Genomic DNA, 72,089 nt, shown 5'->3' with positions numbered 1-72,089 from the left:
TCCATTAGTTATCCATTAGTTATCCACATAGTTATCCATTAGTTATCCATTAGTTATCCACATAGTTATGCACATAGTTATCCACATAGTTATCATAGTTATCCATTAGTTATCCATTAGTTATCCACATAGTTATCCCATAGTTATTAGTTATCCATTAGTTATCCATTAGTTATCCACATAGTTATCCACATAGTTATCCACTTAGTTATCCATTAGTTATCCACATAGTTATCCACATAGTTATCCACAGTTATCCACTTAGTTATCCCATTAGTTATCCATTAGTTATCCATTAGTTATCCACATAGTTATCCACATAGTTATCCATTAGTTATCCATAGTTATCCATAGTTATCCATTAGTTATCCACATAGTTATCCACATAGTTATCCATTAGTTATCCATTAGTTATCCATTAGTTATCCATTAGTTATCCACATAGTTATCCATTAGTTATCCATTAGTTATCCATTAGTTATCCACATAGTTATCCATTAGTTATCCACATAGTTATCCATTAGTTATCCACATAGTTATCCATTAGTTATCCATTAGTTATCCATTAGTTATCCATTAGTTATCCACATAGTTATCCATTAGTTATCCACATAGTTATCCATTAGTTATCCACATAGTTATCCATTAGTTATCCATTAGTTATCCACATAGTTATCCATTAGTTATCCATTAGTTATCCACATAGTTATCCATTAGTTATCCATTAGTTATCCATTAGTTATCCATTAGTTATCCACATAGTTATCCATTAGTTATCCATTAGTTATCCATTAGTTATCCATTAGTTATCCACATAGTTATCCATTAGTTATCCATTAGTTATCCATTAGTTATCCATTAGTTATCCATTAGTTATCCATTAGTTATCCACATAGTTATCCATTAGTTATCCATTAGTTATCCATTAGTTATCCACATAGTTATCCACATAGTTATCCATTAGTTATCCAATAGTTATCCACATAGTTATCCACATAGTTATCCACATAGTTATCCACATAGTTATCCACATAGTTATCCACATAGTTATCCACATAGTTATCCATTAGTTATCCACATAGTTATCCACATAGTTATCCATTAGTTATCCATTAGTTATCCACATAGTTATCCACATAGTTATCCATTAGTTATTAGTTATCCACATAGTTATCCACATAGTTATCCATCCATTAGTTATCCACATAGTTATCCATTAGTTATCCATTAGTTATCCATTAGTTATCCACATAGTTATCCATTAGTTATCCATTAGTTATCCATTAGTTATCCATTAGTTATCCACATAGTTATCCACATAGTTATCCATTAGTTATCCATTAGTTATCCACATAGTTATCCACATAGTTATCCATTAGTTATCCATTAGTTATCCACATAGTTATCCACATAGTTATCCATTAGTTATCCATTAGTTATCCACATAGTTATCCATTAGTTATCCATTAGTTATCCATTAGTTATCCACATAGTTATCCATTAGTTATCCATTAGTTATCCATTAGTTATCCATTAGTTATCCATTAGTTATCCACTTAGTTATCCATTAGTTATCCATTAGTTATCCACATAGTTATCCACATAGTTATTAGTTATCCATTAGTTATCCATTAGTTATCCACATAGTTATCCACATAGTTATCCATTAGTTATCCACATAGTTATCCATTAGTTATCCATTAGTTATCCACATAGTTATCCACATAGTTATCCACATAGTTATCCATTAGTTATCCATTAGTTATCACATAGTTATCCACATAGTTATCCACTTAGTTATCCATTAGTTATCCACATAGTTATCCACATAGTTATCCACATAGTTATCCATTAGTTATCCACTTAGTTATCCACTTAGTTATCCATTAGTTATCCACGTAGTTATCCACATAGTTATCCATTAGTTATCCATAGTTATCCACATAGTTATCCACTTAGTTATCCACATAGTTATCCATTAGTTATCCATTAGTTATCCACATAGTTATCCACATAGTTATCCATTAGTTATCCATTAGTTATCCATTAGTTATCCATTAGTTATCCATTAGTTATCCACATTAGTTATCCATTAGTTATCCATTAGTTATCCACATAGTTATCCATTAGTTATCCACATAGTTATCCATTAGTTATCCACTTAGTTATCCATTAGTTATCCATTAGTTATCCATTAGTTATCCACATAGTTATCCATTAGTTATCCACATAGTTATCCACATAGTTATCCATTAGTTATTAGTTATCCATCCATTAGTTATTAGTTATCCATTAGTTATCCATTAGTTACATTAGTTATCCACATAGTTATCCATTAGTTATCCATCCATTAGTTATTAGTTATCCATTAGTTATCCATTAGTTATCCATTAGTTATCCACATAGTTATCCATTAGTTATCCATTAGTTATCCATTAGTTATCCATTAGTTATCCATTAGTTATCCATTAGTTATCCACATAGTTATCCATTAGTTATCCATTAGTTATCCATTAGTTATCCACATAGTTATCCACATAGTTATCCATTAGTTATCCATTAGTTATCCACATAGTTATCCACATAGTTATCCACATAGTTATCCACATAGTTATCCACATAGTTATCCACATAGTTATCCACATAGTTATCCACATAGTTATCCATTAGTTATCCACATAGTTATCCACATAGTTATCCATTAGTTATCCATTAGTTATCCACATAGTTATCCACATAGTTATCCATTAGTTATCCATTAGTTATCCACATAGTTATCCATTAGTTATCCATTAGTTATCCATTAGTTATCCACATAGTTATCCATTAGTTATCCATTAGTTATCCATTAGTTATCCATTAGTTATCCACATAGTTATCCATTAGTTATCCATTAGTTATCCATTAGTTATCCACATAGTTATCCACATAGTTATCCATTAGTTATCCATTAGTTATCCACATAGTTATCCACATAGTTATCCATTAGTTATCCATTAGTTATCCACATAGTTATCCCATTAGTTATCCATTAGTTATCCACATAGTTATCCATTAGTTATCCATTAGTTATCCATTAGTTATCCATTAGTTATCCACATAGTTATCCATTAGTTATCCATTAGTTATCCACTTAGTTATCCATTAGTTATCCATTAGTTATCCACATAGTTATCCACATAGTTATCCACATAGTTATCCATTAGTTATCCATTAGTTATCCACATAGTTATCCACATAGTTATCCACATAGTTATCCACATAGTTATCCATTAGTTATCCATTAGTTATCCACATAGTTATCCACATAGTTATCCACATAGTTATCCATTAGTTATCCATTAGTTATCCACATAGTTATCCACTTAGTTATCCATTAGTTATCCACATAGTTATCCACATAGTTATCCACATAGTTATCCATTAGTTATCCACTTAGTTATCCACTTAGTTATCATTAGTTATCCATTAGTTATCCGTAGTTATTAGTTATCCATTAGTTATTAGTTATCCACATAGTTATCCACTTAGTTATCCACATAGTTATCCATTAGTTATCCATTAGTTATCCACATAGTTATCCACATAGTTATCCATTAGTTATCCATTAGTTATCCACATAGTTATCCACATAGTTATCCACTTAGTTATCCACTTAGTTATCCATTAGTTATCCACGTAGTTATCCACATAGTTATCCATTAGTTATCCACATAGTTATCCACATAGTTATCCACTTAGTTATCCACATAGTTATCCACTTAGTTATCCACTTAGTTATCCACATAGTTATCCACATAGTTATCCACTTAGTTAACCATTAGTTATCCACTTAGTTATCCACTTAGTTATCCACGTAGTTATCCACATAGTTATCCACTTAGTTATCCACTTAGTTATCCATTTAGTTATCTACGTAGTTATCCATTAGTTATCCACTTAGTTATCCACTTAGTTATCCACGTAGTTATCCATTAGTTATCCACTTAGTTATCCACTTAGTTATCCACATAGTTATCCACTTAGTTATCCACTTAGGGATCCATTTAGTTATCCACTTAGTTATCCATTAGTTATCCACTTAGTTATCCACTTAGTTATCCACATAGTTATCCATTAGTTATCCACTTAGTTATCCACATAGTTATCCACATAGTTATCCACTTAGTTATCCACATAGTTATCCATTAGTTATCCACTTAGTTATCCACTTAGTTATCCACTTAGTTATCCATTAGTTATCTACTTAGTTATCCACTTAGTTATCCACTTAGGGATCCACTTAGTTATCCATTAGTTATCCACTTAGTTATCCACATAGTTATCCACATAGTTATCCACTTAGTTATCCACATAGTTATCCATTAGTTATCCACTTAGTTATCCACTTAGTTATCCACATAGTTATCCACTTAGTTATCCACTTAGTTATCCACTTAGGGATCCATTTAGTTATCCATTAGTTATCCACTTAGTTATCCACTTAGTTATCCACATAGTTATCCATTAGTTATCCACTTAGTTATCCATTAGTTATCCACTTAGTTATCCACATAGTTATCCATTAGTTATCCACATATTTATCCACATAGTTATCCATTAGTTATCCATTTAGTTATCCATTAGTTATCAATTAGTTATCCACTTAGGGATCCACTTAGGGATCCACTTAGTTATCCATTAGTTATCCACTTAGTTATCCATTAGTTATCCACATAGTTATCCACTTAGGGATCCACTTAGTTATCCACGTAGTTATCCACTTAGTTATCCATTAGTTATCCACATAGTTATCCACATAGTTATCCACATAGTTATCCATTAGTTATCCACGTAGTTATCCACATAGTTATCCATTAGTTATCCACATAGTTATCCACATAGTTATCCACTTAGGGATCCACTTAGTTATCCACATAGTTATCCACTTAGTTATCCATTAGTTATCCACTTAGTTATCAATTAGTTATCCACTTAGTTATCCACATAGTTATCCACATAGTTATCCACTTAGGGATCCACTTAGTTATCCACTTAGTTATCCATTAGTTATCCACTTAGTTATCCACTTAGTTATCCACTTAGTTATCCACATAGTTATCCATTAGTTATCCATTAGTTATCCACTTAGTTATCAATTAGTTATCCACTTAGTTATCCACATAGTTATCCACATAGTTATCCACTTAGGGATCCACTTAGTTATCCACATAGTTATCCACTTAGTTATCCATTAGTTATCCACTTAGTTATCAATTAGTTATCCATTAGTTATCCACTTAGTTATCCACTTAGTTATCCATTAGTTATCCACTTAGTTATCCATTAGTTATCCACTTAGTTATCAATTAGTTATCCACTTAGTTATCCACATAGTTATCCACATAGTTATCCACTTAGGGATCCACTTAGGGATCCACTTAGGTATCCACTTAGTTATCCACTTAGTTATCCATTCGTTATCCATTAGTTATCCACTTAGTTATCCACTTAGTTATCCATTAGTTATCCATTAGTTATCCACATAGTTATCCACTTAGTTAACCATTTAGTTATTTATAAAATGTCTGCCCTGCTAGAGCTGTCCCGGTCAACGGTAAGTGCTGTTATTGTGAAGTGGACACGTTTATGAGCAACAACGGCTTAGCCTCAAAGTGGTAAGCCACACAAGCTCACAGAATGGGAGCGCCAAGTGCTGAAGCGCGTAGTCTGTCCTCGGTTGCAACACTCACTACCCAGTTCCAAACTGCCTCTGGAAGCAACGTCAGCACAATATGCCGAACAGCCACACACAATGGCCATTGCCGAGCCATGGCCGAGCAGGCACACCCAAGCCTAAGATCACCATACGCAATGCCAAGCGTTAGCTGGAATGGTGTAAAGCTCGCCACCATTGGTCTCTGGAGCATTGGAAATACGTTCTCCGGAGTGATGAATCACACTTCACCATCTGGCAGGCTGACGGACTAATCTGGGTTTGGCGGATGCCAGGAGAACAATACCTGCCCCAATGCATAGTGCCAACTGTAAAGTTTGGTGGAGGAGGAGTAATGGGCTGGGGCTGTTTTTCATGGTTCGGGCCCCTTAGTTCCAGTGAAGGGAAATCTTAATGCTACATCATACAATGATACTTTGTGGCAACAGTTGTGTGGAATGCCCTTTCCTGTGTCAGCATGACAATGCCCCCGTGCACAAAGCAAGGCCCGTATAGAAATGGTTTGTCGAGATCGGTGTGGAAGAACTACACTGAGCCCTGGCCTCAACCCCATCGAACACCTTTGGGATGAATTGGAACACCGACTGTGAGCCAGACCTAATCGCCCAACATCAGTGCCCGACCTCACTAATGCTCTTGTGGCTGAATGGAAGCAAGTCCCCGCAGCAATGTTCCAGCATCTAGTGGAATGCCTTCCCAGAAGAGTGGAGGCTGTTATAGCAGCAAAGGGGGGACCAACTCCATAATAATGCCCATGACTTTGGAATGAGATGTTCGACGAGCAGATGTCCACATACTTTTGATCATGTAGTGTACTTTTGTTTTTGGTAAATGTACTTGATACGATTGCGATGTGTCTCACCTAGATATCTTAAGATGACCGCAATAATTGTAAGTTGTTCTGAATATGAGCGTCTGCTAATTGACTTCTAACTGGGGCAGCAGGGTAGCCTAGTGGTTAGAGAGTTGGACTAGGAACCGGAAGGTTGCAAGTTCAAACCCCCGAGCTGACAAGATACAAATCTGTCTTTCTGCCCCTGAACAGGCAGTTTAACCCACTGTTCCTAGGCCGTCATTGAAAATAAGAATTTGTTCTTAACTGACTTGCCTGGTTTAATAAAGATAAAATAAATAAATTGTACATGTAAAAGGTTGTTGCTTAATATTTGGACTTTGACGCCCCCTGCTGGAGAAGTTATTGTACAACTGTTAAACCCGGAGGAAAGAAAGGTGCAGTCAGTGTCCAAAGAATAGATACGTTTGTCTAAACAGTATTTTCTGTCTACCAGGAGACGACCTGATGCGCTGTGTGGACCTTTACAACCAGTCACAGTCTAAATGGTTTGAGGAGATGGTGACCACAAGCCTGGTAAGACTCTTCTTTGTATTTCCTCCTTATCACTGATGGTGATGTATGTAGCGTATTGCTTTGGTAGCCTGGGTGCTGGTCTGTTTCTACTTCAGCCTTCTTCAGGAACAGTGAGGTTGGCTTATCGGTGAGTCTGGCAAACCACAGAAAGGATTCATCTGAATCACGTAATCCAAAAACCCATGTTCCCTTCAATCTTTTCTGTCCTTCAGGAGCTGGAGAGGCTGGAGGTAGAGAGGGTGGAGATGATACGACAGCATCTGTGTCAGTACACCACCTTACGGCATGAGACTGACATGTTTAACCAGAGTGTAAGTCAAGCACCACCTTGTATTACCAGTAGAGAGCAGTCAATGCCTTGTTTTTCTGTGTATTTTTCAGAGCTGCACACACACACACACACACACAGACACACGCGCACGCACACACACGCGCACGCACACACACACACACACACACACACACACACACACACACACACACACACACACACACACACACACACACACAGGGTATTGACTGTTTATCCACGTGTCCTTGCAGACGATGGAGCCAGTGGATCAGCTGCTACAGAGTGTGGACCCAGCTAGAGACAGAGAGCTCTGGGTCCAGGAGCAGAAGACAGGAGACATCAGGCCTGTGGACATTGAGATATAACACACCTCGTTCCCAGGGGTCACACACATGTGGATCCACAAGCCTGGATCTTTACGGGGTCTTCAATGTCAACTTTGAGATATTATAGACATCCTGAGAAATCTGGATGACTCGCTCCACAGACAAAAGTCTGCTCTTTAGAGAGCGAGCACCACCACCAGACAGTGTTCATTATGACCTAGAGGATTCTATATGGTACACAGACAGTGTTCATTATGACCTAGAGGATTCTATATGGTAGACAGACAGTGTTCATTATGACCTAGAGGATTCTATATGGTAGACAGACAAGTGTTCATTATGACCTAGAGGATCCTATATGGCAGATAGACAGTGTTCATTATGACCTAGAGGATTCTATATAGTAGACAGACAGTGTTCATTGTGACCTAGAGGATTCTATATGGTAGACAGACAGTGTTCATTGTGACCTAGAGGATTCTATATAGTAGACAGACAGTGTTTATTATGACCTAGAGGATTCTATATGGCAGACAGACAGTGTTCATTATGACCTAGAGGATTCTATATGGTAGACAGACAGTGTTCATTATGACCTAGAGGATTCTATATGGTAGACAGACAGTGTTCGTTATGACCTAGAGGATTCTATATGGTAGACAGACAGTGTTCATTATGACCTAGAGGATTCTATATGGTAGACAGACAGTGTTCATTATGACCTAGAGGATTCTATATGGTAGACAGACAGTGTTCATTATGACCTAGAGGATTATATATGGTAGACAGACAGTGTTCATTATGACCTAGAGGATTCTATATGGTAGACAGACAGTGTTCATTATGACCTAGAGGATTCTATATGGTAGACAGACAGTGTTCATTATGACCTAGAGGATTCTATATGGTAGACAGACAGTGTTCATTATGACCTAGATTATTCTATATGGTAGACAGACATTGTTCATTATGACCTAGAGGATTATATATGGTAGACAGACAGTGTTCATTATGACCTAGAGGATTCTATATGGTAGACAGACAGTGTTCATTATGACCTAGAGGATTCTATATGGTAGACAGACGGTGTTCATTATGACCTAGAGGATCCTATATGGCAGATAGACAGTGTTCATTATGACCTAGAGGATTCTATATGGTAGACAGACAGTGTTCATTATGACCTAGAGGATTCTATATGGTAGACAGACAGTGTTCATTATGACCTAGAGGATTCTATATGGCAGACAGACAGTGTTCATTATGACCTAGAGGATCCTATATGGCAGATAGACAGTGTTCATTATGACCTAGAGGATTCTATATGGTAGACAGACAGTGTTCATTATGACCTAAAGGATTCTATATGGTAGACAGACAGTGTTCATTATGACCTAGAGGATTCTATATGGTAGACAGACAGTGTTCATTATGACCTAGAGGATTCTATATGGTAGACAGACAGTGTTCATTATGACCTAGAGGATTCTATATGGTAGACAGACAGTGTTCATTATGACCTAGAGGATCCTATATGGCAGATAGACAGTGTTCATTATGACCTAGAGGATTCTATATGGTAGACAGACAGTGTTCATTATGACCTAGAGGATTCTATATGGTAGACAGACAGTGTTCATTATGACCTAGAGGATTCTATATGGCAGACAGACAGTGTTCATTATGACCTAGAGGATTCTATATGGTAGACAGACAGTGTTCATTATGACCTAGATGATTCTATATGGTAGACAGACAGTGTTCATTATGACCTAGAGGATTATATATGGTAGACAGACAGTGTTCATTATGACCTAGAGGATTCTATATGGTAGACAGACAGTGTTCATTATGACCTAGAGGATTCTATATGGTAGACAGACAGTGTTCATTATGACCTAGAGGATTCTATATGGTAGACAGACAGTGTTCATTATGACCTAGAGGATTCTATATGGCAGACAGACAGTGTTCATTATGACCTAGAGGATTCTATATGGTAGACAGACAGTGTTCATTATGACCTAGAGGATCCTATATGGCAGATAGACAGTGTTCATTATGACCTAGAGGATTCTATATGGTAGACATACAGTGTTCATTATGACATAGAGGATTCTATATGGTACACAGACAGTGTTCATTATGACCTAGAGGATTCTATATGGCAGACAGACAGTGTTCATTATGACCTAGAGGATTCTATATGGTAGACAGACAGTGTTCATTGTGACCTAGAGGATTCTATATAGTAGACAGACAGTGTTTATTATGACCTAGAGGATTCTATATGGTAGACAGACAGTGTTCATTATGACCTAGATTATTCTATATGGTAGACAGACATTGTTCATTATGACCTAGAGGATTCTATATGGTAGACAGACAGTGTTCATTATGATCTAGAGGATTCTATATGGTAGACAGACAGTGTTCATTGTGACCTAGAGGATTCTATATGGTAGACAGACAGTGTTCATTATGACCTAGAGGATTCTATATGGTAGACAGACAGTGTTCATTATGACCTAGAGGATTCTATATGGTAGACAGACATTGTTCATTATGACCTAGAGGATTCTATATGGTAGACAGACAGTGTTCATTATGACCTGGAGGATTCTATATGGTAGACAGACAGTGTTCATTATGACCTAGAGGATTCTATATGGTAGACAGACAGTGTTCATTATGACCTAGAGGATTCTATATGGTAGACAGACAGTGTTCATTATGACCTAGAGGATTCTATATGGTAGACAGACAGTGTTCATTATGACCTAGAGGATTCTATATGGTAGACAGACAGTGTTCATTATGACCTAGTGTTCATTATGACCTAGAGGATTCTATATGGTAGACAGACAGTGTTCATTATGACCTAGAGTATTCTATATGGATGAGGGAGTGTGATGATATGTATGCTGACCGGCTTGCATGTCTTTTATATATTGATTCATCATTAACTGTTCTATATGCTAAGTGTTAATGGAATGTCTAATTCAACCGTTCTTAAGTACACTGCCTTTTCTGTTCCCAAAACTAGAATATATTATGAACAGAGTGGACAAAGTTTTGTAGACTTTAATCTTTTCAAAAGTTTGAAAAAAAATTGCGCTGTTTAGGAGGAGTGCAAAGGCGAATTGAGTTATTGCACAAGCGCACTTCACAGAGTAGGCGTTCCGTAACGGATATATGCAGATATATTCTAGAATGTGCTAATAGGATATTGCTAGGGCGTGCATGGCTCTGCTCACCTCCTTCCTTGTTCTTCCCATTGTGACTAATTTGTTCCCATTGGAAACGACAAGCTGTGGTCTATCTTGGTTTAGTCATGAAAATCTTTGTTAGAATTGTCTGTATAAACACACTCAGTAAATTGTTGACCAACTGAAATACTAACACAGAGGTGAATTAGGAAATTTAACAGCTACTGCTGCTGCTATGTAATAGAACGTACATCAAATGCAATCAAATGTATAGATTATATTTCATCTACATGTGAACTTTGAAGTGAGGTTTTTAAGGTGAATGTTGATGTAAGAAGTATCAGCTGATGTAAGAAGGGCTTTATAAATAAATTTGATTTGATTCTGGGTTGTTTTCGACAGATGTGAAGTTTTGAAGAAAGATTGACACAAATGTAACACATCTGTTCTGAGGGCAAAGTGGGGTGTTCCTAATGTTTTGTACACTCAGTGTGTTTGTCTATACTGTATATACACACACAGTGCACAGGAGTGCGGGTACAGTTGAAATGAATAATGGACTTCTAGTATAGCGTTGTCTTGTATCTATCCGGTAAGTATTACACATATAAACCTACAGTTCTACTGTCCAATCAGATGCATACATGTTGTATAGAGTGTTCCATTACTTTTTGGTTCTAAAACCTTGAAAGTTCCATTCTACATGGACATAACTCCTGAATGTTTGTCGTTAATGTTTTTGCCATTAATATTATAAATAAATAGATATACATTTTATTTTACAACTATCTCTGGTAGTTTCTTTCGCCTGTTTTGATACGACAAAATACTGATTTATGATTGATATATTATTATTTTTGGAAGTGTTTGTGGTTCAGGTAAAATATATTGAGGGTACATTGAGATATTTAAGGAATGAATATGGTTTTATTTCTTAAAAACATATTTTCACATTCAAGTCATTTAAATTTTTTGGGCAGTGATATACTGTATATTTTGAATAAAAATATAAAACCCAACATGCAACAATTTCAAAGATTTTACTGAGTTACATTTCATATAAGGAAATCAGTCAATTGAAATAAATTAATTTGGCTCTAATCTAGGAATATCACATGACTGGAAATACAGATATGCATCTGTTGGTTAAAAGTAGATCAGGGGTTGGATCAGAAAACCAGTCAGTATCAGGTGGGACCATCTGCCTCATGCAGCGCGACACATCTACTTCGCATAGAGTTGATCAGGCTGTTGATTGTGGCCTGTGGAATGTTGTCCCATTGGAAGCTGAAAATGTCACTCATTGAGCATGTTTGGGATGCTCTGGATCCACATGTACGACAAAGTGTTCCATTTCCCGGAAATATATCCAACAACTTCACACAGCCATTGAAGAGGAGTGGGACAATATTAAACAGCCTGATCAACTCTATTCGAAGGAGATTTTCTGATCCACGCCCCTACTTTAAAAAAAAAGGTATCTGTGACCAACAGATGCATCTCTGTATTCCCAGTCATGTGAAATCCGTAGATTAGGGTCTAATGACTTCACTTGAATTGACTGATTTCTCTCTATGAACTGTAACTCAGAAAAATCTTTGAAATTGTTGCATGTTGCGTTTATATTTTTGTTCAGTGTATCTAGGAGATCTAATAATGCTCAGGAAATATTTTTTGAACACAAAAAAAAACTACCTTTCATGAAATGTTTTTTTTTTTTTAACCAGTATCAGTTACCTTCAGATAAGTCCTGTGACACTTGTGGGGGTTGTACAGCAAAACGGAGAACACCATTGTGAGAGTCTCCCCTTTCCGTAGAGTGGTCATATTAGTTAGGAGGTCAAACTGTTCAGACGCTACAGACGTTTTCCCCTCAGCCCTCTTCACCTCAGCCCTCTTCCCCTCAGCCCCCTCAGCCCTCTTCACCTCAGCCCCTTCAGCCCTCTTCACCTCAGCCCCTTCAACCCTCTTCATCTCCCCTCTTCACCTCAGCCCCTTCAACCCTCTTCATCTCAGCCCTATTCACCTCAGCCCCCTCAACCCTCTTCACCTCATCCCCTCAGCCCTCTTCACCTCAGCCCTCTGCACCTCAGCCCTCTTCACCTCAGCCCTCTTCACCTCAGCCCTCTTCACCTCAGCCCTCTTCACCTCATCCCCCTCAGCCCTCCTCACCTCAGCCCCCTCAGCCCTCTTCACCTCAGCCCTCTTCACCTCATCCCCCTCAGCCCTCTTCACCTCAGCCATCTTCACCTCAGCCCCATCAACCCTCTTCACCTCATCCCCCTCAACCCTCTTCACCTCATCCCCCAGCCCTCTTCACCTCAGCCCTCTTCACCTCAGCCCCTTCAGCCCTCTTCACCTCAGCCCTCTTCACCTCAGCCCCTCTTCACCTCATTCAGCCCTCTTCACCTCAGCCCCTTCACCTCAGCCCCTCAGCCCTCTTCACCTCAGCCCCTTCACCTCATCCCCTCAGCCCTCTTCACCTCAGCCATCTTCACCTCAGCCCCTCAACCCTCTTCTTCATCCCCTCAGCCCTCTTCACCTCAGCCCTCTTCACCTCCCCTCAGCCCTCTTCACCTCAGCCCTCTTCACCTCAGCCCCTCAGCCCTCTTCACCTCAGCCCTCTTCACCCCAGCCCTCTTCACCTCAGCCCTCTTCACCTCAGCCCCTTCACCTCTTCCCTCAGCCCTCTTCACCTCAGCCCCTCACCTCAGCCCTCAGCCCTGTTCACCTCAGCCCTCTTCAGCCCCTCAGCCCTCTTCGCCTCAGCCCTCTTCACCTCAGCCCTCAGCCCTCTTCACCTCAGCCCTCTTCACCTCATCCCCTCAGCCCTCTCACCTCAGCCCCTCAGCCCTCTTCTCTCAGCCCTCTTCACCTCAGCCCCCTCAGCCCTCTTCACCTCAGCCCTCCACCTCATCAGCCCTCTTCACCTCAGCCCCCTCACCTCACCTCAGCCCCCTCAGCCCTCTTCACCTCAGCCCTCTTTACCCCCTCAGCCCCTCTTCACCTTCTTCACCTCATCCCCTCAGCCCTCTTTCAACCCTCTTCTCAGCCCTCTTCACCTCAGCCCTCTGCACCTCAGCCCTTCACCTCAGCCCCTCTTCACCTCAGCCCTCTTCACCTCAGCCCTCTTCACCTCATCCCCTCAGCCCTCTTCACCTCAGCCCTCTTCACCTCAGCCCTCTTCACCTCATCCCCTCAGCCCTCTTCACCTCAGCCATCTTCACCTCAGCCCCATCAACCCCTCATTCACCTCAACCCTCTTCACCTCATCCCCTCAGCCCTCTTTCAGCCCCTCAGCCCCTTCAGCCCTCTTCACCTCTCAGCCCTCTTCACCTCAGCCTCTTCACCTCAGCCCCCTCAGCCCTCTTCACCTCAGCCCCTTCACCTCAGCCCTCAGCCCTCTTCACCTCAGCCCTCTCATCCCCCTCAGCCCCCTCAGCCATCTTCACCTCAGCCCCCTCAGCCCTCTTCACCTCATCCCCCTCAGCCCTCTTCACCTCAGCCCTCTTCACCTCAGCCCTCAGCCCTCTTCACCTCAGCCCCTTCCCTCAGCCCTCTTCACCTCAGCCCTCTTCACCTCATCCCCTCAGCCCTCTTCACCTCAGCCCCTTCACCTCAGCCCTCTTCACCAGCCCCCAGCCCTCTTCACCTCAGCCCCCAGCCCTCTCAGCCCTTCAGCCCTCAGCCCTCTTCACCTCAGCCCCCTCAGCCCTCAGCCCCTTCAGCCCTCTTCACCTCAGCCCTCTTCACCTCAGCCCCTTCAGCCCTCTTCAGCCCCTCAGCCCTCTTCACCTCAGCCCTCTTCACCTCAGCCCCCTCAGACCTCTTCACCTCAGCCCTCTTCACCTCATCCCCTCAGCCCTCTTCACCTCAGCCCCCTCAGCCCTCTTCACCTCAGCCCCTCAGCCCTCTTCACCTCAGCCCTCTTTACCTCAGCCCCCAGCCCCTTCACCTCAGCCCTCTTCATCGCCCTCAGCCCTCTTCACCTCAGCCCCTTCACCTCAGCCCTCTTAACCTCAGCCCCCTCAGCCCCTTCACCTCAGCCCTCTTCACCTCAGCCCTCAGCCCCTCTTCACCTCAGCCCTCTTCACCCATCAGCCCTCTTCACCTCAGCCCCTTCACCTCAGCCCCCTCTTCACCTCATCACCCTCAGCCCCTTCACCTCAGCCCTCTTCACCTCAGCCCCTCAGCCCTCTTCACCTCAGCCCTCTTCACCTCATCCCCTTCAGCCCTCTTCACCTCAGCCCTCTTCACCTCAGCCCCCTCAGCCCTCTTCACCTCAGCCCTCTTCACCTCAGCCCTCAGCCCTCTTCACCTCATCGCCCTCAGCCCTCTTCACCTCAGCCCTCTTCACCTCAGCCCTCTTTCAGCCCTCTTCACCTCAGCCCCCTCAGCCCTCTTCACCTCAGCCCTCTTCACCTCATCCCCTCAGCCCTCTTCACCTCAGCCCCTTCACCTCAGCCCCCTCAGCCCTCTTCACCTCAGCCCCCTCAGCCCTCTTCACCTCAGCCCTCTTCACCTCAGCCCCTCAGCCCTCTTCACCTCAGCCCTCTTCACCTCAGCCCTCTTCACCTCAGCCCCCCCTCAGCCCTCTTCACCTCAGCCCTCTTCACCTCAGCCCCTCAGCCCTCTTCGCCTCAGCCCTCTTCACCTCAGCCCTCTTCACCTCATCCCCTCAGCCCCTCACCTCAGCCCTCAGCCCTCTTCACCTCAGCCCTCTTCACCTCAGCCCCCTCAGCCCTCTTCACCTCAGCCCTCTTCACCTCCCCTCAGCCCTCTTCACCTCAGCCCTCAGCCCTCTTCACCTCAGCCCCTCAGCCCTCTTCACCTCAGCCCTCTTTTCAGCCCTCAGCCCTCTTCACCTCAGCCCCTTCACCCATCGCCCTCAGCCCTCTTCACCTCAGCCCCTTCTTCAGCCCTCTTAACCTCAGCCCTCAGCCCTCTTCACCTCAGCCCTTCACTTCAGCCCTCAGCCCTCTTCAGCCCCTTCACCTCATCCCCTCAGCCCTCTTCACCTCAGCCCCTTCACCTCAGCCCCTCCCTCTTCACCTCATCACCCTCAGCCCTCTTCACCTCAGCCCCTTCACCTCAGCCCTCAGCCCTCTTCACCTCAGCCCTCTTCACCTCATCCCCCTCAGCCCTCTTCACCTCAGCCCTCTTCACCTCAGCCCCCAGCCCTCTTCACCTCAGCCCTCTTCACCTCAGCCCTCTTCACCTCAACCCTCTTCACCCATCGCCCCTCAGCCCTCTTCACCTCAGCCTCTTCACCTCAGCCCTCAGCCCTCTTCACCTCAGCCCTCTTCACCTCAGCCCCTCAGCCCTCTTCACCTCAGCCCCCTCATCCCCTCAGCCCTCTTCACCTCAGCCCCCCTCAGCCCTCTTCACCTCAGCCCCCTCAGCCCTCTTCACCCTCAGCCCTCTTCACCTCAGCCCTTCACCTCAGCCCCTCAGCCCTCTTCACCTCAGCCCTCTTCACCTCAGCCCTGTTCACCTCAGCCCCCTCAGCCCTCTTCGCCTCAGCCCTCTTCACCTCAGCCCTCTTCACCTCAGCCCCCTCAGCCCTCTTCGCCTCAGCCCTCTTCACCTCAGCCCTCTTCACCTCAGCCCCCTCAGCCCTCTTCACCTCAGCCCCCTCAGCTCTAACCTCTGTGAGAGAGCCAGTTCGGTGGCAGTGGAATGATTGATGTTCATTCCTCCTTCAAGGCCCTTGGATGGCTTATTATTGGCAAGGTTGTGTTCTGGCTCAGGGCCACATCTCAGTAAAAGGGTCTATTGTTTGGGAATGGGCTGTGTGTGTCTCAATCCCCCCCGGGCTGTGTGTGTCTCTGTCATGCTCCAGCATGATCATAGCAGCAGGTCTGGAGGAAGGCTTTCCACTAGATGTTGGAACATTGCTGCTATAACAGCCTCTACTCTTCTGGGAAGGCTTTCCACTAGATGTTGGAACATTGCTGCTATAACAGCCTCTACACTTCTGGGAAGGCTTTCCACGAGATGTTGGAACATTGCTGCTATAACAGCCTCTACTCTTCTGGGAAGGCCTTCCACTAGATGTTGGAACATTGCTGCTATAACAGCCTCTACTCTTCTGGGAAGGCCTTCCACTAGATGTTGGAACATTGCTGCTATAACAGCCTCTACTCTTCTGGGAAGGCCTTCCACTAGATGTTGGAACATTGCTGCTATAACAGCCTCTACTCTTCTGGGAAGGCCTTCCACTAGATGTTGGAACATTGCTGCTATAACAGCCTCTACTCTTCTGGGAAGGCCTTCCACTAGATGTTGGAACATTGCTGCTATAACAGCCTCTACTCTTCTGGGAAGGCCTTCCACTAGATCAGGGGTGTCAAAGTCAAATGGACGGAGGGCCAAATAAAAAAATTGGAATGTTCATTGAAAATTTTTTAAATGCGCATATAGTCTAGTGAACCTAATTGAACCTACTGAAAACCTAACAAATATATTACAATATGATCAGATAAATAAAGGGATGGCTCTGTCAGTAATCTTTAATTTTCAACAGACACAAAAGACAAATTTCCTTTATATAAATATCCCCATAACATGAACATTAAATGAAAGAATTGCTGTATTCATAACAGCCATCAGTAGACTATATTTTCTATTTTCTGGGCTAAATTTACTTCAAAGGCTATCATCCACCAACTGAAATATTTTTAAAATATAATTGGATTGAAATACAAAAATAAAGTGCAAAAATCTATTAATCAAAAACAACACTTTGTTTAAGGAGAAGTTGCAGTGAAAACAAATATTAAATTTTAACTTTTAAACTTGAACTGAGTAAAACCTAAATATGTGATTGCACAGTAATGTTCACTTGTTTGAGGTTGAGGGTGATACTTGGTGGTGTCCCATCTTTTCCACAAGTTCATCAATGCCTTCTGAGCTGAAGAAATCCTCAGAATTGAGTGGAGGTGTTCAGCAGTAAGTCGACTTCTGTGTGATGTTTTGTTCAGGTTCATCAAAGAAAACAGTTGTTCACACAGGTATGTGCTGCCAAACATAGACAACGTTTGAGCAGCCTGATGCGCAGCTGGGGCATTGTGCCGGGGGAGGAACGGGCGAACTCCGCAGCACCCACTGCCGCATATTTTGCCCTCAGTGCATCATTGCATTGGAGGTCAATCAACTCCATTTGGAGGTTTGGTGGTGAGCTTTCCACGTCAACAGCAAATGGGTTACCGAGCAGTTCCAATTTTTGTGCTTCAAAGTCAGCAAATCGGCGTCGAAAGTCAGCGGCAAGCATACCTATTTTATCAGCCAACTGTGTGCTCGGGAACGCACTGGTAGAGAGCTTCTCTTTCATGGTCTGGCAGCTGGGAAAGTGGCTCAAATTTTCTTTCCGCATCTGCGTCTCCCACAGAGTCAGTTTGGTTTTAAATGCCTTCACTGTACTGTACATATCAGAGATGACACGATCTCGACCCTGCAGCTGCAAGTTTATTGCATTCAGATGACTCGTAATGTCACACAGAAAAGCCATTTCACACAGAAACATTTCGTCTCGGAGTTGTGTTGTGTCTTTCCCTTTGCTGTCCAAGAACAGACAAATCTCCTCACGAAGCTCAAACATCTTTGAAGCACCTTTCCTGGCTTAGCCATCGCACCTCTGTGTGATAAGGCAAATCACCATGCTCCGTTTCTAACTCCGTCAGAAATGCCTTGAACTGGCGGTGATTCAAACCTTTGGCTCTGATAAAGTTAACTGTGCGCGTGATGATGCTCATTACATGCTCCATTTTCAAGGCTTTACCGCACAACGCTTCCTGGTGTATGATACAATGATAAGCTGTCAGCTCACCTGTCGCGTTTTCCTCTTGCATCTTTTCCCGTATCTTCGCCACCAGTCCGCTCCTGTGTCCACACATCGCAGGTGCTCCGTCGGTTGTCAAACCCACGAGTTTTTCCCAAGGCAGCTCCATCTCATTTACACATCTTGACACCTCTTTACAAATCATGCCCCGTAGTTGTGCCATGCATAGGACGTAAAGCCAAAAACTCCTCTGTCACGCTTAGGTTGGAGTCCACTCCGCGGATGAAAATTGACAACTGGGCAATGTCAGAAATGTTGGTGCTCTCATCCACAGCCAAGGAATATGCAATAAAACCTTTTCCCTTTTTCACAAGCTGCTCTTTTAGATTGATGGACAACTGGTCTACTCTCTCGGCAATGGTGTTTCTGCTCAGACTCACATTTAAAAAGAGTTGCCTTTTTTCTGGGCAAACTTCGTCACAAACTTTAATCATGCAGTTTTTGATGAAATCCCCCTCCGTAAATGGCCGGGCTGATTTAGCGATCTCTTCTGCCAAAATAAAACTGGCCTTGACAGCAGCCTGGCCTTGTGATTTGGCTTTTTTGAACAGAGCCTGTCGAGATTTGAGGCCTCGTTTTAATTCCTCTGCCTTTGTAGCCTTTGTTCCATGTCCATATTCTTGTTTTTGTCCGCGTGTTTCGTTTCATAATGTCGTCTCAGATTATACTCTTTCAGTACCGCCACACTTTCTCCACACAGAAGACACACAGGTTTTCCAGCTACCTTCGTGAACATATACTCCGACTCCCACCTTGTTTGAAACCCCGGTTCTCAGTATCCACCTTCCGTTTTGCCATTTTTGATGGGTATCTGAAAGTTAATTTTACTGTGATGCTGACGACTGCTGTGCCAATAAATATTGAAATGAAGCAGCCTACTGCTCGGTGCGTCACCTTTGCATTGTGGGAAATGTAGTATTGGTGCGTGTAAAAGATCTGCGGGCTGCCGGCTTGCTGCGGGCCGGTTCTAATAATAAATCAAGATCATCCCAGGGGCCGTAAAAAACCTTCTTGCGGGCCGGATGTGGCCCGCGGGCCTTGACTCTGACATATGTGCACTAGATGTTGGAACATTGCTGCTATAACAGCCTCTACTCTTCTGGGAAGGCCTTCCACTAGATGTTGGAACATTGCTGCTATAACAGCCTCTACTCTTCTGGGAAGGCCTTCCACTAGATGTTGGAACATTGCTGCTATAACAGCCTCTACTCTTCTGGGAAGGCCTTCCACTAGATGTAGGAACATTGCTGCTATAACCTGTTAGTCCTATAGGGGCAGTATTTCATTTTTGGATAAAAAGACGTGCCCGTTTTAAGCGCAATATTTTGTCACGAAAAGATGCTCGAATATGCTTCGAATTGATAGCTTTGGAAAGAAGACAGTCTTACGTTTCCAGAAATGCAAAGATTTTCACTGTGAGTCCCTTAGAACAAATGTTTCGGGCAAAACCAAGATGTATGACCGACCAGGAAATGCACAGGATTTCTGAGGCTACGTTTTCCATGGTCGCCTTATATGGCTGTGAATGCGACAGGAATCAACGGACTCTTTCTCTTGTTTCCCCAAGGTCTCTGCAGCATTGTGACGTATTTGTAGGCATATCATTGGAAGATTGACCATAAGAGACTACATTTACCAGGTGTCCCGCTAGGTGGCTGCGTGGCAATTGGTGCGCAAAAGTCAGGTCCCGGTATTTTTCCATTCAAATCTCAGAACAAACCAGGCTACAAGGACGGTGCTTTCAACGGAGAGAAATATGACAAACCACCTTCAGGATTGATTCAAACAACGTTTTCCATGTTTCAGTCAATATTATGGAGTTAATTCGGAAAAAGTTCGACATGTAGGTGACTGAATTTTCGGTTAGTTTCGGTAGCCATATGCATAGTAACAAAAGGGAACGATGTGTCCTACACAAGAATCTTTCAGGAAAAACTGGACATCTGCTATGTAACTGAGAGACCCCCACACAGTTCCCCATAGCTGTCCCTCAACCATCCGAGACCCCTCCAACAGTCACTCCAAGAAAAAATAGATAAGAATAAAATAAAATAATAAAAAATCAAATGTATTCCATTCCCCATCCCAAAGAACCCCCCCCTCTCCCCCCACAATGCAACAAAAAACAACAATGCAAAAAAACAAAAGACATCAAGAACAACTAAAATCATAACAATACTGTTTATGTTTGAGTGCATGTCTGGCACTATTTACATACACTACCGGTCAAAAGTTTGGTATCACATTCCCTTGTTTTTGAAAGAAAATAAAAAATGTTGTCCATAAAAATAACATCTAATTGATCAGAAATACAGTGTAGACATTGTTAATGTTGTAAATACCTATTGTGGCTAGAAACAGCAGATTTTTTAAATGGAATATATACACAGGTGTACAGAGGCTGTCACGTCCTGACCTTAGTTCCTTTTGTATATTTCTATTTTAGGTTGGTCAGGGTGTGAGTTGGGGTGGGCATTCTATGTTTTGTTCTGTGTGTTTATATTTCTATGTGTTGGGCCTGGTATGGTTTCCAATCAGAGGCAGCTGTCAATCGTTGTCTCCGATTGAGAACCATACTTAGGCAGCCTGTTTTCCCACTATGATTTGTGAGTAGTTGTTTTCTGTCTTTGTATTAGTTACCAGACTGAACTGTTTCGGTTGTTCTTTTGGTTTACTTTGTATTTTAGTGTTCAGTTCAGTTTAACCCTGTTAGGGAAGTTGCGAATTTTTGCAGCTTTTTGTTAAAAATCGCGCAACATTTCAGCGCCCTGCTATTCATGCCAGGAATATAGTATATGCATAGTATATGCATTAGTATGTGTGGATAGAAAACACTCAGACGTTTCTAAAACTGGTTAAATCACGGCTGTGACTATAACAGAACGTGCGTTTCATCGAAAGTGCAGGAAAATCTGATCACTGAAAATGGAAATAAATATCCATGCGCTACTTCCAGGAATTGTTCCAAGTGAACCGGATTAAATGAGGCCGAGCTTGCAGTACCTACAGCTTCCACACGATGTCTAGAGTCTTGTCATTTGCTTCGGCTTTGATTCTTGGTCAAACCGGCACAAGGGAACCGATTCCCTCCGGTCTCCGACCGGATGTTTTGGTTGAGATTTCTCCGGACATTTTTTTGAGACGGACACCTATAGAATTTACATTGCCTCCTGATGAATTTTATCGCTTATTAACGTGTACTAATACCTAAAGTTGCATTACAAAAGTATTTCGAAGTGTTTTGTGAAAGTTTATCGTCGACTTTTTTAATTTAAAAAAATTACGTTACGTTCTAAAACGCTATTTTTTTCCGTTGTTCACACAGTATTCATAGATCGATATCTAGGCTATATATGGACCGATTTAATCGAAAAAAGACCCAAAATGATGTTTATGGGACATCTAGGAGTGCCAAGAAAGAAGCTCGTCAAAGGTAATGAAAGTTTTATATTTTATTGTGCGGTTTGTGTAGCGCCGACTATCGCAAAATCTGTCGTTAGGTGACGTTGCTGTATTCTGGGGGATACATGCTATCAGATAATAGCTTCTCATGCTTTTGCCGAAAAGCATTTTACAAATCTGACTTGGTGGATAGATTCACAACGAGTGTAGCTTTAATTCAGTACATTGTATGTCCATTTTAATGAAAGTTTGAGTTTTATCAACCACTATAGGTGGCGCTCTTGAACATTTCCGCTGATTGATGTTCCTACCACGGGACCACGGCCCTAACAAGTTAATAAAATGACGAACACTTACCACGCTGCATATTATTGGTCCGATCCTTCCTACTCCTCCTCAGACGAAGAGGAGATCCGTTACAGAGGCCCATTATCAGCAAACATCACTCCTGTGTTCAAATGGCACGTTGTGTTAGCTAAACCAAGTTTATCATTTTAAAAGGCTAAGTGATCATTAGATAACCCTTTTGCAATTATGTTAGCACTCTGTCCAGAAGGCCAGCATCCCGGAGTCGCCTCTTTCTTACTTTTTATTATGTTTGATTTTGACTTTATTTTTTATACTTTATCTTCGACCATCATTCTAGGTTTTCCACTAGATGTTGGAACATTGCTGCGGGAACTTGCTTCCATTCAGCCACATGAGCATTAGTGAGGTTGGGCACTGATGTTGGTTGAATAGGTCTCACTCGCAGTCGGCGTTCAAATTCATCCCAAGGGTGTTCAATGGGGTTGAGATCAGGGCTCTGTGCAGGCCAGTCAAGTTCTTCCACACTGATCTTGACAAACCATTTCTGTATGGACCTCGCTTTGTGCACGGGGGCATTGTCATGCTGAAGCACAGAATGGTCTAGAATGTCATTGTATGCTGTAGTGTTATTTCCCTTCACTGGATCTAAGAGGCCCGAACCATGAAAAACATTCCCAGACCATTATTCCTCCTCCACCGAATTCTACAGTTGGCAATATGCATCGGGGTAAGTAGTGTTCTCCTGGCATCTGCCAAACCCAGATTCGTCCATCAGACAGATGGTGCCAGATGGTGAAGCGTGATTCATCACTCCAGAGAACGCATTTCCACTGCTCCAGAGTCCAATGGTGGCGAGCTTTACACCACTCTGGCCAACGCTTGGCATTGCGCATGGTGATCTTAGGCTTGTGTGTGGCTGCTCTGCCATGGACACCCATTTCATGAAGCTACCGAAGAACAGTTTGGAACTGGGTAGTGAGTATTGCAACCGAGAACTGATGATTTTTTGCAGCTGAGCCATTGTTGCTCCTAGATGTTTCCACTTCACAATAACAGCACTTACAGTTGACCGGAGCAGCTCTAGCAGGGCAAAAATTTTACCAACTGACTTGTTGGAAAGGTGGCATCCTATGACGGTGCCACGTTGAAAGTCACTGAGCTCTTCAGTAAAAGCGATTCTACTGCCAATGTTTGTCTATGGAGATTGCATGGCTGTGTGGTCGATTTTATACACCTTGTGGCTGAAATGGCCGAATCCACTAATTTGAAGAGGTGTCCACATACTTTTGTATATATAGTCTAACACTGATTTTTTTAAATCGCACTTTTACAGTGTTAGCTTCATCAGCTGTTCTACAATAAGATACAAAAAAACAGGCAAAAAAATATTTTGACTACACTGGGCCTTTAAAGAATCCTGTACAGTAAGTGGCTGCTGACTATCATGGGCTTTAAGCTTCCTTTGAAGAGGCATTTTCTCAGCTATCAGCAATACAAGTTTGTTTATAGAATGAAGCAGGTATTAATCATGGGCTTTGCTACACAGAAAGCAGCAGATGATGACTCCATTGTCAACTCTTTGGTTAAATCAGTAGACCTATAAAAATATATTTGAAAATACCATGTATAGTGCATTGAAAAAGTATTCATCCCACTTGGTGTTTTTCCTATTTTGTTGCATTACAACCTGTAATTTAAATGGATTTGATTTGGATTTCATGTAATGGACATACACAAAATAGTCCAAAATAACTTGTTTTTTTTATTTGTTATTACAAACGGAAAGGTGGGGCGTGCATAATTTATTTATTTATTTTGCTCCTTTGCACCCCATTATTTTTATTTCTACTTTGCACATTCTTCCATTGCAATACTACCATTCCAGTGTTTTACTTGCTATATTGTATTTACTTTGCCACCATGGCCTTTTTTGCCTTTACCTCCCTTCTCACCTAATTTGCTCACATTGTATATAGACTTGTTTTTTTTTTTTTACTGTATTATTGACTGTATGTTTGTTTTACTCCATGTGTAACTCTGTGTCGTTGTATGTGTCGAACTGCTTTGCTTTATCTTGGCCAGGTCGCAATTGTAAATGAGAACTTGTTCTCAACTTGCTTACCTGGTTAAATAAAGGTGAAATAAAATAAAATAAATAAATAAATACAACCCCTTTGCTATGAAGCCCTAAATAAAATCTGGTGCAAGCAATTACCTTCACAAGTCACATAATTAGTTAAATAAAGTCCACCTGTGTGCAATCTAATTGTCACGTGATCTGTCACATGCTCTCAGTATATATACACCTGTTCTGAACGGATCCAGAGTCTGCAACACCACCAAGCAAGCGGCACCATGAAGACCAAGGAGCTCTCCAAACAGGTCAGGGACAGAGTTGTGGAGAAGTACAGATCAGGGTTGGGTTATAAAAAAATATCAGAAACTTTGAACATCCCACAGAGCACCATTAAATCCATTATTAAAAAATGGAAAGAATATGGCACCAGAACAAACCTGCCAAGAGAGGGCCGCCCACCAAAAGTCACGGACCAGGCAAGGAGGGCATTAATCAGAGAGGCAACAACGAGACCAAAGATAACCCTGAAGGAGCTGCAAAGCTCCACAGCAGAGATTGGAGTATCTGTCCATAGGACCACTTTAAGCCGTGCACTCCACAAAGCTGGGCTTTACGGAAGATTGGCAGAAAAAGTCATTGCTTAAATAAAAAAATAAGCAAACACATTTGGTGTTTGTCAAAAGGCATGTGGGAGACTCCCCAAACTTGTGGAAGAAGGTACTCTGGTCAGATGAGAGTTTTAAAATGTAGTTTTTTGGCCATCAAGGAAAACACTATGTCTGGCGCAAACCCAACACCTCTTATCACCCCAAGAACATCATCCCCACAATGAAGCTTGGTGGTGGCAGCATCATGCTGTTGGGATGTTTTTCATTGGCAGGGGCTGAGAAACTGGTCAGAATTGAAGGAATGATGGATGGTGCTAAATACAGGGAAATTCTTGAGGGAAATCTGTTTGTCTCTTTCAGAGATTTGAGACTGTGATGGGGGTTCACCTTCCAGCACTACAATGACCCTGAGCATTCAGTTAAAGCAACACTCGAGTGGTTTAAAAGGAAACATTTAAATGTCTTGGAATGGCCTAGTCAAAGCCCAGACCTCAATCCAACCGAGAATCTGACCGAGAATCTGTGGTATTACAAAGATTGCTGTGCACCTGCGGAACCTATCCAACTTGAAGGAGCCGGAGCAGTTTTGCCTTAAAGAATGGGCAAATATCCCAGTGGCTAGATGTGCCAAGCTTATAGAGACATACCCCAGAGACTTGCAGTTGTAGTTGATTTTTTTTTTTGTAGTTGATTTTGGGGGGGTTAATAGTTATACAAGCTTAAGTTTTCAGTTTTTTGTATAATTTCTTGTTTGTTTCACAATAAAAAAATATTTTGCATCTTCAAAGTGTTAAATGATACAAACCCCCAATAAATACATTTTCATTCCAAATTGTAAGGCAACAAAATAGGAAAAATGCCAAGGGGTGTGAATACTTTCCAAAGCCACCGTCAGTGTCTTTAGCTTTTAAAACAATTCAATCTGTTTTCTTTTCCCATATTTTGGACCAGTGAGACTATCGCTCCACTAGGATACGTATTGTTCCTGCTGTGAGGAGGATTTAGCGAATGTTTTCATAATTTATCTATAAATATTTGCCAAAAAGCCTACCAGTAGGGAGCCAAATGAACAGCTCTCTTACCGATGTAATTCAGGAGGCTACTGACAAGTCACTCACTTTAACGTCACTGTCTGGCAAGTCCTGATTGTTATATTAAAAATACAAAGGAGATCTTCAGTTGACTTGTCTGGATGTGGCACCATGAACATGTAACTACATTGTCTGATTTATAAATGGCAAAGATACATGAGATCAACTATATTCAGTCAGTTCTAAACCTTTTATGAACCTGTTCTTCTTGATCGAGACAGTTGTGAGAAGGCATCAACTTATGTGCTGCTCCATTCAGCTGTGAGAAGGCATCAACTCATGTGCTGCAACAGACAGCTGTGTGAAGGCATCAACTCATGTGCTGCTCCAGACAGCTGTGTGAAGGCATCAACTCATGTGCTGCTCCAGACAGCTGTGAGAAGGCATCAACTCATGTGCTGCTCCAGACAGCTGTGAGAAGGCATCAACTCATGTGCTGCTCCAGACAGCTGTGTGAAGGCATCAACTCATGTGCTGCTCCAGACAGCTGTGAGAAGGCATCAACTCATGTGCTGCTCCAGACAGCTGTGAGAAGGCATCAACTCATGTGCTGCTCCAGACAGCTGTGTGAAGGCATCAACTCATGTGCTGCAACAGACAGCTGTGAGAAGGCATCAACTCATGTGCTGCTCCAGACAGCTGTGTGAAGGCATCAACTCATGTGCTGCTCCAGACAGCTGTGAGAAGACATCAACTCATGTGCTGCAACAGACAGTTGTGAGAAGGCATCAACTCATGTGCTGCAACAGACAGTTGTGAGAAGGCATCAACTTATGTGCTGCTCCATTCAGCTGTGAGAAGGCATCAACCCATGTGCTGCTCCAGACAGCTGTGTGAAGGCATCAACTCATGTGCTGCTCCAGACAGCTGTGTGAAGGCTTCAACTCATGTGCTGCTCCAGACAGCTGTGTGAAGACATCAACTGATGCTTAAACAAACTGCCAATCATATTGCTCAAATTCAAACGGCATGACATTTACGCCTGTAGTCTTCAATCGTTTTCAATGGGAGACTTCGACAGAGCAGGTAAATGTTGAACTGGAATGCAAAAATGAGTTGAAAAGTTTCTGGCCCGATTGGTGCCTTCAGAAAGTATTCAGACACTTGGACATTTCACATGTATTCATAAATGTATCTTTTTTCCCCCTCAGCAATCTACACACAATACCCCATAATGACATTTTTGCAAATGTATTCAAAATATAAAACAGAAATACCTTATTTACGTAAGTATTCAGACCCTTTGCTATGAGACTCGAAATAGAGCTCAGGTGCATCCTGTTTACATTGATGATCCTTGAGATCCAATCCTTGATTGGAGTCCACCTGTGGTAAATTCAATTGATTGGACATGATTTGGAAAGGCACACACCTGTCTATATAAGGTCCCATAGTTTACATTGCATGTCAGAGCAAAAACCAAGCCTTGAGGTCAAAGGAATTGTCTGTAGAGTTCCGAGACAGGACTGTGTCGATGAACAGATCTGGGGAAGGGTTCCCAAAAATTTCCCCAAGAACACAGTGGCCTCCATCATTCTTAAATGGAAGAATCCTAGATCAGCAATCGGGGGAGAAGGGCCTTGGTCAGGGAGGTGACCAAAAACCTGATGGTCACTCTGACAGAGCTTAAGAGTTCCTCTGTTGAGATGGAAGAACCTTCCAGAAGGACATCTCTATCTCTGCAGCACTTCACCAATCAGGCCTTTATGGTAGAGTAGCCAGACGGAAGCCACTCCTTAGTAAAAGGCACATGACAGCCCGCTTGGAGTTTGCTAAAAGGCACCTAGATTCTCTGGTCTGATGAAACCAAGATTGAGCTCTTTGGCCTAAATGCCAAGCGTCACATCTGGAGGAAACCTGGCACCCTCCCTACGGTGAAGCAAGGTAGTGGCAGCATCACGTTGTGGGGATGTTTTTCAGCGGCAGGGACTGGAAGACAAGTCAGGATCAAGGAGCGGAGCAAAGTAGAGAGATCCTAGATGAAACCCTGCTCCAGAGTGCACAGGACCTCAGACTGAGGCGAAGGTTTACTTTCCAACAGGGCAACGACCCTAAGCACACAGCCAAGACAACGCAGGAGTGGCTTCAGGATTAGTCTCTGAGTGTCCTTGAGTGGCCCAGCCAGAGCCCTGACTTGAACCCGATCGAACATCTCTGGAGAGACCTGAAAATAGCTCTGCAGCAATGCTCCCCATCTAACCTGACAGAGTTTGTACATCAGGATCAGTGGAGGCTGCTGATAGGAGGACGGTTAAAATAATGGCCGGAATGGAGTGAATGGAATGGTATCAAACACATGAATGGGTTTGATACCATTCCGTTACACTCCATTCTAGCCATCATTATAAGCCATCCTCCCCTCAGCAGCCTCCACTGATTAGGATAGAGCTGGGTAAGGGACTGTTTTTCATCAATAACTAGGTTACTGGTAGGGCTCGGGTATCACTAAATTGATCACTAACATTTTGTAGCTGAGCCATTTGCTCGTGCTCTGTTGCGCAATACAGTCATGTCTGACTAAGGTCATAACATAATGTTCCTTGAGTTGTCGGAGTTTACAATGACGAAGAGTAATTATACAACTAACTGCTCTCTAATGTCTCCTCATTGAGCAGAGCAGCCCAAGCGGAGCCGTTGCTATGGATACTCACAGACCCAGAGCCACCATGAGCAGAGCGCATGCAGAGTAGAGTGAGGCAAGCAGGAGCGAGAGACAGACAGAGAGATTCATCCTGAAACGACTCACTGGAAACCAAATAATATCAGATTTCTGTCCACTTTGCTCTCGCAACCTCTGCATCCGTCTCTAGAAAGCAAGCAACCCTGCAGCCGTCTCTAGAAAGCAAGCAACCTCTGCATCCGTCTCTAGAAAGCAACCCTGCATCCGTCTCTAGAAAGCAACCTCTGCATCCGTCTCTAGAAAGCAACCCTGCATCCGTCTCTAGAAAGCAACCTCTGCATCCGTCTCTAGAAAGCAACCTCTGCATCCGTCTCTAGAAAGCAACCCTGCATCCGTCTCTAGAAAGCAAGCAACCCTGCATCCGTCTCTAGAAAGCAACCTCTGCATCCGTCTCTAGAAAGCAACCTCTGCATCCGTCTCTAGAAAGCAACCTCTGCATCCGTCTCTAGAAAGCAACCCTGCATCCGTCTCTAGAAAGCAACCCTGCATCCGTCTCTAGAAAGCAACCTCTGCATCCGTCTCTAGAAAGCAACCCTGCATCCGTCTCTAGAAAGCAACCTCTGCATCCGTCTCTAGAAAGCAACCTCTGCATCCGTCTCTAGAAAGCAACCTCTGCATCCGTCTCTAGAAAGCAACCTCTGCATCCGTCTGTAGAAAGCAACCCTGCATCCGTCTCTAGAAAGCAACCTCTGCATCCGTCTCTAGAAAGCAACCCTGCATCCGTCTCTAGAAAGCAACCTCTGCATCCGTCTCTAGAAAGCAACCTCTGCATCCGTCTCTAGAAAGCAACCCTGCATCCGTCTCTAGAAAGCAACCTCTGCATCCGTCTCTAGAAAGCAACCCTGCATCCTTCTCTAGAAAGCAACCTCTGCATCCGTCTCTAGAAAGCAACCCTGCATCCGTCTCTAGAAAGCAACCCTGCATCCGTCTCTAGAAAGCAAGCAACCTCTGCATCCGTCTCTAGAAAGCAACCCTGCATCCGTCTCTAGAAAGCAAGCAAAAAAAAGCAAGCAACCTCTGCATCCGTCTCTAGAAAGCAACCTCTGCATCCGTCTCTAGAAAGCAAGCAACCCTGCATCCGTCTCTAGAAAGCAACCTCTGCATCCGTCTCTAGAAAGCAACCTCTGCATCCGTCTCTAGAAAGCAACCCTGCATCCGTCTCTAGAAAGCAACCTCTGCATCCGTCTCTAGAAAGCAACCCTGCATCCGTCTCTAGAAAGCAACCTCTGCATCCGTCTCTAGAAAGCAACCTCTGCATCCGTCTCTAGAAAGCAACCTCTGCATCCGTCTCTAGAAAGCAACCTCTGCATCCGTCTCTAGAAAGCAACCCTGCATCCGTCTCTAGAAAGCAACCTCTGCATCCGTCTCTAGAAAGCAACCCTGCATCCTTCTCTAGAAAGCAACCTCTGCATCCGTCTCTAGAAAGCAACCCTGCATCCGTCTCTAGAAAGCAACCCTGCATCCGTCTCTAGAAAGCAACCCTGCATCCGTCTCTAGAAAGCAAGCAACCTCTGCATCCGTCTCTAGAAAGCAACCCTGCATCCGTCTCTAGAAAGCAAGCAACCTCTGCATCCGTCTCTAGAAAGCAACCTCTGCATCCGTCTCTAGAAAGCAAGCAACCCTGCATCCGTCTCTAGAAAGCAACCCTGCATCCGTCTCTAGAAAGCAACCTCTGCATCCGTCTCTAGAAAGCAACCTCTGCATCCGTCTCTAGAAAGCAACCTCTGCATCCGTCTCTAGAAAGCAACCCTGCATCCCAAACGGTCTATTGTCTTGTAGTTTTCTACAAAACAAGATGCATAAGGAACGTACCTGTGCAATCGGTGGCACTGAGACTCTGGACCCGTGTGTCATATCCAATACGCTCCTCTACTTGGTTTCTTGTATCAGCCGGTTTCAATAAGACATGAACCAGAGGAAACCATGTAACTAATAATTGTCTCAGAGTTGATGTTATGTCACTGAGGTATATAGCATTACGTAGTTTATGAAACGCTGTGCTTGCTGTGGATAATTTAAGACTCCCTCTTCTTTTCTTATGTTACTCAGCACACAGCGACAAAACCATTGGTGCTGCCCTGGGCGATAACAAAGCCTAAATATTTAGAGGAAAATCTTTTCATTCCACAATCTTCAATTTGCCTTATAAAGCATAATCAATGAACAAGCCAAAGCTGTGTTTTAAAGTCAACTATAGAATTTGTACAACACCAATGAATGTACAGAAAAAGCTTTTTAAACGTATGGGTTTAATCAGAGATGTTCTTGTTCTTACCGTCTCCCTGGCGTCTCAATGCTTTTACTGAGTTAATTCCCTTGAGATTAGTCAGAGATGGTCAGACACAGCAGTGGGTCTGATCAGCAGATTACCTCTTACGGCTGCTAAGTGTTGTGTTGCAGTAAGTACCCACTTTCATTTTGATCCAAAGGAGACAGTATCCACTGTGGTATCCATTCAACACAAAATATTACTCAGCGATCTAAACACAATACCCCATAATGACAAAGCAAAAACAAGATTTTAGAAATGTGTGCAAATCCATTTCAAATGAAAAACAGAAATAACTTATTTACAAAAGTATTCAGACCCATTACTCAGTACTTTGTTGAAGAACCTTTGGCTGCGATTACAGCCTGGAGTCTAACTTGGATATGACGCTAGAAGCTTGGCACAGCTGTATTTGGGGAGTTTCTCCCATTCTTCTCTGCAGATCCTCTCAAGCTCTGTCAGATTTGATGGGGAGAGTCGTTGCACAGCTATTTTCAAGTCTTTCCAGCGATGTTCGATCGGATTCAAGTCCGGACTCTGGCTGGGCCATTCAAGTACACTCAGAGACTTGTCCTGAAGCCACTCCTGTGGTGTCTTGGCTGTGTGCTTAGGGTCGTTGTTGTGGTGGAAGGTCACAGTCTGAGGTCCTGAGTGCTCTGGAGCAGGTTTTCATCAAGGATCTCTCTGTACTTTGCTCTGTTCATCTTACCCTCGATCCTGACTAGACTCACAGTCTCTGCAGCTGAAAAACATCCCCACAGCATAATGCTTCCACCACCATGCTTTACCATAGGTATGGTGCCAAGTTTCCTCCAGATGTGACAATTGGCATTCAGGCCAAAGAGTTCAATCTTGATTTCATCAGACCATCAGATAATCTTTGGCAAACTCCAAGCGGGCTGTCATGTGCCTTCTACTGAGGAGTGGCTTCCATCTGGCCACTCTACCATAAAGGCCTGATTGGTGGAGTGATGCAGAGATAGTTGTCCTTTTGGAAGATTCTCCACAGAGGAACTCTGGAGCTCTGTCAGAGTCACCATCGAGTTCTTGGTCACCTCCTCCGATTTCTCAGTTTGGCCGGCCAGCTGTAGGAAGAGTCTTGGTAGTTCCAAACTTCTTCCACTTAAGAATGATGGAGGCCACTGTGTTCTTGGGGACCTCCAATTCTGCAGAAATGTTTTGGTACCCTTCCCCAGATCTGAGCCTCGACACAATCCTGTCTCGGAGCTCTACGGACAATTCCTTCAACCTCAAGGCTTGGTTTAAGCTCTTACATGCACTATCAACTGTGGGACCTTATATAGACAGGTGTGTGCCTTTCCAAATCATGTCCAATCAATTGATTTTACCACAGGTGGACTCCAAGTTGTAGAAACATCTCAAGGATGATTAATGGAAACAGGAAGCACCTGAGCTAAATCTCTAGTCTCATAGCAAAGGGCCTTAATACTTTTGTAAATAAGGTATATCTGTTTTTTAATTTGTAATAAATTAGCAAATGTTTCTAAAAACCTGTTTTGTCATTATGGGGTATTGTGTGTAGATTGATGAATAAGGCTGTAACGTAACAAAATGTGGAAAAGGGAAGGGGTCTGAATACTTTAACAAAAATATAAACACACAATATAAACGCACTGAACAAAAATATAAACGCAACATGTAAAGTGTTGGTCCTATAGTTCATGAGCTGAAATATAAGATCCCAGAAATATTCCATTTGCAGAAAAAGCTTATTTCTCTCCAGATTTGTGCACAAATTTGTTTACATCCCTCTTAGCGTTTCTCCTTTGCCAAGATAATCCATCCAACTGATATGTGTGTCATATCAAGAAGCTGATTAAACATTAAAGTGGTGCACCTTGTGGCGTCGTGTGGACGAGCTGTTTTCTGATGTCAACGTTGTGAACAGAGTGCTCCATGCTGGTGGTGGGGTTACGGTATGGGCAGGCATAAGCTACGGACAACGAACACAATTGAATTTTATCGATGGCAATTTGAATGCACAGAGATACAATGACGAGATCCTTGGACCCATTGTTGTGCCATTCATCCGCCGCCATCCCCTCATATTTCAGCATGATAATCCACGTCCCCATGTCGCAAGGATCTGTACACTATTCCTGAAAGCTGAAAATATCCCAGTTGTTCCATGTCCTGCATACTCACCAGACACGTCACCCATCGAGCATGTTTGGGATGCTCTGGATCGACATGTACAACAGCGTGTTCCAGTTCCCGCCAATATCCAGCAACTTCACACAGCCATTGAAAGGAAAACATTTCACAGGGCACAAACAACAGCCTGATCAACTCTATGCGAATGAGATCTGTCACGCTGCATGAGGCAAATGGTTGTCATACCAGATGCTGACTGGTTTTCTGATCCACGCCCCTAATGTTTTTTTAAGGTATCTGTGATCAACAGATGTATATCTGTATTCCCAGTCATGTGAAATCCATAGATTAGGGCATAATGAATTTACTTAAATTTACTGATTTCCTTATATGACCTATAAGATTGCAGACGACACTACAGTGGTAGGCTTGATTACCAACGACGACGAGACGGCCTACAGGGAGGAGGTGAGGGCCCTCGGAGTGTGGTGTCAGGAAAATAACCTCACACTCAACGTCAACAAAACAAAGTAGATGATCGTGGACTTCAGGAAACAGCAGAGGGAGCAGCCCCCTATCCACATCGACGGGAGAGTGGTGGAGAAGGTGGAAAGTTTTAAGTTCCTCGGCGTACACATCACGGACAAACTTAAATGGTCCACCCACACAGACAGCGTTGTGAAGAAGGTGCAGCAGCGCCTCTTCAACCTTGTCATTAAAAACACTCACAAACTTTTACAGATGCACAATCGAGAGCATCCTGTCGGGCTGCATCACCGCCTGGTACTGCAACTGCTCCTTCCACAACCGTAAGGCTCTCCAGAGGGTAGTGAGGTCTGCACAACGCATCACCGGGGGCAAACTACCTGCTCTCCAGGACACCTACACCACCCGATGTCACAGGAAGGCCAAAAAGATCATCAAGGACAACAACCTCCCAAGCCACTGCCTGTTCACCCCACTATCATCCAGAAGGCGAGGTCAGTACAGGTGCATCAAAGCTGGGACCGAGAGACTGAAGAACAGCTTCTATCTCAAGGCCATCAGACTGTGAAACAGCCATCACTATCATTGAGTGGCTGCTGCCAACATACTGACTCATCTCTTGCCACTTTAATAATGAGAAATTGATGTAATATATGTATCACTAGCCACTTTAAACAATGCCACTTTATATAAAGTTTACATACCCTACATTACTCATCTCATATGTATATACTGTACTCTATACCATCTACTGCATCTTGCCTATGCCGTTCGGCCATCGCTCATCCATATATTTATATGTACATATTCTTATTCATTCCTTTACACTTGTGTATAAGGTAGTTGTTGTGAAATTGTTAGCTTAGATTACTTGTTAGATATTACTGCATGGTCGGAACTAGAACACAAGCATTTCGCTAGCCTCGCATTAACATCTGCTAACCATGTATATGTGACCATTAACATCTGCTAACCATGTGTATGTGACCATTAACATCTGCTAACCATGTATGTGACCATTAACATCTGCTAACCATGTATGTGACCATTAACATCTGCTAACCATGTATATGTGACCATTAACATCTGCTAACCATGTATATGTGACCATTAACATCTGCTAACCATGTATATGTGACCATTAACATCTGCTAACCATGTATATGTGACCATTAACATCTGCTAACCATGTATATGTGACCATTAACATCTGCTAACCATGTATATGTGACCATTAACATCTGCTAACCATGTATGTGTGACCATTAACATCTGCTAACCATGTGTATGTGACAAATAACATTTGATTTGATTTGATTTGAACTCATTAAAATATTTGAAATTGTTGCATGTTGCATTTATATTTTTGTTCAATATATACATATATTTATATATATATAAAAACTTTTTTTTTACCTCAGTAAATGACAAATTACAATGTCATAATCACAGCATGTGATAGTGATGACTCATGTTCATATGTGTGTTTTGCCTATCACTGAGTATCAGTGTAAAACAGGTAATACACTGATACCAATCTAATCCAACAGTATTAGACCATGAGATTCCCTGCTGTTTAATCCCTATCCATTTCAATATAGGTGTCAGTTGAGTGCACTGAAAATCACCAGCTGTGTATACTATAATCTCCCCTACACCCAGTCTGAACCAATACCAATCTATCTTCATTTAAATAGCAGAGAACAAGAGGGCCGGTGTTTGTTTCTGGTCAGAGCAGAGGTGCACCAGACTAGGATTGAGTGGGTCCCCTCACATGAGAGCGCAGAGAGAAAAAAAAGAGACTGTGGAAGAGAAAGAAAATAACAAAGAACCAAGGAGGGATCGAGCAAAATAGAGCAACGGACAGAGAGGGAAGAAATAGAGAGAAAAATTAGAGGACAACGATCCCAAAACACAGGAGAGATGGGCAACAGCAAAAGTGTCTCCCTGTCCAAGGATCTCCTGGAGGAGCTGAAACTGAACACCAAGTACAGTGAGGAGCAACTATGTACCGGGTACTTACAATTCCGGTCAAAATAAATACACTTTATGGAGAGAAAGGTGTCATCTGAGACGTAGCTACTGTTTGATCCCATCTTTATTTCGTCCTCTATAGGTACCAGACCTTCCTGAGAGAGTGTCCCAGTGGGCGAATCAGCAAGCAGCAGTTTGAGGCCATCTACGTCAAATTCTTCCCTGACGCAGACCCCAAGGCTTATGCACGCCACGTCTTCAGGAGCTTCGATTCCAACAGGTGATGAATGGATTATATGGTCATTACAACGTGCCTGCTGATTTACACTGCTCTGCATAATTAGCACTTGTGGGATATAGAAAGAGCGTAATTGAATGATATTGAACCCTGCAGTGATGGGATGCTGGACTTTAAGGAGTACATCATGGCCCTGCACTTGACCTCCTCTGGGAGGACCATACAGAAACTGGAGTGGGCGTTCAACCTGTACGATGTCGACCGCAACGGAAGCATAACCAAGAAGGAGATCCAGGAGATCGTCGAGGTCAGTTGTAGAGTCATTGTGAAATAGATGTAATGAAATAGGTGTAAGAGATGAGATGTGGTGACATCGTGTTTTTATAAACATATATAATGATGAAAGAAACGTTGTGTTTATAGTCGATATTCAACATGATCTCCAAAGAGGACCAGAAGAATCTTCCTGATGATGAGAACAACCCAGAGAAGAGAGCTGATAAAATCTGGGACTCCTTCGGCAAGAAAGAAAATGGTAAGCCTTGTTTTCATGTTTAAGAACCACTCAAAGAATAGTTAGAGAAAATCATACACATATTGTATATTGTATTTTGATGAATGCATTTTGATCTTATGAGCATTGTAAATGTATCTATTATTTGATCTGTTATTAATTCTGTCCTTTCAGATAAGCTAACAGAGGAGGAGTTTATCCAGGGAGTGATGGACAACAAGAACATCCTCAGACTGGTGCAGTTTGACCAACCACAGAAGGTACAGGAGAGACTAAAGGAGATGAAACATTAGACATCGCCATCTTTTTTTCTTCTTTTTTTTCTCGCTTCAACTTTATACATCCAGGTTAGTTTCACTGGGACAAAATATTCACATCAAGAAAGACCTGAAGCTTGCAATGTTTGTTGTTAAGTTTGTAACATAGTACTTGTTCAAGTGTGCCGTTGGAACAGCACGTTTATCTGGTATCATTACCGTATATACATTTTTATTATTTAGTAATCAGTAGCAGAGATTTGTTTCAAACACAAAATTCCCTTTAATGTATATATTCCTTTAAGGATACATTTTAGATATGACAAATACATGATAATACCCACATCGTGCACATTACTGTAAGACTTATCCTTCACACTGTACTTTGTCAAAGACCAATATTAGTATGTTCAATACCAACACTTACCTGTCAATGCTCTACTGTTTTGAGTGTATTAAATTATGTTTATATATCTGTCGTTAGTACCTTTATGTGATAAAGTTTCATTTGAGTCATTCTGATAAAATGTACATAAATACAGTACCAGTCAGCCGTTTGGACACACCTCCTCATTAAAGGGTTTTTCTTTATTCTAGTTGACTATTTTCAACATTGTAGAATAATAGTGAAGACATCAAAACTATAAAATAAAACAAAAAGCAACAAAAAGTTTTAAACAAATCAAAATAGATTTTATGTTTCAGATTCTTCAAAGTAGCCACCCTTTGCCTTGATGACAGATTTGCACTATCTTGGCATTCTCTCAACCAGCTTCATGAGGTAGTCACATGGAATGCATGTATATTAACAGGTGTGCCTTGTAAAACTTAATTTCTGGAATTTCTTTCATTTTTTAATGCGTTTGAGCCAATCAGTTGTGTTGTAACATGGTAGGGGTGATATACAGAAGATAGCCCTATTTGGTACAAGACCAAGTCCATATTATGGCAAGAACAGATCAAATAAGCAAAGAGAAATGACAGTCCATCATTACTTTAAGACATGAAGGTCAGTCAATCCGGAACATTTCAAGAACTTTGAAAGTTTCTTCAAGTGCAGTCGCAAAAACCATCAAACGCTATGATGAAACTGGCTCTCATGAGGACCACAACAGGAAAGGAAGACCCAGAGTTACCTCTGCTGCAGAGGATAAGTTCATTTGAGTTACCAGCCTCAGACAATGCAGCCCAAATGAATGCCTCACAGAGTTCAAGTAACAGACACATCTCAACATCAACTGTTCAGAGGAGACTGCGTGAATCAGGCCGTCGTGGTCGAATTGCTGCAAAGAAACCACTCTTTAAAGAATGGTGGAAATCTGTCCTTTGGTTTAATGAGTCCGAATTAGAGATTTTTGGTTCCAACCGCCATGTCTTTGTGAGACGCAGAGTAGGTGAATGGATGATTTCCGAATGTGTGGTTCCCCCCTTGAAGCATGGAGGAGGAGGTGGTGTGATGGTGAGGGGGTACTTTTCTGGTGACATGGTCACTGATTTATTTAGAATTCAAGGCACACTTAACCAGCATGGCTACCACAGCATTCTGCAGCGATATGCCATCCCATCTGGTTTGCGCTTAGTCGGACTATCATTTGTTTTTCAACAATGACCCATCACACCTCCAGGCTGTGTAAGGGCTATTTGACTAAGAAGGAGAGTGATGGAGTGCTGCATCAGATGACCTGGCCTCCAGAATCCCCTGACCTCAACCCAATGGAGATGGTTTGGGATGAGTTGGACCGCAGAGTGAAGTAAAAGCAGCCAACAAGTGCTCAGCATATGTGACTCGTTTCAGGAAAATATGGTCACTACTTCACAGGAGAGCCGTTTGAACGTAAACTTTTATTTTTTTATCAAGGTAGAAATCTCGAACAGTGAACTTTCATGTGCCTTAATAACAATGCCATCTGTAAATATGCATAAAATTCTTAAATTACTAGCCTAGTTGGTTTAGCCTGAGAAAAAAGCAGCAACCTTCCCACTAGCAATGACTGGCTGAGATAATGAGTGGGCTGGACATGCCGAGAGATGAGTTTGGATTGGTTTGACATATAGCTTCTGTCTATTTGAGCTGGTCAGTATGTGTAGGTAATCCCGTCTAACGCAGCTTTTTTGTAATGTATTGCGTAGTATAACTGCAGGTGTTGTTGTCCACTTTCTGGAGGACCGAGTTTTGAAATCAGTGGGATTCGAGTTTGATAGCTAAGGACATGGAGAAAAAACACCTGTCTCAAGATTACATATTCAAAGTAAAGGCACCCATGGTATCCGTGCCAGGAGTCACGTCCATCCATGATGTATATGGGTAAGATAGTCTAGCTACATTTTCAGATATTACATGTTTCTAATTTTAAAAGAAAGTGGTTTCGTTTCAAGTCAAAGTGTACTGTTAGCTAGATAACGTTAGCTCGCTGGCTCGCTAGCCAACGTTACGTGTATGATCTTATTATTCGTATCTCAGAGCTATTTGCTTGGCTAGTTATAGCCTAATGTTAGCTAGCTAACATTGAACCTGGTTGGTTAGCTACCTGCAAATTCATTCAGGGTGGTAACGTCATGAGTTGGGATTAGCTAGCTAGCTAAACAATGTGTGGGGTCTTGGATGTAGCTAGCTAGCTACATGTCTTAACGAAAGACCCCACTATACAAGTAACCATTTTGGGTGCGTTCGTAAATTCAGTCTGGCCATCTACTCCGATTCCAGAGCACTCTCGTCTGAGTGTGCCAGAGCGCAGAATAACTGATGAATTTAAGAACGCTCAACACCCGTTCAATATGGCCAGTGTCAGGAAATGTTGGCAAATAAACTTAATTAAATTTTTACCAGCAGCATAGTTACAGCCACCAATGCTCTGGGTAACATGAAAACATCCTAACCAACTCTGCTAGGATGAGTTAAATGGTCAGAGTTTGGTTGGGGGCTAAAGCTTAAGAGGGTGTGAATGATGCTGAATGAGGGTAGACAAAGAAGAGCTCTCCAGTAGTTACCAAAACATTTAAAGGCCATTTTCTCAAAAGTGAGGTTATAAGTTTGTCAACTTTCAAAGCAGAATTACTTCCCCATTGTTCCTCAAATGCAGTGTATGATAAACCACTTTGTAGCTCTGTGTCTCTGCTTTTATCATATGTAAAATTTTGCTACATAAGACCGAATCAAGGTGGTCGGTCACATATGTGGGAACTCCTTCAAGACTGTTGGAAAAGCATCCAGGTGAAGCTGGTTGAGAGAAATCCAAGAGTGTGCAAAGTTGTCATCAAGGCAAAGGGTGGCGACTTTGAAGAATCTAAAATCTAAAATGTATTTTGATTTGTTTAAAACTTTTTGGGGTTACGACATGATGATCATATTTCATAGGTTTGATGTCTTCATTTTTTTATTATACAGTGTAGAAAATAGTACAAATAAAGAAACACTTTTGACTGGTACTGTGTGTGTTTTATGATTTAGCATTAACATCCTTGAACATTGCTCACATACACAATGATACACAAGGTACCATACAAAGAATCTGTACAAAGATACAACATCATTGTTATACGCAAGATGTGACCGTTGTCTGTCAAAGGACTTGTATCATATAGGAATGACTCCATCTACCGACATTAAGGCTAATCTGAAGATGGTGCTGGCTAAAGCTAAAACTGGCGAGTGTAGAGAGTATAGAGATATTGTTATCTATGTCGGCACCAACGATGTTAGGATGAAACAGTCAGAGGTCACCAAGTGCAACATAGCTTCAGCGTGTAAATCAGCTAGAAAGATGTGTCGGCATCGAGTAATTGTCTCTGGCCCCCTCCCAGTTAGGGGGAGTGATGACCTCTACAGCAGAGTCTCACAACTCAATCGCTGGTTGAAAACTGTTTTCTGCCCCTTCCAAAAGATATACTTTGTAGATAATTGGCCCTCTTTCTGGGACTCACCCACAAACAGGACCAAGCCTGGCCTGCTGAGGAGTGACGGACTCCATCCTAGCCAGTAATAATCTCTGGCCTCCACAAACAGGACCAAGCCTGACCTGCTGAGGAGTGACGGACTCCATCCTAGCTGGAGGGGTGCTCTCATCTTACCTACCAACATAGACAGGGCTCTAACTCCTCTAGCTCCACAATGAAATAGGGTGCAGGCCAGGCAGCAGGCTGTTAGCCAGCCTGCCAGCTTAGTGGAGTCTGCCACTAGCACAGTCAGTGTAGTCAGCTCAGCTATACCCATTGAGACCGTGTCTGTGCCTTGACCTGGGTTGGTCAAAACTAAACATGGCGGTGTTCACCTTAGCAATCTCACTAGGATAAAGACCTCCTCCATTCCTGTCATTATTGAAAGAGATCGTGATACCTCACATCTCAAAATAGGGCTACTTAATGTTAGATCCCTTACGTCAAAGGCAATTATAGTCCATTAACTAATCACTGATCATAATCTTGATGTGATTGGCCTGACTGAAACATGGCTTAAGCCTGATGAATTTACTGTGTTAAATGAGGCCTCACCTCCTGGTTACACTAGTGACCATATCCCCCGTGCATCCCGCAAAGGCGGAGGTGTTGCTAACATTTACGTTAGCAAATTTCAATTTACCAAAAAAAAATGACGTTTTCGTCTTTTGAGCTTCTAGTCATGGAATCTATGCAGACTACTCAATCATTTTTTTATAGCTACTGTTTACAGGCCTCCTGGGCCATATACAGCGTTCCTCATTGAGTTCCCTGAATTCCTATCAGACCTTGTCATAGCAGATAATATTCTAATTTTTGGTGACTTTAATATTCACATGGAAAAGTCCACAGACCCACTCCAAAAGGCTTTCGGAGCCATCATCGACTTAGTGGGTTCTGTCCAACATGTCTCTGGACCTACTCACTGTCACAGTCATACTCTGGACCTAGTTTTGTCCCATGGAATAAATGTTGTGGATCTTAATGTTTTTCCTCATAATCCTGGACAATCGGACCACCATTTCATTACGTTTGCAATTGCAACAAATAATCTGCTCAGACCCCAACCAACGAGCATCAAAAGTCGTGCTATAAATTCACAGACAACACAACGATTCCTTGATGCCCTTCCAGACTCCCTCTGCCTACCCAAGGACATCAGAGGACAATAATCAGTTAACCACCTAACTGAGGAGCTCAATTTAAACTTGCGCAATACCCTAGATGCAGTTGCACCCCTAAAAACTAAAAACATTTCTCATAAGAAACTAGCTCCCTGGTATACAGAAAATACCCGAGCTCTGAAGCAAGCTTCCAGAAAATTGGAACGGAAATGGCGCCACACCAAACTGGAAGTCTCCCGACTAGCTTGGAAAGACAGTACCGTGCAGTATCAAAGAGCCCTCACTGCTGCTCGATCATCCTATTTTTCCAACTTAATTGAGGAAAATAAGAACAATCCGAAATGTCTTTTTGATACTGTCACAAAGCTAACTAAAAAGCAGCATTCCCAAAGTGAGGATGGCTTTCACTTCAGCAGTAATAAATTCATGAACTTCTTTGAGGAAAATATCATGATTATTAGAAAGCAAATTACGGACTCTTCTTTAAATCTGCGTATTCCTTCAAAGCTCAGTTGTCCTGAGTCTGCACAACTCTGCCAGGACCTAGGATCAAGAAATACACTCAAGTGTTTTAGTACTATATCTCTTGACACAATGGTGAAAATAAGCATGGCCTCTAAACCTTCAAGCTGCAAACTGGACCCCATTCCAACTAAACTACTGAAAGAGCTGCTTCCTGTGCTTGGCCCTCCTATGTTGAACATAATAAACGGCTCTCTATCCACCGGATGTGTACCAAACTCACTAAAAGTGGCAGAAATAAAGCCTCTCTTGAAAAAGCCAAATCTTGACCCAGAAAATATAAAAAACTATCGGCCTATATCGAATCTTCCATTCCTCTCAACATTTTTTGAAAAGGCTGTTGCGCAGCAACTCACTGCCTTCCTGAAGACAAACAATGTATACGAAATGCTTCAGTTTAGACCCCATCATAGCACTGAGACTGCACTTGTGAAGGTGGTAAATTACCTTTTAATGGCATCAGACCAAGGCTCTGCATCTGTCCTCGTGCTCGTAGACCTTAGTGCTGCTTTTGATACCATCGATCACCACATTCTTTTGGAGAGATTGGAAACCCAAATTTGTCTACACGGACAAGTTCTGGCCTGGTTTCGATCTTATCTGTAGGAAAGATATCAGTTTGTCTCTGTGAATGGCTTGTCGTCTGACAAATCAACTGTAAATGTCGGTGTTCATCAAGGTTCCGTTTTAAGACCACTATTGTTTTCACTATATATTTTACCTCTTGGGGACGTCATTCGAAAACATAATATTAACTTTCACGGCTATGCGGATGACACAAAGCTGTACATTTCAATGAAACATGATGAAGCACCAAAATTGCCCTCGCTAGAAGCATGTGTTTCAGACATAAGAAAGTGGATGGCTGCAAACTTTCTACTTTAAATTCGGACAAAACAGAGATGCTTGTTCTAGGTCCCAAGAAACAAAGAGATCTTCTGTTGAATCTGACAATTAATCTTAATGGTTGTACAGTCGTCTCAAATAAAACTGTGAAGGACCTCGGCGTTACTCTGGACCCTGATCTCTCTTTTGACGAACATATCACAACTGTTTCAATGACAGCTTTTTTCCATCTACGTAACATTGCAAAAATCAGAAACTTTCTGTCCAAAAATTATGCAGAAAAATTTATCCATGCTTTTGTTACTTCTAGGTTAGACTATTGCAGTGCTCTACTTTCCGGCTACCCAGATAAAGCACTAAATAAACTTCAGTTAGTGCTAAATACGGCTGCTAGAATCCTGACTAGAACCAAAAAATTTGATCATATTACTCCAGTGCTGGCCTCCCTACACTGGCTTCCTGTCAAGGCAAGGGCTGATTTCAAGGTTTTACTGCAAACCTACAAAGCATTACATGGGCTTGCTCCTACCTATTTCTCTGATTTGGTCCTGCCGTACATATCTACACATACGCTACGGTCACAAGACGCAGGCCTCCTAATTGTCCCTAGAATTTCTAAGCAAACAGCTGGAGGCAGGGCTTTCTCCTATAGAGCTCAATTTTTATGGAATGGTCTGCCTACCCATGTGAGAGACGCAAACTCGGTCTCAACCTTGAAGTCTTTACTGAAGCCTCATCTCTTCAGTGGGTCATATGATTGAGTGTAGTCTGGCCCAGGAGTGTGAAGATGAACGGAAAGGCTCTGGAGCAACGAACTGCCCTTGCTGTCTCTGCCTGGCCGGTTCCCCTCTTTCCACGGGGATTCTCTGCCTCTAACCATATTACAGGGGCTGAGTCACTGGCTCATGCCGTCCCTAGGACCATGCCTCAAGACTACCTGGCATGATGACTCCTTGCTGTCCCCAGTCCACCTGGCCGTGCTGCTGCTCCAGTTTCAACTGTTCTGCTTGCGGCTATGGAATCCTGACCTGTTCACCGGACGTGCTGCCTGTCCCAGACCTATTATTTGACCATGCTGGTCATTTACGAACATTTGAACATCTTGGCCATGTTCTGTTATAATCTCCACCCGGCACAGCCAGAAGAGGACTGGCCACCCCTCATAGCCTGGTTCCTCTCTAGGTTTCTTCCTAGGTTTTGGCCTTTCTAGGGAGTTTTTCCTAGCCAAGGTGCGTCAAAACCTGCATTGCTTGCTGTTTGGGGTTTTAGGCTGGGTTTCTGTACAGCAATTTGAGTTATCAGCTGATGTACGAAGGGCTATATAAATACATTTGATTTGATTAGATTTTTTGATTTGATAAGGAAACAAGGCCCCGTAACAGTTCATAGCAGTCTGGAGAGAAAAGGAGGTCAGAACTCGCTCTCCTCCAGTATCTCCTCCATGGTCTCTCCCAGCGTCATCTCTCCGTCACTACCTGACAAACTCTTCCTGGTGTGGAACTCCAATCCTCCCATTTCTCTCCCCCTTCCTCTCCACCCTGCCACCGCCCCTCCTTCTCCTCCTCCTCCGTCCCCCTGCCACGCCACCTGCAGCAGGTGTGAGTGTGTGGCAGGCCCACCCTCCTCCTCATATGATTTGTTTTGATGGGAGCGTCGGCCTCTGGAGCACTTCCACAGGTGTTTGAGGGGCGCATCCCGGTAGTGAATACAGGGCGTGACCTGGAAGGGGTTTGAAAACCGGAAGAGCTGCCAGTGCTTCTTCAGCTCCGCCTGGAACTGGAGAAAATAGATTTATGTTGGTGTTTAATTTATTTATTATTTCCCATTATGATTTGTTAGCCTAACACTTAAGACTGCAGTACATTTAACTGATAGTTTGTGGATAGCTACCTCTCCATTGGCGAAGCAGTACAGCACAGAAACCAAGAATCCCTGAGAGAGAGGTATGATAGTGATTGGCATTACTCTACTGGCTCATTTTCCAATGCATTTTTTTATCAGGACTAATTTCTCCCACTAAATGTTGTTCTCAATGGGATCTGGGTGCTTTCTTTTCTATCCTCAACAGGAACATAAATCAATGGAAACATAACAAAACATTGTTCTTGTTGTGACATGCGGCCATTGTTCTTGTTGTGACATGCGGCCATTGTTCTCAGCTCTCACCTGGAAGGAGCTGAGGGTGAGGTTGATGACGTTCCTGGCATAGCGGGTGTTTCCCTCCACACACTCGTCAATCAGGAGAGTGAAAACCACCTCGTGGATTCCCAGTAAAGGGATCAGGACTAGTGTAGCCCTGGCCAAGCTTAGAGGAAAGGAAAGGCGTTACGGCATTCAGACAGTACTGGGGTTTTACTCCTGTAACAGATCAGTCACCCTTTTGAGAAACAGTACCTGTATCTGTAGTCTGTGAATCTCACTTGGTCTGCTTTTAACTTTGAGAGCAGCAGCATTAGTATTTTGATGAATATGTAGAAAATGACCTGCAACACAAATCAATTAAAAAACGTTTCTGTAAAACAGTAAGACATGTCCAGGTTTTTAGTCTGGTGTGTCAAAACGGTGTCTTTAAAGAACAGAAACCCCATGTTATTGTCATCAGTGCACCCTAACCATTCTGCCCCATAGATATGCTTATGACCACATATGACAACCACTACTCTGGCTGAAGTCTATGTCACTTGGTCTCTACTGACTACTGATCTACACTTTGTCTCTACCAACTACTGATCTTACAGACATCCCAAAATCAGTGTGAAATCAGTGAGAAATCACTGGAACGCTGAGGAGAACTGATGCCCCCAGTGTGTCAGTCTATATGGTTTGATGGGTGATTTATCATTGTGTTACGTTGTTAGGTATCAGTCCCCCTCCCCTGCCCATAGACGAGCACACGCACTGCACTCGTCCTGGAGAAGCTACCGGCGCCAAACCGTAGTGTTGAAGCGGATCCCGTTTGAGTTGCATTGGTCATCTCACGGTCAGGAACATGGAAGGCTTCAATTTATTAGTAGGCCTAAGACGCAGATGTCAGCAGCAGGATAACCTCCAATCACAGGTGAAGACTAGTTAGTTAGCTATCCTGTTGAAACAATCTGATTCACATAATCTACATTCGTTATCAGCTGATAGCCCGCCCCTATTTGCTCTCTCTTTGAGCAGAAGGCTATAAGCTTGCTTGCAATGGGGTTTTGCAGAAAATAAAGGCCTATGCTAAAAAATATATATATTAATAATAATAATGAAAAATAATAAATACACTGAGTATACCAAACATTAGGAACACCTTCCTGATATGGACTTGCTCATAGACCAGCGTCAACTTGTTGGGACATGGACTATACAAGGTGTTGAATGTGTTCCACATGGATGCTGGCTCATGTTGACTCCAATGCTTCCCACAGTTGTGTCAAGATGGCTGGATTTCCTTTGGGTGGTGGACCATTCTTGAAAAACCCAGCAGTGTTGCAGTTCTTGACACCTGTACACCTGGCACCTACTACTATACCCCATTCAAAGGCACTTCAGTATTTTGTCTTGCCCATTGACAATCTGAATGACACACATACAAAATCCATATGTCAATTAGCTCAAGGCTTAAAAGTCCTTCTTTAACCTGTCTCCTCCCCTTTATCTTTAACCTGTCTCCTCCCCTTTATCTTTAACCTGACTCCTCCCCTTTATCTTTAACCTGTCTCCTCCCCTTTATCTTTAACCTGACTCCTCCCCTTTATCTTTAACCTGTCTCCTCCCCTTCATCTACACTGATTGAAGTGGATTTAACAAGTGACATTTATAAGGGATCATTGCATTCACCTGGATTCACCTGGTCAGTCTGTCTATTAAAACCTTCCCTAACCAAAACATTTAAACTTGTTAATCCTCGCAATGATCCCGGCCAAGATGGCATCCCAGTCCTCAGAGCACTCGCAGACCAGCTGGTTGGTGTGTTTATGGACATATCCAATCAATCCCTATCCCAGTATGCTGTCCCCAAATGCATCAAGATGGCCACCATTGTTCCTGTTCCCAAGAAAGCTAAGGTAACTGAACTAAAGGAGGAGGTGAGGGCCCGCGGAGTGTGGTGTCAGGAAAATAACCTCTCATTCAATGTCAGGAAGACAAAAGAGATGATCATGGACTTCAGGAAAAAGCAAAGGGAGCACCCCCTTATCCACATTGACGAGACAGTAGTGGAGAAGGTGGAAAGTTTGAAGTTCCTCTGTGTACATATCACTGACAAACTGAAATGGTTCACCCACACAGACAGTGTGGTGAAGAAGGCGCAACAGCACCTCTTCAACCTCAGTAGGCTGAAAAAATGTGGCTTGTCACCGAAAACCCTCACTAACTTGTACAGGTGCACTTATTGAGAGCATCCTGTCGGGCTGTATCACCGTCTAGTACGGCAATTGCACCGACCACAAGCGGAGGGCTCTCCAGAGGATGGTATGGTCTGCACAAAGCACCACCGGGGGCAAATGACCTGCCCTCCAGGACACCTACAACACCCAATGTCACAGGAAAGCAAAAAAGATCATCAAGGACAATAACCACCCGAGCCACTACATGTTCACCACGCTTCCATCCAGAAGGCAAGGTCAGTATAGGTGCATCAAAGCTGGGACAGACAGATTGAAAGGCAAACATTTGGACACACCTACAAGGGTTTATCTTTATTTGTACTGTTTTCTACATTGTAGAATAATAGTGGACATCAAAACTATGAAATAACACATATGGAATCCTGTAGAAAGCTAAAATGTGTTAAATCAAAATATATTTTATATTCAGATTCTTCAAAGTAGCCACCCTTTGACTTGGATGACAGCTTCTCTCAACCAGCTTCATGAGGTAGTCACCCGTCACAGTTGTGCCTTGTTAAAAGTTAGTTTGTGGAATTTCTTTCCTTCTTAATGAGTTTGAAGGATAGCCCTATTTGGTAAAATACCATATTATGGCAAGAACAGCTCAAATGATCACGATTCAGGATATGTCCCAGATGCAGACAGAAGAAGCAGATAGTACGGTTCTCAGAATATTTATTATAACAAAGAGGCAGGTAAAGGGCAGGCTGACACTGAAAATGAAAGTGGAATGTATGTGGAGGGTGCAGGGAAACAGAAGATGAACAGCAGTGTGGCAAAGGACTTTAGAGATGGGAAAAGGGCCAATTAAGCGGGATGAAAGCGAGAGACCAGTGGCCGGGCAGGGAAGGGGATTCAGGGCATACTCCACCCACACAAGTTTCTGGCTCCAGGTGGAGGGGTTGGCCGAGAAGAGGCACCAAGAGTTGTCTTCAGGCCCTGAATGGCATGCTCCGACTGGCCGTTAGATTGAGGACAAAACCCCGTGGACAGGCTGGCCGACGACCCAATGATGTTGCAGAAAGTGTTCCAGAATCGGCACGAGATATGAGGATCACAATCGGAGACTATGTTAACTGGAAGTCCATGGATTCAGAAGACTTACCATGAGTTGAGCCGTCTCCTTGGGCTGAGGGTGACTTGGGAAGGGGGATGAAGTGGGCAGCTTTGGAAAACCTATCCACCATTGTAAGGATGGTGGTGTTGCCATCAGATGGAGGGAGACCAGTGACAAAGTTCAGGGATATATGGGACCAGGGGCGATGAGGAACAGGGAGTGGTTGAAGGAGGCCAGGTCGGAGCTTTCCGCTGAGTCTTATTCTGAGCACACACCATGCATGCGGCGCTGAATGTCAGAAAACATAGTGGGCCACCAAAAACTTTGTCGGAGGAAGGCCAGGTTATGGGCGGGAGCCGGGGTGGCAGGTTAGATTAGAGCAATGAGCCCATTCCAGGACCAGGGACCAGACAGAATCCGGGACGAACAACCGTTTAGCCGGGCCCCTCGAGCCTAAGCAGGAGGTAGGGAGGATGGTCTCTGGGTCAGACGGAGTAGCAGCGGAGCTATGCAAGCGAGAGAGGGCATCAGGCTTCACATTCTTGGACCCAGGGCGGTAGGAGATGGTGAAATTGAAACGAGTGAACACAGCCCAACGAGCCTGCCTTGAATTGAGGCACTTGGCAGTGCAGAGATATTCCAGATTCTTATGGTCAGTCCACACTAGGAATGGATGTTCCGCCTTTTTTGGCCAGTGACTCCATTCCTCCAACGTCATAGTTCCTCTCCGTGGGATTAAGACAATGGTTAAGGAAAACGCAGGGATACAGCTTTTGGTCCTGGGCAAAATGCTGGGACAGGACTGTCCACACTCCAACATCCGAGGCGTTAACCTCCACCATGAACAGACGGGATGGGTCCGGAAGGATTAAGATGAGGGCTGTAGTGAACCGATGCTTGAGATCTGAAAATGCCCGGTCAGCAGCTGGGGATCATGTGAACGGAACATTGGGTGAGGTGAGTGCAGAGAGGGGGGAAGCCAGGGTACTGTAGACCCGTATGAAGCAGCGGTACAAATTAGCATATCCTAGGAAACATTGCAGCTGCACTCTGGATGTGGTTTGGGGCCACTACACCACCGCTCTCACCTTGTCTGGATCCATCTGAATGTTTCCGGCAGCAATGACGTATGCCAGAAAGGAGATAGCAGAACGATGAAATTCTTACTTCTCCGCCTTGACAAACAACTGGTTCTCAAGGAGGCACTGCAGGACTTGTGTGATGTGGAGAACATGCTCCTGAACTGAACAGGAAAAGACAAGGATGTTGTCAAGGTAGACAAACACGAACCAGTTCAACGTGTCACGGAGCACTCATTAATCAGAGCCTGGAACACTGCGGGAGTGTTGGTCAGTCCCAATGGCATAACCAGATACTTGTAGTGCCCGCTAGCTGTGTTAATGGCTGTCTTTCATTCCTCTCCTTCCCTTATCCAAATCAGATGGTAGGCATTCCGAAGGTCCAACTTCGAGAATTCAGTCGCCCCTGGAGAGGCTCGAAAGCTGAGGAGAGGAGTGGTAGCGGGTTGCGGTTCTTTACCGGCCCCAGTAGTCGATACACGGGCGCAGGGTTTTGTCCTTCCCAACAAAGAAGAGCCCTGCACCAGCAGGGGAGGAAGAAGGACGAATGAACCCTGCCCCCAGAGAGTCCTCAATGTACCCTTCCATAGTCTTGATCTCCGGACCCGACAGGGATTAAAGCCGCCCCCGAGGCGGTGTAGTGCCAGGGAGGAGGTCAATGGCACAGTCATAGGGTTGATGCGGAGGAAGAGATGTGGTGCGGGCCTTGTTGAAAACCTCTTGGAGGTCTTGATACTCCGCAGGAATGGCAGAGAGAGGCGAGGCTTTATCCAAGTCCGCAGGAAGACATCCAGGGGCGGGCCACGCCACCTTGAGGCAATGCACATGGCAGAACGGGCTCCAACCCATGATAGAACCCATAGCCCAGTCAATCAGGAGGTTGTGCCTCTGGAGCCACGACAATCCTCTCCCTACTGCGTTCCCATAGTTGACCATAGATCCTTATGGTCAAGAGAGTCGAGGTCCAAGGGCAGTTCCCGGGCTGCGAGCTCGTCGTTTATTCCTTCCGATAATCCATGATGGAACATGTCGAACAGGGATCCCGGGTTCCAGGCACTCTCTGCGGCTAAAGTGTGAAAGTCTACTGTGTAGTCTGCCACACTATGGGAGTCTTGACGCAATTGAAGTAGCTTCCGCCTCTCTCCCAGACAACGGAGAGTCGAACACCTTCCTTACTTCTGCCACAAAATCCTCCAACCTACGGCGATTGCTCACACATCAGCATTATAAGATATGCTATCTTAGAATCGTCCAACGGAAACGAAGAGGGCTGCAGCTCAAAAATGAAGGAGCACTGGGAGAGAGACACCCAGCAGATTCCAGCATCCCCAGTGTAGCGCTTCAGAAGGGGAAGCGGGGTTCTCGGGAAGCCGGGGTAGGATGGGAAGAAGCACCGCTAGTAGCGGGGTTACTGAGAGTCTGGGAGGTTTCCCTTGTTGCTTCCTGCCTAATAGATAGTCTGCGGAATTGTTCCAACAATGCACTAATGGCATGGTCATGGTGTTCCGCCAAGGTGTGGAATCCTTCCACAAGGTTATGTAGTAACGCTTCATGTCTTCCAATGGTGGCTCCTTGTGAAGAGACAGTGTTGCAGAGATGGTCCAAATCTGCTGGATCAATTATGACCACTTTGTACTATCACGACTCAGGATATGACCCAGGGAAGACTACTAAACAAAACTTGAGAACAGGAGAAATGGGCAAGATGCTGGTAAGACTTGACATAACAAGACAAACTGGCAACAGACAAACTGATAACGCAGGTATAAATACCCAGGGGATACTGGATAAAAATAGGAGTCACCTGGTGGGTGGTGGAGACAAGCACAAGACAGGTGAAACAGATCAGGGTGTGACACAAATAAGTGAAGATAATCGACAGTCCATCATTACTTTAAGAAAATTTCAAGAACTTTGAAAGTTTCTTCAAGTGCAGTCTCAAAAACCAACAAGCGCTATGATGAAACTGTCTCTCATCAGGACCGCCACAGGAAAGGAAGACCCAGAGTTAACTTTGCTGCAGAGGACAAGTTCATTAGAGTTACCAGCCTCAGAAATCATCAATTAACTGCATTTCAGATTGGAGCAGACAAATCTCAACATCAACTGTCCAGAGGAGACTGCATGAATCATCATGGTCAAATTGCTGGAAAGAAACCACTACTAAAGGACACCAATAATAATAAGAAATTTGCTTGGGCCAAGAAACATGTGCAATGGACATTAGACCGGTGGAAATCTGTCCTTTGGTCTGATGAGTCCAAATTTGAGATTTTGCGTTCCAACCGGGGTGGCTTTGTGAGATGCAGAGTGGATAAACGGATGATCTCCGCATGTGTGGTTCCCACCGTGAAGCATGGAGGAGGAGGTGTGATGGTGTGGGGATGGTTTGCTGGTGACACTGTCAGTGATTTATTTAGAATTCAAGGCACACTTAACCAGCATGGCTACAACAGCATTCTCCAGCGATATGCCATCCCATCTGGTTTGCGGTTAGTGGGACTATCATTTGTTTTTCAACAGGACCATGACCCAACACACCTCCAGGCTGTCAGATGAGCTGGTCCCCACAATCACCAGACCTCAACCCAATTGAGATGGTTTGGGATGAGTTGGACTGCAGAGTGATGGAAAAGCAGCCAACAAGTGCTCAGCATATGTGGGAACTCCTTCAAGACTGTTGGAAAAGCATTCCAGGTGAAGCTGGATAAGAGAATGCCAAGAGTGTGCAAAGCTGTCATCAAGGCATAGGGTGGCTACTTTGAAGAATCAATTTGTTTAATACTGTTTTTGTTACTACATGATTCCATATGTGTTATTTCATAGTTTTGATATCTTCACTATTATTCTACAATATAGAAATTAGTTTTAAAAAATTAAGAAAAACCCTTGCATGAGTAGCTGTGTCCAAACTTTTGACTGGTACTGTATATATACACACTCATTTGGCTTAATTAGCTTTGAATGTAAGAAAATTAAGTCAACAGTTGTTTTTTGGGGGGCTTTTTTCACTTTGAGCACCTTTCTCTCCAAGGCCCGTGCACGGCCCTGGTTGGCTGCTACTCACCAACACAGATACAGTGATCGGACCTCTTATTATCCACCAGATCCATCTATCCTGATTGGCCCAGCACCTTAGGACAGAAGATTTTCAAACCAGATTTAGGCCTAGAGTATCAGCTTATAGCATAGATGTATTGGGTAAGTACACAGATCACTACTGATTGATTACTTTATGCGAAAAGCCAGAAATATGATCAGAAGTGTTGAAATGAGAGGAAATGCTCCCAAAATACATACTTACCCTTCATTTTCAAATAAAACTTTGGTAACTGTCCATGGCACCACAAACACGAATGGAGTACCTTTAGGAAGAACAAAGAGTATTTTGTTGCCGTAGTTGTTCATCTATCTTCATTACAGCCTTAACCTAGCCAATGAACATGTCTTTGAAACATTAGAACCTGACCCCAGCCAATGAGCATGTATCTCTTGAGCAGCCGTCTCTTGGTGAGGACGGCGGTGAAGAGGAGAGTGTGGAGGAAGATGGCTTCCACCAGGAGCCAGAAGTAGTTACAGGCTACAAAATACTCCATGGACATCCGGGAGGCCTTACATACCACCGCTATCTACAGGAAGAGGAGAGACTATTCAATATTAGAAATGACACTGCCTTGTTAAATATATACATTACATTGCCTTGTTAAATATATACATTACACTGCCTTGTTAAATATATACATTACACTGCCTTGTTAAATATATACATTACACTGCCTTGTTAAATATATACATTACACTGCCTTGTTAAATATATACATTACACTGCCTTGTTAAATATATACATTACATTGCCTTGTTAAATATATACATTACACTGCCTTGTTAAATATATACATTACACTGCCTTGTTAAATATATACATTACACTGCCTTGTTAAACATATACATTACAATGCCTTGTTAAATATATACATTACACTGCCTTGTTAAATATATACATTACATTGCCTTGTTAAATATATACATTACATTGCCTTGTTAAATATATACATTACACTGCCTTGTTAAATATATACATTACACTGCCTTGTTAAATATATACATTACACTGCCTTGTTAAATATATACATTACACTGCCTTGTTAAACATATACATTACAATGCCTTGTTAAATATATACATTACACTGCCTTGTTAAATATATACATTACACTGCCTTGTTAAATATATACATTACACTGCCTTGTTATATATATACATTACACTGCCTTGTTATATATATACATTACTCTGTCTTGTTATATATATACATTACACTGCCTTAACTATATACATTACACTGTCTTGTTAAATATATACATTACACTGCCTTGTTAAATATATACATTACACTGCCTTGTTAAATATATATATTACACTGCCTTAACTATATACATTACACTGCCTTGTTATATATATACATTACACTGCCTTAACTATATACATTACACTGTCTTGTTAAATATATACATTACACTGCCTTGTTAAATATATACATTACACTGCCTTGTTAAATATATACATTACACTGCCTTGTTATATATATACATTACACTGCCTTGTTAAATATATACATTACACTGCCTTGTTAAATATATACATTACACTGCCTTGTTATATATATAAATTACATTGCCTTGTTATATATATACATTACACTGCCTTGTTATATATATACATTACACTGCCTTGTTATATATATACATTACTCTGTCTTGTTATATATATACATTACACTGCCTTAACTATATACATTACACTGTCTTGTTAAATATATACATTACACTGCCTTGTTAAATATATACATTACACTGCCTTGTTAAATATATATATTACACTGCCTTGTTATATATATACATTACACTGCCTTGTTAAATATATATATTACACTGCCTTAACTATATACATTACACTGCCTTGTTATATATATACATTACACTGCCTTAACTATATACATTACACTGTCTTGTTAAATATATACATTACACTGCCTTGTTAAATATATACATTACACTGCCTTGTTAAATATATACATTACACTGCCTTGTTATATATATACATTACACTGCCTTGTTATATATATACATTACACTGCCTTGTTAAATATATACATTACACTGCCTTGTTAAATATATACATTACACTGCCTTGTTAAATATATACATTACACTGCCTTGTTAAATATATACATTACACTGCCTTGTTATATATATACATTACACTGCCTTGTTATATATATACATTACACTGCCTTGTTAAATATATACATTACACTGCCTTGTTAAATATATACATTACACTGCCTTGTTATATATATACATTACACTGCCTTGTTAAATATATACATTACACTGCCTTGTTATATATATACATTACACTGCCTTGTTAAATATATACATTACACTGCCTTGTTAAATATATACATTACACTGTCTTGTTAAATATATACATTACATTGCCTTGTTAAATATATACATTACTCTGCCTTGTTAAATATATACATTACACTGCCTTGTTAAATATATACATTACTCTGCCTTGTTAAATATATACATTACATTGCCTTGTTAAATATATACATTACACTGCCTTGTTAAATATATACATTACACTGCCTTGTTAAATATATACATTACACTGCCTTGTTAAATATATACATTACACTGCCTTGTTAAATATATACATTACACTGCCTTGTTATATATATACATTACACTGCCTTAACTATATACATTACACTGTCTTGTAAAATGTAAATTACACTGCAGAAATACAGTGTAGACATTGTTAACTTTGTAAATGACTATTGTAGCTGGAAAAGGCAGATGTTTTTATGGAATATCTACATAGGTGTACAGAGGCCCATTATCAGCAACCATCACTCCTGTGTTCCAATGGCACATTGTGTTAGCTAATTCAAGTTTATAATTTGAAAAGGCTAATTGATCATTAGAAAACCCTTTTGCAATTATGTTAGCAAAGCTGAAAACTGTTGTCCTGTTTAAATAAGCAATCAAACTGGCCTTCTTTAGACTAGTTGAGTATCTGGAGCATCAGGATTTGTGGGTTTGATTACAGGCTCAAAATTGCCAGAAACAAAGACCTTTCTTCTGAACCTCGTCAGTCTATTCTTGTTCTGAGTAATGAAGGCTATTCCATGTGAGATATTGCCAAGAAACTGAAGATCTCGTACAATGCTGTGTACTACTCCCTTCACTATTTAATGAAACAGCCAGTTGAGGACTTGTGAGGCGTCTGTTTCTCAGACTAGACACTCTAATGTACGTGTCCTCTTGCTCAGTTGTGCACGGGGGCCTCTCACTCCTCTTTCTATTCTGGTTAGAGATAGTTTGCACTGTTCTGTGAAGGGAGTAGTACACATCGTTGTACGAGATCTTCAGTTTCTTGGCAATTTCTCACATGGAAAGCCTTCATTTCTCAGAACAAGAATAGACTGACGAGTTTCAGAAGAAAGTTATTCTTTCTGGCCATTTTGAGCTTATATCATAAGAAATAAATATTCTGAAGGTAATTTCTAATTAAATTCTCTGTAGGAGATGAATACCACTGAGTTGGAGTATGAGTTCCACCCTGGGTCGTCAATGGGTAGCTTGGTGTACATGACATGTAAAACGATCTCCTTTATGAAAACGGCTATGGCTCTCATCATGAACGACACAAACAGATTCATGTGGATGTAGTTCCTCGTACAGTGGAGCTTCCTGGAAGAGACAGAGGTTGGCATTGACTCAAAACCACCACTGACTATTTAGCGTGGAAGTTGATTTTGTTATTATGTGATTAAGATAAGTGCCCAGTACATAGGCAATACAACGTAGTTGTTATAATGTCATTTATAGTGATCGACAACATCTGTGATCTTGTTATTCTACCTCCCCTGATATCCGTTACATATTTACATATTATATACTGACATTGAACACTGACTAGTGGGTTTGAATCGATGCCTAAGGAGAATGTCATTAATTTTGCAATCATGTCATCGCCCAACCATAGTAGAATTCATCATAACCATCATCAACATGTGTCTAAGCTGTTTATGCTGACCCCATGACACTGACCTGAGAATGCTCATGAGGAGAGTGGCCAGAGAGAGGGAGAAGAGGGACAGAGCGTAGCCGACGATGGAGATAACCCTCAGTGCTCCTTGGCGAAACACCTCATTCTCCTGGAAAACAACAGACAAACAAAAGTAAAAGAGGTGACCTTTGACCTCGATGGAACGTTCTGCTTTTTATCTGGATTTATGTTTGACAATTCAGTTACAAGGCCTTTTCCAAAGGTTTCCTCACAGCCTTTCCCTCACCTCGGCTTCAAAGAAACGTTTCTCATCGCATTCTCTCTGGTCCCGCCAGGCTTCCGAAGAATTCTCCTGGAGTCGCCAGCTCCCATTGGACAGACACTGCCTGTACACACTCCTGGAGTCATCTGGGTCAGGAAAAGAAGAGGAACCAATAGATTGGTTATGGAGAGATGTGCTCACGAGCTAACCGTGTTGGAAGATAGGTTTAACTTTCTACTTTGGTAGAAATGGTATTATGTCATGTTGTGCCATCACGTGACATAATGGATATGGAACGTGTGTGATACGAAGCCTGGAGACTCACCCTCTGTGACCCAGGGGAGGTAAGAAGGACAGGGCACTGACACATTACCAGGAGCTGAGTGGGGCCAACACACAAATAGGTCAACCGTCCCGTTACAGTAGGTTCCTGAAAGGACAAACAAGGACAGAGTAAAGAGGCAAACTGAAAAGTACATGATTAAAAAAGTGCTACTGCTTATCTCAAAATTAATTAAAAACTTCAAATTAATTTCCATACAGATTAATTGCAGCACTGACAGTCTGGCTGCAGTACAATTACAATACACATTGTAGCAGAAACATGCTACAATGATACATGCAAGTGGCCAGGGCCAAAAACAAAACTGCTCACCAGTTCCTGAGAAGTAGCTTTCTGCTAAAATCCTGGTGCAGTTCTCCCTATATTCATTCCTTTTAGAGATCAACTCTTTAAGTGTCAGCTTCATGGCATCAGCTAATGGGGGATCCTAATGAAAATACAACACAATCAATCACAGAACCACCACCTTTCATGTCAAATAAGAAAATCCAAAAAGAGTAGTCCATGATAAACTATTAACATGTACCACCCCCGGGCCCCCACAATGTGTCAGGAAGACAGAGGGGTAATGTGGTTGGAGTGAGAGTCCACAAGATGGCAGTGTTTGAGTAGAATTCACGCTGAGGTATCTAACTGCTCAACCTCAATCGTCTTAGGAGTCTGTTTAGGCAATTTCACAAGCCTAGGGCTCAATTCAATCCGTGTCGCCGAATTTCAGCGCTATCTCGCAATTGAAATGTACAGGTAATTTCCGATTGAGCTGACAGGGTGAAAAGGTCCATTGCAGCCATTTTTATCTCAATATCAAAATATTTCTGGGTAAAAATGAAGTACCTTACTGTGATTGTAAAAACAAAAAAAGCTTCTTGGCAAACACATCATTTTGCCAGGACTGTCTGTCTGGGAGTGGTCTGAATGGGGAGGGATAGCTGTTATTGGCAGAGAGGTTTGAAACTTTCCTTATTGGTCTAACACCTAATTTATCACCTGGTGACCTAAACTTCACCCCTCGAAAACAGGATACAATGAATTCAGGCGGTCTTTTCAAACAGCTCTTACAATAAAAAGTCATGATTATAATTTTCACAATTTCACAGTATAATTCCAACCTCAGTGTGGAAATGTATATAAAACACAGGAAATCATGTTTTTCACTGAACTGGGTCTTTAACTGTGAATGCAGTTTCCACGAACACACTGAACTTCGGTGATATACGGATTGAATCGAGCCCATAATATCATGTGGTCTATACTACTAGAAGTAAATATACCGGTATCATTTACTGAGGGGAGAAATAACGTTGGGAGATTTAACCAGCAGAGCCTCAGTTAGGCTGCATTTACACAGGCAGCCCAATTCAGATCTTTCATTAATTATGTGCATATCTGTTCCCCATCTGATTTTTTCAGCAACAACAACATAAAAACACATAAAATCTGATCTTATAATTTCCAGTTTATACCGCTTCCATATGGCTGCCCAATTCAGATATTTAACCCGATTAATTGGTCTTGTTCGACCAATTAGATCAAATCTTTTGCCAATAATTGGGGAAATAAGTAGTTTCATTGCACATGAGCTGGCATTGCCATGACAACCACCCCAAAATGTAAAGCAACAGAGATGGGAAATTAGCGTTGCATTTGTGTGCTCCTTCAGATGCTACATCAATCTGATTCAGGTCACATGTAAAAACTATGTGTGGACAGTCAGAAAAAAAAAGATTGGCAATAAAAAGGAAATCAGATTTGGGTTCTTACCTGCATTTTCATGATCTTGGTCCAAAACTTAAGCTATCTTAACACATCCTTGGGCAGTGTTCTTTTTACCCCCTTTTTCTCCCAGATTTCGTTGTTATGATTTTGTCTCATCGCTGCAACTCCCCAACTGGCTTGGGAGAGGCGAACGTGGAGTCATGCGTCCTCCGAAACATGACCCGCCAAGCCCCGTTTCTTAACATCCGCTAGCTTAACCCAGAAGCCAGCTGCACCAATGTGTCGAAAGAAAAACACAGTTCAACTGATGACTGAAGTCAGCCTGCTGGCACCAGGCACACCACAAGGAGTCGCTAGAGTGCGATGAGCCAAGTAAAGCACACCCCGACCAGACCCTCCACTAACTACGACAAAGCTGGGCCAATTATGCATCGAACTCCAGGCTGTATTGACGCCGCAACACTGCGATGCAGTGCCTTGGACTACTGCGCCACTCGAGAGGCCCGACCTTCTCTTCTAATTCTAGTGAAAGACCAACCCGTCTCTTCTGATTATAGTGACAGACCAACCCATTTCTTCTGATTCTAGTGAAAGACCAAACCTTCTCTTCCGATTCTAGTTACGGACCAACCCTTCTGATTCTAGTGACATACCAATCTTTCTAATTCAAGTGACAAACCAAACCTTTTTTTACGATTCCAGTGACATACCAACCCTTCTCTTCTAATTCTAATGACAGACCAACCCTTCTAATTCTAATACCAACCAACCCCTCTCTTCTGATTCTAGAGACATATCCACTCTTCTTCTCTGATTCTAGTGACAGATCAACCCAACCCTTCTGATCCTACTGACAGACTAACCCTTCTGATCCTAGTGACAAACCAACCCTTCTGATTCTAGTGACATACCAACCCTTCTCCTCTGATTCTAGTGACAGACCAACCCTTCTGATTGTAGTGACATACCAACCCTTCTCCTCTGATTCTAGTGACAGACCAACCCTTCTCTTCCAATTCTAGTGACTTACCAACCCTTCTGATTCTAGTGACATACTAATCCTTCTCTTCTGATTCTAGTAACATACTAACCCTTCTGATCCTAGTGACAGACCAACCCTTCTCTTCTGATGCTAGTGACAGACCAACCCTTCTCTTCTGATTCTAGTGACAGGCCAACCCTTCTGATTCTGGTGACAGACCAACCCTTCGGATTCTAGTAACATACTAACCCTACTGATTCTAGTGCAATATCAACTCTTATTTTATGATTCTAGTGACAGACTAACCCTTCTGATCTGACTCTAGTGACAGACCAACCCTTCTCTTCTGATTCTAGTGACAGGCCAACCCTTCTGATTCTAGTGACAGACCAACCCTTCGGATTCTAGTAACATACTAACCCTACTGATTCTAGTGCCATACCAACTCTTCTTTTATGATTCTAGTGACAGACCAACCCTTCTGATTCTAGTGACAGACCAACCCTTCTCTTCCAATTCTAGTGACAGACCAAACAGTCTCTTTTGATTCTAGAGACAGACCAACCATTCTGATTATAGCAACAGACCAACCCTTCTCGTCTGATTCTAGTGACAGACCAACCCATCTGTTTCTAGTGACATACCAACGCTTTTGATTCTAGGGACAGACCAACCTTTCTCATCTGATTCTAGTGACAGACCAACCCTTCTCTTCTGATTCTAGTGACAGACCAACCCTTCTCTTCTGATTCTAGTGACAGACAGACAATTATCTTCTGATTCTAGTGACAGACCAGCCCCTCTCTTTCGATTCTAGTGACAGACCAAACCTTCTCTTCTGTTTCTAGTGACAGACCAACACTTCTCTTCTGATTCTAGTGACAGGCCAACCCTTCCGATTCTAGTGACAGGCCAACCATTCTGATTCTAGTGACAGACCAACCCTTTTGATTCTAGAGACAAACCAATCCTTATCTTTTGATTCTAGTGACAGACCAACCCTTCTCTTCTGATTCTAGTGACAGACCAACACTTCTCTTCTGATTCTAGTGACAGACAGACAATTATCTTCTGATTCTAGTGACAGACCAACCCTTCTCTTCTGATTCTAGTGACAGACCAACCCTTCTCTTCTGATTCTAGTGACAGACCAACCCTTCTCTTCTGATTCTAGGGACAGACCAACCCTTCTCTTCTGATTCTAGTGACAGGCCAACCCTTCTGATTCTGGTGACAGACCAACCCTTCGGATTCTAGTAACATACTAACCCTACTGATTCTAGTGCAATACCAACTCTTCTTTTATGATTCTAGTGACAGACTAACCCTTCTGATCTGACTCTAGTGACAGACCAACCCTTCTGATTCTAGTGACAGACCAACCCTTCTCTTCTGATGCTAGTGACAGACCAACCCTTCTCTTCTGATTCTAGTGACAGACCAACCCTTCGGATTCTAGTAACATACTAACCCTACTGATTCTAGTGCCATACCAACTCTTCTTTTATGATTCTAGTGACAGACCAACCCTTCTCTTCCAATTCTAGTGACAGACCAAACAGTCTCTTTTGATTCTAGAGACAGACCAACCATTCTCTTCTGATTCTAGTGACAGACCAACCCTTCTCTTCTGATGCTAGTGACAGACCAACCCTTCTCTTCTGATTCTAGTGACAGACCAACCCTTCTCTTCTGATTCTAGTGACAGACCAACCCTTCTCATCTGATTCTAGTGACAGACCAACCCTTCTCTTCTGATTCTAGTGACAGACCAACCCTTCTCTTCTGATTCTAGTGACAGACCAACCCTTCTCTTCTGATTCTAGTGACAGACCAGCCCTTCTCTTCTGATTCTAGTGACAGACCAACCCTTCTCTTCTGATTCTAGTGACAGACCAACCCTTCTCTTCTGATTCTAGTGACAGACCAACCCTTCTGATTCTAGTGACAGACCAACCCTTCTCTTCCCTTTTAAAGGTAAACAGAGAATCAAAGTTTCCTATTTATAATCTGTCGTTCCACGGGTGGGGTGTAGTACCATCCAATGGATTCTATTTCTATGTGTGGTACTCTATCTCTGACTAACATTCCCTGCCTTGCCTTCACTCTCCAGTAGGGATACATACAGTATCTCAATCTTGAGCTGTGTATCCTCCATGTGCCTGTCCATTCTATCCCCTACACACCACCACCTGTTCCTCTATCCTATAAGAGCTCCCTGACTGTCTAACACTTCAATGACCCACTCTATTCCCCTACACACCACCACCTGTTCCTCTGTCTGATAAGAGCTCCCTGACTGTCTAACACTTCAATTACCCATTCTATCTCTTACCATCATATTGTCTGTCTCCTACCACCAGGTTGTCTGTTTCCTACCACCAGGTTGTAAGTTTCCTACCACCAGGTTGTCTGTTTCCTACCACCAGGTTGTCTGTCTCCTACCACCAGGTTGTCTGTTTCCTACCACCAGGTTGTCTGTTTCCTACCACCAGGTTGTCTGTCTCCTACCACCAGGTTGTCTGTTTCCTACCACCAGGTTGTCTGTCTCCTACCACCAGGTTGTCTGTCACCTGTCATCAGGTTGTCTGTTTCCTACCATCAGGTTGTCTGTTTCCTACCACCAGGTTGTCTGTTTCCTACCATCATGTTGTCTGTCTCCTGTCATCATGTTGTCTGTTTCCTACCACCAGGTTGTCTGTTTCCTACCACCAGGTTGTCTGTCTCCTACCACCAGGTTGTCTGTTTCCTACCATCATGTTGTCTATCTCCTACCATCAGGTTGTCTGTTTCCTACCATCATGTTGTCTATCTCCTACCACCAGGTTGTCTGTTTCCTACCACCAGGTTGTCTACCACCAGGTTGTCTGTTTCCTACCACCAGGTTGTCTGTCTCCTACCACCAGGTTGTGTACCACCAGGTTGTCTGTTTCCTCCCATCAGGTTGTCTGTCTCCTACCATCAGGTTGTCTGTCACCTGTCATCAGGTTGTCTGTTTCCTACCATCAGGTTGTCTGTTTCCTACCACCAGGTTGTCTGTTTCCTACCATCATGTTGTCTGTCTCCTGTCATCAGGTTGTCTGTTTCCTACCACCAGGTTGTCTGTTTCCTACCACCAGGTTGTCTGTTTCCTACCATCATGTTGTCTATCTCCTACCATCAGGTTGTCTGTTTCCTACCATCATGTTGTCTATCTCCTACCATCAGGTTGTCTGTTTCCTCCCACCAGGTTGTCTGTTTCCTACCATCAGGTTGTCTGTTTCCTACCACCAGGTTGTCTGTTTCCTACCACCAGGTTGTCTGTTTCCTACCACCAGGTTGTCTGTCTCCTACCACCAGGTTGTCTGTCTCCTACCATCAGGTTGTCTGTTTCCTCCCACCAGGTTGTCTGTCTCCTACCATCATGTTGTCTATCTCCTACCATCAGGTTGTCTGTTTCCTACCACCAGGTTGTCTGTTTCCTACCACCAGGTTGTCTGTTTCCTACCACCAGGTTGTCTGTTTCCTCCCATCAGGTTGTCTGTTTCCTACCACCAGGTTGTTTGTCTCTTATCATCAGGTTGTATTTTTCCTACCACCAAGTTGTCTGTCTCCTGTCATCAGGTTGTCTGTTTCCTGTCATCAGGTTGTCTGTTTCCTACCACCAGGTTGTCTGTTTCCTCCCACCAGGTTGTCTGTTTCCTACCATCAGGTTGTCTGTCTCCTACCACCAGGTTGTCTGTTTCCTACCATCAGGTTGTCTGTTTCCTACCATCAGGTTGTCTGTTTCCTATCATCAGGTTGTCTGTTTCCTACCAGCAGGTTGTCTGTTTCCTACCACCAGGTTGTCTGTTTTCTTACACCAGGTTGTCTGTTTCCTACCACCAGGTTGTCTACCACCAGGTTGTCTGTTTCCTACCAGCAGGTTGTCTGTTTCCTACCATCAGGTTGTCTGTCTCCTCCCACCAGGTTGTCTGTTTCCTACCATCAGGTTGTCTGTCTCCTGTCATCAGGTTGTCTGTTTCCTACCATCAGGTTGTCTGTTTCCTACCATCAGGTTGTCTGTTTCCTACCACCAGGTTGTCTGTTTCCTACCACCAGGTTGTCTGTTTCCTACCACCAGGTTGTCTGTCTCCTACCACCAGGTTGTCTGTTTCCTACCACCAGGTTGTCTGTTTCCTACCACCAGGTTGTCTGTTTCCTACCATCAGGTTGTCTGTTTCCTATCATCAGGTTGTCTGTTTCCTACCACCAGGTTGTCTGTTTCCTACCATCAGGTTGTCTGTTTCCTATCATCAGGTTGTCTGTTTCCTACCACCAGGTTGTCTGTCTCCTGTCATCAGGTTGTCTGTTTCCTATCATCAGGTTGTCTGTTTCCTGTCATCAGGTTGTCTGTTTCCTGTCATCAGGTTGTCTGTTTCCTACCATCAGGTTGTCTGTTTCCTACCACCAGGTTGTCTGTTTCCTACCATCAGGTTGTCTGTTTCCTACCATCAGGTTGTCTGTTTCCTGTCATCAGGTTGTCTGTCTCTTATCATCAGGTTGTCTGGACAGCAGATATCACAGACGAGAGAGAGAGTTTGTGTCGGTCTCTACTTTTATCTGGGGTGAAAAGAAAATACATGTGCTCTCCTCTACCTTATAGAAATAGGATTTAAAATCCACAAGAGACTTAAGGATTCTGAGCTTAACTCAGTTATAGATTTGGAGAGAGTGCTGATGTAATTTAGGAACCTGGGAGTCAAATGTGAGATATCTCTATTGTTGTAAACAAATGTTTCATTTTAGAGATAGAAGGTTGGTCGCAACATGGCAAATCGTTGTGGAAATCTGTTACAGCTAAAGTCGACTACAAAATCCACAACGCAATGCTCTCTCTATGGGCTGGCTTGTTAGTTAGCTAGCCAGCTAGCAAACGTAGCTACACACAATAATACCAAAGACAATATCAGCATGTAGTAGCTAGTTAGCTGTAAATTGACCTAAACAAACTGCACTATCAATTTAGGAGTCTACAGTCTCACCATGTTCAACCTGCAGATTGATGTGCCTCACAGAGTGGAGCCTAACATTTGCAACTGCAGATATACATTTTGAGGAGATGGAAAACGTTGCCCATTCTACGTCAATGGGCCGCCCGGTGCATTTTAGGCAATTCTGGGACAAGGAGCGCCTCCCCGTCAAGGAGGGAATGGGAGTCTATTGGGCGTCAGCTCAAAAACCCAACATTAGCACGAATTTAATCAACAAGAAATACAACATTACAAATATTTTCCGCAATGTGAGATAATTAACTTGCTATATGTAGTGTCGTATAGCTTTAGAATCGTAACATTACGTACTTTTGAGGAAAATAGGCACGTTTCTCGACATATAACCTGACTTTGAGAAGGGATTGCGTGATAATTCGTAATATAATAATAATAATATCTCTGACAATGGCACCATGCAATGCAGCCTGGACTAAAGAGAGACAAATGGGAAAAATGTACTAGACCCTCTGTTAAAGAAAACATTTCTTGAGGTAGGAATATCACACAAATATGATCAATGGCTCATTCGAGAGAAGACAACCTACCGCGTTATGACATCGGCCGGTATTGTATTCTGACATATATGATAGATGCTTTAACACCATCTAAAACTCGTATTCCTATACACTTATAGTGTAATGAGAGAGACTTTATCACAGTGCTACGTCATACCGGCCGGATCTCTGCCTGTTTGAACGCCAGTAACTCTGATACACATGAAAACATGAAATGACCCAGGGAATCGATATAACATCACTCAGAGATGCACAGAAACCACATAACATTCAAAATGGGTGAACATTTCCTTTAAGGGATGTATTTACAGTAAACAGAGTTTTAGGAGTTACTCTGATAGAATCATGCTTTGCCTGCTGCATTCTACAGCAGGTGCTGTATACTGTATGTCCGTTTCTGGCTGCTCCTGTACATTTTGTGTGCGACAGCAGATTTTGTGATAATATTCATGTCTGGAGTGATATCTATGGCCATATGTTTGCCATGCCATACAATCCAGTACATTATCATATAGCCACGTTGCTAAGCAACTCCCATGTTCTTGTCTATCCCAGTTGCATATCTGTACAAAATGTATTAAATACCACAAATTCAGGGATTATCATCTCACCGAGTCAGTAAAATAGTTTATGGGTTTTACAGTCCAACAGTAGCAACTCATCCTCTCACCTAAATCCGATAGTGGATCAACTGAAATCTATGTTTCTCTGTTGTCAGATTGGATTATTTGTGAGATTACTTCAACACACTTCTTTTTTTGTTTTTTACAGAATATTCTTTTTGCCATATTTTACAGAATATCTATATGGATATTTTTTACTGGCCCTTCTTTGAGAGCTGACAGAGGAAACAAGTAGGAAGAGTTGTTAGGAAGATGTCATATAGGTTCCAAAACTGGTGACCATTTTACCTGCAGACTGGAGAGGAGCAGTATGAGTAAGGGAGAGACTGTGGTCCTCCCTTGTGCCCACCCTCCTCTGTGCCAGGCTAGTCGTAGCATGGGCATGGCACTTTGTTTACATACGCGCTGGGTGGCACTTCCTGGATCCGCCTGCCATCGATTCCTTCTTCACAGTCGTCCTTGTCTTAGGTCTACGCATACACTCCATACACTCCACATGGACACAATCCTTTTCCAAAAGCAGTGTCCTCTCTTCTATCCCAATTTGTAAGTCGCTCTGGATAAGAGCGTCTGCTAAATGACTTAAATGTAATGTAAATGTAAATGTAAATCTAGGCTCCTCTTGCAACGGTGGGTTTTTCAGCTAAAGATTATTTGTGATTTGTTCAGGTTAATCTCTTTAAAACTGCCTGGTAGAAATGGAGCCTGCTTCTCTCCTGTTTAGGATCTGAGTTTCACTTCTTTTAGTTGTGGTTGATATTCTGAAGGTAAATCTTTCCTTAAAACGTCAATGTTTTGGGCGTTAAAGGTGGTATTCTCTTGATTGACAGGTGTTTTGTTACGATATCCAGTCACTTCTTCGTTTCTTTGAGGCTTTCGACGGCAATCCTTTTCCAGATGTGATCAGTCTAGTAAAGCTCTCTACATCTCTCCTAGTTTTAGTATTTCATAAAGTTGTCCTTTGTCCAAAATCAAGTGAGTTAGTAAAGTTGTCCTCTGTCCCTCAGGTGTATAGTTAAGTTATCATCAGCTTCTTTGTATTTGATAAAGACCATCTCCTGCGGGGGTTCCGTTGTCTGTACTCCCTGGTGACCTGAAAGCGACAGAGCGTCTGTGGCTCCTCACCCATCAGCCTGCCCCCCCCCCTTCTCCGCCCGGCATTCTCCCAGCCAATCAAGATAAGACAAGGGAGAGCTATTTTAACTTTGTAGTCCAGGAGGGGAACGCACACACTGATGTGAATGAATGCATGCAAACTCAAACACCTACTCCCACACAAACATCCATACACACACAAACACATTTCTGGTAGAGCGTGCAATGCTGATCCATGTATGGGGCTACAGGTTCAGTGACAGTTTTATGTGGGTGGTTAACTCACAATAAGAGGGCCTCATCAACAGTATTTGACACTAATGGGATCCCTGTGTGGTCCAATGGATCTATAAGCGCACTCCAGGTGCTGCAGTGGCCATGTCCAAACACACAGGATAGATTACCAGCCAAGGTAACATGTGGTGCTACTGTTGGTACAGACGGTGCAGACAAAATGATACAACATATTGAATCAAATCAACTTTGTCCAAATTGTATTACTTTGTATGTTTAACAAACAAAAAATAGGACTTTATATACAAATGTGTTACGAAATCTATTAACTAGCCTGGTAATATTGTTGCAATTGCTAAGTCTAGGGGTCTTAGGCCTAGTTAACTGGTCTGTCACCTGATTGGATGTGTGCATTAATATGAGAAGTAAGCTTATGCAACCTGGTGTTGACTGCAAGTAGCCTTTCCAGGAGACAGCCACCTTACCTTGTTTCAGGGCCAGCTCTGTCTCTCTTGACCTCGTGGTCGGCCAGCACAAACTGATTATTGTTGTTCAATTGTACTGCTGGCATGAGTTACTTCATGTGGCATAGAGTTCCATGTAGTCATGGCTCTATGTACTGCAGTACTGTGCACCTCCCATAGACTTTTCTGTACTTGGGGACTGTGAAGAGACCTCTGGTGGCATGGCTTGTGGGGTATGCATGGGTATGTGAGCTGTGTGTCAGTAGTTCAAACAGACAGCTCTGTGCATTCAACATGTCAATACCTCTCATAAATACAAGTAGTGATGAAGTCAATCTCTCCTCCACTTTGAGCCAGGAGAGATTGACATGCATATTATTAATGTTAGTTCTCTGTGTATATCCAAGGGCCAGCCGTGCTGCCCTGTTCTGAGCCAATTGCAATTTTCCTAAGTCCCTCTTTGCGGCACCTGACCACACGACTGAACAGCAGTCCAGGTGAGACAACACTAGGGCCTGTAGGACCTGCCTTGTTGAAAGCGCTGTTAAGAATGCAGAGCAGCTCTTTATTTTAGACAGACTTCTCCCCATCTTAGCTACTGTTGTATCAATATGTTTTGACCATGGCAGTTTATATTCCAGGGTTACTCCAAGCAGTTTAGCCTCCTCAACTTGCTCAATGTCCACATTAGTCATTACAAGATTTAGGTTAGGTTTGGGGTTCAGTGAATTATTTTTCCCAAATCAAATGTTTTTAGTTTTTTTGCTTTTAATATTTAGGACTAACTTATTCCTTGCCGCCCATTCTGAGACTAACTGCAGCTCTTTGCACCTCGCCAACAGCCAATAAAATTGCAGGGCGCCAAATTCAAAACAACAGAAATCTCATCATTAAAATTCCTCAAACATACAAGTATTATATACCATTTTAAAGATAAACGTCTCGTTAATCCAGCCACAGTGTCTGATTTCAAAAAGTCTTTACGGCGAAAGCGCACCTTGCGATTATGTTAGGTTAGCACCTAACCACAGAAAAACATACGGCCATTTTCAATAGAAGGAGAGGTGTCACAAAAGACAGAAATAGCGTTAAAATGAATCACTGACCTTTGATGATCTTCACCGGATGGCACTCCCAGGAGTCCATGTTAGACAATAAAAATGTGTTTTGCTCGATAAAGTTAATCTTCATGTCCATGAACCTCATTTGAAATTGGTATGTTATGTTCAGAAATGCATTGTCTCAAACAAACATCCGGTGAATGTGCAGAGAGCCACATCAAATTACAGAAATACTCATAATAAACATTGATAAAAGATACAAGTGTTATACATAGGATTATAGATACATTTCTCCTTAATGCAACCGCTGTGTCAGATTTCAAAAAGGCTTTACGGCAAAAGCACACCTTGCGATTATGTTAGGTCAGCACCTAGCCACAGAAAACATACAGCCATTTTCCAAAGAAGGAGAGGTGTCACAAAAGTCAGAAATAGCGTTATGAATATTCACTTACCTTTGATGATCTTCATCGGAATGCACTCCCAGTAATCCCAGTTCGACAATAAATGTTTGTTTTGTTCGATAAAGTCCATCATTTATGGCCAAATACCTCCTTTTTGTTCGCGCATTTAGCCCAGTAATCCAAATGCACAATGTGCGATCACTTAGTTCAGACGAAAAGTCAAAGTTATATTACAGTTCGTAGAAACATGTCAAATGATGTTTAGAATCAATCTTTAGGATGTTTTTATCATATATCTTCTATACTGTTTCAACCGGACAAATCCAAAAATTAAAAGTAATGCAGCTCGCTCTCACGTGCCTGATTTAGCTCATGGCATTATGCCAGACCTCTTACTCAAACATCGCTTATTCGCTCCCCCTTCATAGTAGAAGCCCGAGACAAGGTTCTAAAGACTGTTGACATCTAGTGGAATCCTTAAGAAGTGCAATATGACCCCATAGACACTGTATATTGGATAGGCAAATACTTGAAAACCTACAAACCTTAGATTTCCCACTTCCTGGTTGGATTTCTTCTCAGGTTTTTGCCTGCCATATGAGTTCTGTCTGTTATACTCACAGACATCATTCAAACAGTTTTAGAAACTTCAGAGTGTTTTCTATCCACATCTAGTAATTATATGCATATTCTAGCTTTTGGGCCTGAGTAGCAGGCAGTTTACTCTGGGCACCTTATTCATCCAAACTACTCAATACTGCCCCCCAGTCCCAAAGAAGTTAAGTGTTGCTGTCATTTCAGTCGCTGTGGTAGCTGACGTGTATAGTGTTGAGTCATCCACATACATAGACACTGGATTTACTGAAAGCCTGTGGCATGTCGTTAGTAAAGTTGCTCTTACCTTGCTAATTACCGTAGACTTAAATTATTGACGTAACCTACCAGCTAGATCAATTAACATATGTTTTTCCTCATTGTAATATTAAACGGTGGTCACAAACTCTCACTTAGCTAATGTTGTTTATAGCTTTAAAATTAGTATCCTATACCTCAAGTATTTGGTGATGGTAGTTTTCTAGCGAAGTAACAGTCTTTCACTTTTCCTTTTCTTCTTATTTTAGAGAAAGCTTATACACCATCTTAAGAAGTACAGAGAACTGGCGGCAAACACACTGAAGAGAAAACTCCCCTAAAACTCCCTCCACCATCAAGCAGAGCACATTACTGAAGACAGTGTCTCAAAAATCCATCGACAAAGCTGTGGTGAAGTATGTGATCCAAGGGCTCCAACCATTCGCTGTTGTAGAACAAGAACCATTCAGAGAGTTTGTCCAGGATCTGCAGCCTAACTCAACGATCTTATCAAGGCCCACACTGCGCTCCAGGATTGATGAAGCCTCCAAGGAATGAAGAAGAAGGTGACTGAGGCCATGAGAGGAGTTGACCACATCAGTGAATCTTACAAAAAAAGTGTCCCGTTCAACATTCCACAAGTGTGAACCATTTTGGAACTAATGCGGAAGATCCACAATTGCAGCCGATACGGTTGAAGATGCTTGCGAACTCCAGATTCTGCGCCTGAATGCTACAAGGTTGAACTCCTGGTTCATGGCTGTAGAAGGATTGTCAAAGACAAAGAGAGTTATGTGCACAAACTTTGAGGTTCCAATGTCACATGTTGTAGCCATAAACTATCATTGATCAATTTAGTCAACTACGCATCCAGCCATTGATTACTGTAGTTAAATCAGGTGAAATGGTTAGTGGTCCCCTTTGTACAGGGTTAGGAAACACAGTATTATTATATATATATATTTTTTTTCATAGGTTCAATCCAGCTGAACTCACCTTCCTCACAGAGTATGCTGCCACCATGAGCCCAGTCGCAAAGGCCATCGACATCCTGTAGGCTGAAACCAATGTCCAGATGGGGTGGCTACTTTCAACTATCAACCTGCTGATCACAAATCTTGACTGAATAAAGTTGTCCCTGAATTACTGTGAACCTCTGGTGGGTGCGTTACAACTGGGACTGAAGAAGAGCTTCAGCCACGTGTTTCACGACCCTGAGCTGATCGCAGCTTCTCCCCAAGTTCAAAACAATGTGAACAAAGGATGAATCCACCATCAGAATGGGTAAGACAACGTGGTTAATTAACAGTACATTTTGACACTTCATAGATTTGAGAACCACCCATTTAAATTACATTCCTGACTTTGTGGTTCAGGTCCAATGGGTAACCTACTTAGCCCTGTTGCTTGGATGGGGGATGGATTCATGTAGGCTCACAACTGCATGATGTCTATCGTCATCTTCCTTGTATTTCAGGAATGGACTACATCAAGGACCTCCTGGAAGAACCCTTGCTGCAGCTAGGCGATGGCACTAGTTCATCAGATGAGGAGGACTTCTTCTCTGCTTTGTGCCTCAAGCACAAGAAAGCGCCAAACAGCTGGACGGATACCTGGCCTATTCAGTCGATCATAAGGAGATGCTCAAGTCCTTCCCGGCAGTCTGTAAGCTGTGCTCTGAGGTTAAACACAGCCTTACCTGCATCAGCTGTCTGTGAAAGGCTGTTCAGCTTTGCAGGACTT

General features: G+C 42.7%; 4 protein-coding genes across 4 annotated transcripts in view; 3 read left to right on the top strand and 1 right to left on the bottom strand.

Moving 5' to 3' along the window:
- The window catches only part of LOC115106308 (growth arrest-specific protein 7-like), a 135,589-nt gene extending 127,299 nt beyond the window's left edge, over positions 1 to 8,290 (top strand). Inside the window, exons 12-14 of the mRNA XM_029628905.2 lie at positions 7,006 to 7,085; positions 7,298 to 7,396; positions 7,629 to 8,290. Of these exons, the coding sequence (XP_029484765.1) occupies positions 7,006 to 7,085; positions 7,298 to 7,396; positions 7,629 to 7,742 (293 nt within the window). The 3' untranslated portion in view covers positions 7,743 to 8,290. The remainder of the gene's footprint in view (positions 1 to 7,005; positions 7,086 to 7,297; positions 7,397 to 7,628) is intronic.
- Positions 8,291 to 12,205: 3,915 nt separating this feature from the next.
- Positions 12,206 to 16,599, top strand: LOC135564046 (uncharacterized). The gene is made up of 5 exons (XM_065008459.1): positions 12,206 to 12,247; positions 13,756 to 14,401; positions 14,506 to 15,212; positions 15,761 to 16,013; positions 16,331 to 16,599. The coding sequence occupies exons 1-5, from the start codon at positions 12,206 to 12,208 to the stop codon at positions 16,597 to 16,599; spliced, it is 1,917 nt and encodes a 638-aa protein (XP_064864531.1).
- Positions 16,600 to 35,712: 19,113 nt separating this feature from the next.
- Positions 35,713 to 36,808, top strand: LOC115106314 (recoverin-like). The gene is made up of 5 exons (XM_029628912.2): positions 35,713 to 35,804; positions 35,906 to 36,043; positions 36,158 to 36,308; positions 36,425 to 36,536; positions 36,690 to 36,808. The coding sequence occupies exons 1-5, from the start codon at positions 35,713 to 35,715 to the stop codon at positions 36,806 to 36,808; spliced, it is 612 nt and encodes a 203-aa protein (XP_029484772.1).
- Positions 36,809 to 36,909: 101 nt separating this feature from the next.
- Positions 36,910 to 67,318, bottom strand: LOC115107165 (glucagon-like peptide 2 receptor). Its single transcript, XM_029630596.2, has 13 exons — positions 66,525 to 67,318; positions 57,701 to 57,815; positions 57,371 to 57,475; positions 57,070 to 57,191; positions 56,825 to 56,931; positions 56,308 to 56,464; positions 53,170 to 53,329; positions 53,005 to 53,065; positions 52,768 to 52,834; positions 45,592 to 45,680; positions 45,364 to 45,502; positions 45,088 to 45,129; positions 36,910 to 44,973 (listed from the first exon to the last, which is right to left on the bottom strand). The coding sequence occupies exons 1-13, from the start codon at positions 66,618 to 66,620 to the stop codon at positions 44,608 to 44,610; spliced, it is 1,626 nt and encodes a 541-aa protein (XP_029486456.1). The 5' UTR covers positions 66,621 to 67,318; the 3' UTR covers positions 36,910 to 44,607.
- Positions 67,319 to 72,089: the final 4,771 nt, after the last annotated feature.

This window comes from Oncorhynchus nerka, linkage group LG23 (genome assembly GCF_034236695.1).
Source record: "Oncorhynchus nerka isolate Pitt River linkage group LG23, Oner_Uvic_2.0, whole genome shotgun sequence".
In the NCBI taxonomy this organism is placed as follows: Eukaryota; Metazoa; Chordata; class Actinopteri; order Salmoniformes; family Salmonidae; genus Oncorhynchus; species Oncorhynchus nerka.
This window is presented reverse-complemented; position numbering and strand designations above follow the sequence as displayed.

Bases quoted from the DNA above. Each gene is read 5' to 3' on its own strand.
- LOC135564046 (XM_065008459.1), top strand. From the start codon at position 12,206: ATGTCACTCATTGAGCATGTTTGGGATGCTCTGGATCCACAT. The intron at 15,213-15,760 runs GCCCTCAGCCCT...CCCTCTTTTCAG, and splicing joins CCTCAGCCCTCTTCACCTCA to CCCTCAGCCCTCTTCACCTC. The intron at 16,014-16,330 runs GCCCTCTTCACC...CTTCACCCTCAG, and splicing joins CCCCTTCACCTCAGCCCTCA to CCCTCTTCACCTCAGCCCTT.
- LOC115106314 (XM_029628912.2), top strand. From the start codon at position 35,713: ATGGGCAACAGCAAAAGTGTCTCCCTGTCCAAGGATCTCCTGGAGGAG. The intron at 36,309-36,424 runs GTCAGTTGTAGA...TTGTGTTTATAG, and splicing joins AGATCCAGGAGATCGTCGAG to TCGATATTCAACATGATCTC. The intron at 36,537-36,689 runs GTAAGCCTTGTT...CTGTCCTTTCAG, and splicing joins CTTCGGCAAGAAAGAAAATG to ATAAGCTAACAGAGGAGGAG.
- LOC115107165 (XM_029630596.2), bottom strand. From the start codon at position 66,620: ATGCCCATGCTACGACTAGCCTGGCACAGAGGAGGGTGGGCACAAGGG. The intron at 53,330-56,307 runs GTATTCATCTCC...CTCTTCCTGTAG, and splicing joins ACTCATACTCCAACTCAGTG to ATAGCGGTGGTATGTAAGGC. The intron at 45,503-45,591 runs GTACTGTTTCTC...CTTTCCTCTAAG, and splicing joins TTCACAGACTACAGATACAG to CTTGGCCAGGGCTACACTAG.